Source organism: Agelaius phoeniceus, chromosome 17 (assembly GCF_051311805.1).
Source record: "Agelaius phoeniceus isolate bAgePho1 chromosome 17, bAgePho1.hap1, whole genome shotgun sequence".
NCBI lineage: Eukaryota > Metazoa > Chordata > Aves > Passeriformes > Icteridae > Agelaius > Agelaius phoeniceus.
Window position 1 is genome coordinate 9,834,439 of NC_135281.1, and position 70,315 is coordinate 9,904,753.

Here is a 70,315-nt window from a genome sequence, read left to right on the forward strand (position 1 = left end):
CTCTTGTCTGCAGAAAGTGGAATTAGATGAGAACATCGTGACCTTAAAGCTTCCTGAGTAGCTGAATGCGTGCTCCGAGCTGGGAGATGGAGCGTGGAGGGGTGGTGTGGGGTTTGGAGCTGGGAAAGGCTGGTAAGTGGGAGAGATGCTGTAAAGGAGGGGGCTGTGGCTGAGGTCAGCAGGGTGAGCAGGGTGAGGAAAGTGGCTGTGGTTAGATTAGGGGTGGCAGAGTGCCTAACTCTCACCTGAATACTTCCTTTTGTCATTTTAAGAAGAGAGAAAGTGTGATGCTGTGGCCTGGGGGGAAGGAATCCGCAGAGCTGTCCCATTCCCACCCCTCAGGCAGCTTTTCTTTCCTCCTTGAACATGCCCAGCCCAAGGTGATGGTTATGGGCAGCTGAATAAGTTACTACTCAGTGCTGTCCTGCCCTGGAAGGAGGTGCAGAGGGGCAGGAGCCAAGCTTGGAGCTCCCAGGCTGTGTGACTGGGGCTGCTCGGTGCCTGGGCACAGATGCCCTCCCTGCATCCCTGGGAGCACTGACAGCAGTTTTCTAACCAGGTGCAGAGCCCTTGTCAGCCAGAGCTGGTGGTTTAGCCCAGGCACTTTAAAGAAGCTGCTGCCAGCTTTAGCTCCTGTGTGTCACCATCTGCATTTAATGAGATCCTGCCTCATCTGGGAGCTGGGCTCTGTGGATGGAGTGACCTGTGCAGCCACACGGCTGAGATGCATTACCCAGGCAAAAATGTTACAAGGGCTGGATAAAAAGCTCTGCTGCTCTTCCAGAGGGCTGCTGGGTGCAATTCACCCAAGCCTGAAGTTGTTATTTTCCTCTCTGGCTGTAAATTGTTCTGATCAACAACGTATGAAAGACACTACATCAAAAGAAGTGGAATCAGAGAGATAACAGGCCTTCCTAGGGAGCTAGAATTACTTGGCATTTGACTCTGTGGCTCTTGAAATGAACCACCAAGAGACATCTGTGTGTCCTGGGTACCAGCTCACTCACTGCCAATCCAGGGCTGTACCTTGGTCTGGATGCACTCAGCCAGCACGACTGGAATGTTGTTAATTTGGGGTGCTGCTTCTCCCTCAGGGCTGCAGCTGGGTGTGGGGTGCCCCTTGTCACCCTCCTGTCACTGCAGTATTTTCTGAAAAATCCCTTCACCAGGATTTCTTCTCCTGGGAAGTTGAGAAGCCTCAGAGAAAAATGTAAATAATAATTATCTGATTTGCTTCTGCTGTGTTTGGCTGCTTTGGAATGTGGTCTGGACATTGTTTACCAGCTGGTTATTGTTTGATTGGTTTCATGTGAATTGTTTTTACTTTATGACCAATCACCATCAGCTGTGTTGGACTCTCTGCATCAGTCACGAGTTTTTATTATTCATTCTTGTTAAGCCCTCTGTCTGTATCCTTCTCTTTCTTTAGTATAGTTTTAGTAGAGTATTCTTTAATATAATACCATAAAATAATAAATCAGCTTTCTGAGAACATGGAGCCAGATTCTCATCTCCAACCTATCCTGGGGACCCTCACAAACACCACACCCTCCTGTGCATGGGCTGGTGGATGGAGAATACAATATTTTGGGGGAGAAAAAGCCCCCATGCTGCTCTGACAAACCCTCCCGTGCAAAGTGATGCCAACCCCAGCTCTGGAGTCCTCCACTGCGGTGGGAGGAGGTCGTTAACTCTGATTAGAGCACTTGCAATTCCAACAAGGCCTTTCATTTCCACCCTGGCTCCTGTTCTGCATATTTGATGCTGTTCTCTAGTGACAGAGTGCAAATGTTAAGATGTTAGAGTAAGATTGCCCCAAGGTTCAGACACTAATGACAAGAATTATCACAGTCTGAGTAGTTCAGGACTTGACAAAAGGTACAAAACAATTAAGCTGTGATTAACAGTTGAGTGTTCCCGTAATTAGAGAGTGAGGTTTTGTGGTACTGTTTACTGCCTTTTATAAAACAAAAGGAATCCATTTGCAGAGACTGGTTTACTAAAAAAACCCACTGGTGATATTGGGTAAGCAGAGAAGTCCAAGTGAAGCCCAGCCCTGTGTTATGATGCAGAAACTGGGGGTCCCAGCAGGATGTGGAGCCTCATTAATGCACATTGATGAAACAATTCCCTATCTTCAGGTGACAGACTGTGTTGCAGTGCCAGGGACTACTAAATACAAGCCCTAAAAGTGACTTGCTGGAGATGACACCCTTGTCACCTCCCAGCCTTTCTTGAGGCAGTGCCCCTCAGTCCCTCTAAATATAAAAGGATTAATTATCTTTGCATTGAGGAACATGTCACTGAACAGAGAGAATTTAACTTCACTTTTTACATACAAAGACTTACAACAGCAGTTTTTTAGAATTAAATGAGGGATTTAAATCAAGGAACAGGATAGAGAAATTAAAAGGTTTTGACAAGAAGGCTAATTATCTGTGAAGAGGGAGGAAGTTGTGTGGGAGGCCAGTCCTGGATGATGCTCTTTGCCCTTTGCTGCCCAGCCAGAAGGTGCTCAGAAGATGGAAATATAGCAGAGCACTGGATCTGTTACATCCATTTAACTTGTCAGCCTGTGAAGAGCTGTCAACTGCATGGAAGAGGAAGCTGGGATAAATCATAAAGAGTTTAATTATTAGGTAGTGCCATAAATATTCCCACCAGCCTCCTGGGGATTAAAAAGGTCCTGGTTTTGCTCTTGCAAAAACAACAAGGGAGTTGAGAGTCCAGCCTGGCTGGGTGGTGTCCAGGGAGCAGCGAGTGCCATGGGGTGAAGGGGAATTCAGCAGCACACTGGGGCTCCTGAGCCTTGTCTGAGAGCTCCTGAGGTCACTGGGAGGTTATTTACAAGCAATCAGAAATCAGGAGTGATTTGCTGTTACTGAGAGATGCTAATTCAGCCTCTGGAGGGGATTCATTAGCTGGAATGGCTTTGCTGTGTGCGAGCTGATGATGGCAGCCCTGTGGGTGCAGTGCCTCTGCTCCAGGGGGGCTCTGGTGCTGGGGGGCAGGAGGAGCCCCAGATAGAATCAGCCTGGCACCAGTGGTTATCTGAGTCCACCTGGGCAGTATCTAACTGTGGGGTGAGTGTGACCGTGTTCCCAGGGGGCTGAGGATGAGGGGAGAGATCTGAGGATCTGACTCCGTGTTACAGAATGCTTGATTTATTATTTTATGATATATATTATATTAAAACTATACTAAAAGAATAGAAGAAAGGATTTCATCAGAAGGCTGGCTAAGAATTGAAAAAGAAAAGAATGATAACAAAGGTTTGTGGCTTGGACAGAGAGTCTGAGCCAGCTGGGCTGTGATTGGCCATTAATTAGAAACAACCACATGAGACCAATCCCAGATGCACCTGTTGCATTCCATAGCCGCAGATAACCATTGGTTACATTTTGTTCCTGAGGCCTCTCAGCTTCTCAGGAGGAAAAATCCCAAGGAAAGGATTTTCCATAAAAGATGCCTGTGACAGGTGAACAGTCCCAGCTCATCCTGGGGTCTCCCAGACGGCCCTTGAGGAGTGGATCCTGTTCATCTTAGAGGACTTTTTCAGCCTTAACATCCCCATGTTTCCCTCTCCTGAGAGGATATTTCCTTTCCATGTCTTTCCCCAGTGTCATGGCAGGGCTGTGGAGCCCCTCTTGCAGGAGGCAGCCCCACTGGTTGGGAACAGCTCTTATTTAGCATTATTTGCTTGGGACAGCCTAAGACAAGGACAGAAAATCACATGAAGCAAGGAAATACATGGGCAGCGTGGCTGCAAATCATTCTGCTCCTCTTGGCAGAGGAGTTAACTGCTGCAGAAAATTGGGCAATTGGTGGTGCTGCCAGCTGTACAGTGCTTTTGGATGGCCAGGGTGGCAGAGCTAATTTTCAACCCCGCTGGGATGGAGAAAGCTGTGAATTACAGAGGGTGGAAAAGGCCACAATAAAGAGATGAATAGAGGGAAAAACTGTTTTCTTCCCCTGAAATATTTTTTGATGTGAAAGAGACAGTTTTGAGCTAGAAGAGGACCGAGCATCCTGTATTTTGTGAGGGTTTTATTGCTGTTGACATGAAGTAGCCATCACTCATCATTTATAAACACGTGAGAAAGGAGGAAAAAATAAAGGAAAGCCTTTATTTTCATATTTCCAGCTCCTTCCTGGTGTAGGTGTTTTTCCTGACTGTGGGATCAGCTCATTAATCAGCCACTGCTGCCCTTCCTGTGGGTTATTCACAGGAAGCCTCAAGGAGAACCAGGATGGGTGTGAAACAGGGCTGTCAGGAGGCAGCAGAGCACAGGGGACATCATCTGCCCTGGAGCTGGGACCTGCCAGGGACCCCCAGCTTTTCCTGCCATGTCTGGAGTGTTTGCAGCATTGCCCTTGTCTGAGCCAGGCTAGAGCTCCCATTTGAGGGTGGATTTTAGCAGGGGTTTGTGAAAAATGTGTATTTTATGATTGGCTTTTTGCAAATATTAAAATGAATATTATATGTGCTATGCTAGAAAGTTATGCTGTATATTAATTTTTTTAAGTAGTGTGTTAAATATAGTTTTAGGTTATAACATAAGGTTAAAATAGAAACTATGCTATTTAAGATAATATTTTTAAAGAAAGAACTTGCACCGAGATAGCAGCCACAGGACACCTAAATCTTTCAGAAAAAGAGAATTTACTGCTCCATTTTCAGGAGAAACAAACTCCTTCCTGCCTCACTCAGCCCTGAGACACTGTCAGGATTCAGAGGAAGAAGCTGACACTGCCCAGACAGAATCCTGTGTTTGCATGGAATTTATGCATCATGTATGAGATGTATGAATATGCAACAGGCTGTTGTTTTTAAGGGGTTAATCCTCTGTTAATGTGGGTCCTTTTCGGGCTTATTTTGCCCAGAAAAGGTACCCAGACTGCTTGTAACTCTTTGTTCTTGTTGTCTCATATTGTCCTAATCTCAATTGTTCAAATTTTTACTACTCTAATTATATTACTATTTTTATAACCATTTTATTACTATTAAACTTTTAAAATTTTAAGAACAAGTGATTGGCATTTTTCACAGGCTCTGTCTGGGAGGTGCTCAGGTTCTTGGGACCAGACTGGGGAGATGCCTCTGCTCCCATGGCTGGGTCAGGGAATGCCCTTGTGTGCCTGGGGCTGGCAATCAGCCCCTGCTCACTCTGTGTCTGTGCCTCCCCAGCTCCAGCCTGGCTCTCTCTGCCTGGCAGGGACTCAGAAATGCTCCTGCCTGCACATAAAACCCCGCTCCACTTGGCTCTTGGAAACGGAAAGGAAACAGAAAACACCTGTGAAGCAGGGAGTGAGGCTGTCAGCATGGTTTGTGTGAGGGTGAACCCTCTCAGTGCACTGAGGGGACAGGGCTGGGCTGCTTTGTTTAATGCCTGCCAGGCTCTTTAGGAGAGGAAGCAGCACAAATGTAATTATTCCAGCAGGATGGTGGCTTCTGACAGGCTGAAATTCCCCTGATGCAAAGACTGTGGGGAGAGGGGAAGGCCCAAGAGTGTGAAGGTGAGGGACAGCCCATTGTATTAATGAGCCCCAAAACACTGAAGGAATGAGCTTTGAGGTGATGTCTGAACTATTCCTGTGCCTTTTGGCCCAAGAGCAGCCTCTGATGGAAGCCCAGCTGGAAAGGAGGATGCCTGAGGACTTTCTGCAGCAGAAACATCCCAGGTTTGGGTTGCTCTGGGGGTGGAGGCAGTGTTTGGTCCTCTGGAGCCTTTCCTGCCCCAATTCCAGGTGAGATTATTCCCAGGCTTGTGGCAGCCCTGAGCTACGGTTTGGGGAAAGAAAAAGCGTTGGGTGGGAGAGGATGAAGCTTGGACACCACTAACAGAAAAGTTCCCTTGCTTTTGTAGACACAGAGTATTTGTTTTGTAAGACATCTAATCTGGTCTTAGGAGCATCAAATATTCATGAAGGTGCCCTCTCTCTCAATGCCCTGTTTTTCTGCTCAGTTACCTGGAATGTGAGTTAAACCTTGCTCCAAGTCCAGCCTGGCTGTGCCACTGTTCGTGATGCAGGTCTGAAAAGGCTTTGCTGCCGTTTTCCATGCATGAAAAGAAACAGCAGTGCACAAAGGCTCCTCACTACTCACTCCTGCAGGAATTGCACAGTTGTGGCTCATGCCTTGCCATTTCCAGCCTCTCCATCACAAGCTGTCCCTGGGGGCTGGTGACTCCTCCTGGGGCAGCAAAACCTCAGTGGAGATGGGAGGCACATGGGGTGATCTGTCCCACAGGGAGGACCCTTTCCTCCAGAGGCATCAGGAATGAAGAGTCAGGTGGGAAAGGAAAGTCCTTAAAACACTGAAAATATAAAAGCTAAGCCCAGCAGTCACCATCCACCAGCTCAGGAGGATGCTCTGCTTCACCCCAGTGCCTCCAGCACCGAGGGCATTTTTATTTAACCCCCCAACACTTTGCTTTTTCCTTTTGCAGTGAGATGAGCTGTTTACAAAGAAAATAAATGCGATGTTTAAAAATACAGCAGGATGGATGTGCTTGGAAGCAGGTGGAGGCAAATATGAGCTCTGAAGTGTCCTTCCCTGGGTGCCTGCAGCACATTTCCCTCTGGTGCAGAGCCCTGCTGGCTCCCAGCTCCTCAGGACAGGCTGTGGTTGGTGCTGGAGCAGGGTAAAAGGTTTCTGTTTATCTTGGGTTTGTTATTTCAAAAGGAAGACAGAACAAATACCAGGCAACAAAGCTTTTACCTCTTTGCCCATTGTGTAATACCCTTGTGATTAATAGAGGGTGACCTCAGCTCTCCAGAGAAGTTGAAATTAAAGCCAGGTGAATAATAGATTGTTTTTCTGCCTTTGTGGGTGGCTCCAGGAGAATCAAGTACTAATTTAATTTGGGCTTAATTTACAAAGATAATTTTTGTTAAGTTTAGGTTGTTTTTTTTTTCTGCTGTAATATGAAAGAGTAATGTCAGCAAGGTGATGGCTTCAAAAAGCCACAGCCTTGTGTCCGTTATAAGCCCTGTGGATGCAGAAATGCACATCTGATTTTGGCAGGGTGTTTGGGACACTTGCTGGGAGGATGTTGTTTTATTGAAATACTTAATTTCTTGAAGGGGAGTTTAAAGGACAGACCATGGAATCCTGGAATGGTTTGGGTTGGAAAGGAAAGCTCATCTCATTCCACCCCTGCCATGGGCAGGCACAACTTCCACTGGACCAGGTTGCTCCAAGCCCCATCCAATGGGACCCTGAACACTTCCAGGGGTGGAGCAACTTCAGCTTCTCTGGGCACCCTGTGCCAGGGCCTGACCACCCTCACAGGGAAGAATTTCTCCCTAATATCCAATCCAAACCTGCTCTTTCTCAATTCCTGCACTGGCTGGGGCTTTGCAGGACTCTGCTCTCCTCCCCTTTGGGGTAACCACCAGCATTCCAGAGCTGGTTCAACACCTTTTCCTCCAAAATGCTGGAAAGCCAAGCCCTGCACTCGCAGAATCCTTTGGCAGCAACACAACCTTCAGGTTTTGTGTCATCATTTCCTCACAGAATGTAAAAGCCAGAAGACAGAATGGGATTTGGGATTTTTGCTCCATATTTAAGTTGTGTCTCCAAGTTCCTCTGGAGCATGATAAACCTTTCTGCTGGATTTCTGGGTCCAGACCTTCTACCATTAGTGTCAGCTTTTAGTACCTGGCACCAAAAGTCTTGCTGCAGAATTTAAAAGTATATTGGAAACAATTTTGTTGCAGGCATGTTATTAAAGACTGAATGATGTCAGAAAATGTGTTGAAAGCAGTGTGAGTAGTTTAATTTAGGAGTAAATATTAAACTGTCAGGGGCAAGTATATGAGAAAAACAATCCCTGAATGGTATAAGGAGGAATAGGTAAACATCATATTTCAATAAATTCACTTATAAGGATTCTGCCAAATTTAATTCAGACCTTACATTTAGGTATATGAGGAAATAATTGCTACCAGTCAGCATAAAGGAAATGGTAATTTTTCCCCTTTTTGCTCCTGAGTTTTCAGAAGTGGCTTGGGAGTTGCTTTTATCCAGTTTGCTTTGCTGGCTGCTGGACACAAGGGAGAGGCAGGTGGGTTTGGGGCTGTGCTGCTGCACCAAACACATAAAATTTCCCCTGCCTGTACATTCAAACTCAGCCTGGCTGCTTTGGAGCACGTAGTAAAAAGTAATTGTGCAGTGCCCTGTACCTTTGAGCAGCTAATGGGGGCCAAAGATCCTGAAGAGGAAGAAGAAGGTCTCAGGAGAGGGGTGGGACCAGGGGAGTTTGTTGCATGCAAGCCCCAGATTTGGGAAGAGCTTCACTGCAGGAACATCACTTCCCAAAGAAGCTCTTGAGGCTCAGATCCCTGAAATCTAAAGCCAGGCACTTAAAAGCCAGTGAACCGTGGAGTTCCTGAGTTCTCCTGCAAGGGTAATTTCTACCATCAATTTTAAAAGCAAATCTAAGGGATGTCAGAGAAATGAAACACCCAGAGATGGGCAATGGCTCAGCTTTACCCTGAGCATCTCCTGTGCAGCTCAGGCTGCCCAGCTGTGACACCAGCTCAGGTGAAACTCCTTCTTTACTGATGGGGCCTTTGTCTGGCCATTTGGGTCATTAAAGTGGGGTTTGCTTCATGTTTAGCAATCTGAAATTTTCCCCATCTCCTGCAAAGAGCTGCAAACATTTATTCATTCCCGGGCTTTGACCTAATTCCTGGCCATAAATATTAAATTTCTGCAAGGGACCAGAGAAGAGATGATAAAGCAGAAGCCCCAGTCAAATGGCACAGATGTGAAACAGCCTTTAATTGACTTGCTTTTGTCAAACATAATTAAGTCCTACATTTCATTGCAGTCCTTGGCTCACAGTCAGGTCTCGAGAAGTCTTTGGTGATAAAGGATTATTCTGGCTTCAAATGAGACTGATGAATTCTTGCAACCACTCACACAGGAGGCACAACATTTTCTGTTGTATTGGCTGAAAGTAAAGCTGAGAGGCGCTGCCAAAACCTGGTTTCTGATTACAATGAAGTGCCAAGATGTCACTCCTCCTTCTGTGCATCTTGCTTGTGTATTCCTTCCACTCGTGTGAGCATCACTTGCTTCACAGTTTGTCAGCTCTGGGTGGGCTCAGCTGCCCACCCTTGCTGTCAGAGTTTGCCTGTACTTGCTTAAGTACATGCTTAAATCTCATATATATATATATATATATAAAATTCCTAATTTTTAAATTTTAAATCTTTTTTTCCTGGGTGAGGATGGACTTCAACACTTACCCAAGTGGCCCCAGGGCCCAGTGCTGTGTCTGCAGAGCTCCTGCCAGTGTGCCTGACACGTTCTGTGGGAACAAAAGTATCAGGAATTTCAAGTCCTTTGTACTGCTCACTGTCCTCCAGAACCAAGCAGCACCTTTTCCCTGTAGAGAAAAAAAAAATTGTGATAAAATGAAGGAGCTGGATCAGTGGTTTGGATGGCAAAGCCCAAGCCAGTCTGCATTAAGCTCTGTTAGCTGTGAAGTTGGGTCCTTCTGCAGCCACCCAGGAAAGCTCGTGGTGAGGAGTGTGGGGAGCATTTGAGGCAACTTTGTTAGGATAACCAGGGAGATGCAGATGTGAAGCCTCCTGTAAGGTTTTCATTCCTCCTTGCAGAGGAAAAGGGCTTGAAACCCTTCCCTTGCCTTGCTGTCTTTGTATCTGCTGCATTATTGAATCTCACCTTCGCTCGCTGCGTTTCTGATGTGCTGAAAGGAAATGAAATCTCTGCTGTGCTATTGTTGCTCCCTGCTCAGATAAATAATGTTCTGCTGAATTCAGGGAATTGCATCCTGGCTTTTGCCTGCCACAGGCACAGCTCTGGGGAAGCATGGCTCTGACAGGTGGGAAGAGCTCAGAAGTGTTGCAGAGAAATCTTTAAATCCACACTTTTGAAGCTGGATCCTTTAATATCTAGGCAAAGCTACTGGGTGTTTTGGATGAGAGTAACTCCAGGAATTGTCACCTTCCTGAAATACAACAGAAAAAGCTGAGTTTTGATTCAGTTTTAACAGAGATACTTTGTCTTGTTTTTTTTTACCTGCTGGGAAAAAAGGAAAAAAAAAGGGGAAAACCCCTTTTTTTTAAAAAGGAAATATGTGTTCAATCTCAGATTCACTGGACAGAGAGAGTCTTGGGGTTTCACACAGCTCAAAGCACAGCTCAGCTGCTCTGAAAGCAGAGGTACCACTGTGGTATGAAAGTTCCTATGGGACAGTTCTCCTTATCCCCAGAATGAAGCCAACAGAGAGAGGCAAATGTGAGCTGAGCTTTCCAACCTGCTGCTCACCAGGAACGATGCTCAAAGTCCAGCAGCTCTGGGAGATGCCTGCTACATGAGAGGAGGGATGGGAGGAGGGACAGGGAGGTCTGGGGAGACCTTTAGAGGTACTGAAGGTCAGGAGGGAGCTCAGGGGGTGTCTGCCCTGAGCTGAGCCTGGCAGAACTCGAGGATGGAGGGCAGGGAGGTTGCTTTGCTTTGGTTCTGGTCTGGTTGCTGCAGACCCTGCCTGGTGGTGCCTGCGCTGCAGTGGCCACGTGCCCTCTGGAGAGGCCATGCAGGACACCTGGCACGGTGGCCCTCTGCAGTTTTTTCCTTTGCCCAGTGTCTGTGGCTTTTCTATTTTTGGACATTTTGGGACACCATTCTCCCAGGCCCCTGCTGAGATGTGAGAGCAGGTCCAGGTGACCAAGCCTCCCTGTGATCTCTGTTTCAAGCCTGCCCTCCTGCTGGTCGGCTGCTGACACTCAGGTCCTTTGAAGGGTGCCAAGAAGTTGGGTTTTTCTTGTGCTGACTCTTTCTTCTCCTGCTGCAGAGGGCTGTTTCATGCTCTTTTGAGTTGTCTTTGCTGCTTCTCGGTTGCCCACAACCTCCTGATGCTCAAGAAACTTTGGAAAAGGATGAGTCTAATTCACTTTTTAATTAACTGAAGAAAAAATAATATATCCTTTGGAGAGAGAATGTTATTTTCCATCAAGATTTTCCTGATTCAGATTTAATTTCTGCCCAGAGGGAAATTTGAAGTGGCTTAATACAAGCAGATAGGAAACCTGGAGAGATTCAGCTCCAGCAAATAACTCCTTACTCAGAAATGTGATCAGAAATGCTGGGAAGATGAAAAAATCTGGGAATCACCTGACTGGGAAGGGAGATTTCCATCTTCAGGAGCAGGGAGTGCTTTTATCTGTAGCTCTGTAAGACCTCTTGCTTCACACTGTGGGAGTGAGAATGTGTGTGGATGTGTTTGCTAATGAACCCTGGGGATGTGGGAGAGGATCCTTCTCCCAAGGAGATGCTGCCTCTTGCAGCAGGGTGGGCTCTGCAGCTCCTGCTGGCAACCTGCAAGAGAAAACCCTGCTGTCATTCCCAAGGGTGGCTCTTGCTGGAAGTCTCGTGCAGCCGGTAATTAAAACACTGCGAGGCTTTCTCATAATGAGATAATAATCTTCTAACATGGAAGATATTTTGACCAAAGGAAACCTGGAGCCTGTTCTGGACTTGGTTGCTGGACAAGAGTTTTGTGGTTGCTTAGGAACTGGTGGTCAACGCTTGATTATGTCCAATATGGGCTGACAAAGGGCATTTTCATCAATATCACCATTATTTGCAGCCATACGGTCCTACAGCAGCTTCCATAAGGCTGCCTCTCCAACCTGGAATTGTTGGAAAGCTAAAATATGAACAGAAAAGGGTGAATAAATTTGGAAATTTTTATGTAGAGATCGACATGTGGACAGGCCCCTGGAATTTGTTATAAAGAGAGATTGGCTTTGCCTTGAGGGACATCCAGATCCAGGAGCCAGGTCAGAGAAGATATTCCAAAAAAACTCCAAAAAGGAGTAATTTGTAAAAGAAGCTGATTAGCAAATGATGTGTATCAGGAGTGATGAAGCTCAGCCCGCTGATGAGGGCCAAGAGCTTAAATCTGTGGCTATCAAGAGTAAGCACAAAAATTTTAAATATCATTAAACAGGAAAAAAAAAATAGTGCCAGCTGGTGTGTTCATCACTGGGTGACACAGTTCAGTCAGCACAGTAAGATCTGGTCAGTATTTCTTTGTGACATTTGGAAAGACAGAATGATGTGCTTTATCTCTGTAATGGGAGATCAAATCGTTCCTGTTCCATCTCTAATCAACAGTGTAGTAAATGATATCTGCCTTGTCAGGGGGTACACTTAGAAATCAGTGTCCATATCACTCATGTCTGAGTGGCTCAGAAGATTGAGGTCTGCAGATGTTTGTTTTTAATCAACACCAGAAAAGTTGGGCAAGAGCTGGTTTACATTTTCAAAAGGCTGTCCTCATGTCCCAGATAACTGCAAGCCAGTAATCCTGGGCTAAATAATGACATAGGTGAAAGGGAATTCAAATGAGAAAGAATTAAAGGCTGGGGATAAAACTAATGGATTTATGAAACACAGATCCACAGACATCTGAATTCATTAGCTTAGTCATGGTTATTAGGTAGCTCTAATATTCCTGGGGTTTTACAAAGGGTTTGACATTGTTTCACATGGAATTTGGATTAAACCATCCTAGGGGGAGCAGAGAATCACTGGTGGGAGCAGGGAGCTGCAGGGATGGGGGATCCTTACCCCACAGTGGGAGCTTTGCTGGGGGAGTGGCACTGATGGGGGCTCAGCCTCCATCAGCTCCAGCACTGCCTCTTTAGGACACAAAACCTATTGCTGTGCTATTTGTGAGAGAACCAAGCTTTTTTTTTTCATTGCAATGTAATAATTATGGGTGAGGACGCAATCCAATAGAAAAGAACGTTTTTTAAATGAAAAAAAGATCATTTAAAGATAGTGATAGAATCTACCCAAGTAGCTGTGCTCCATCCAGGAAGGCACTTGGATAAATTCTCAGCATTTGACTTAGCCCAGATGTCACAGGGGCTGTGTCCAGAGGGACTTTCTTCACAGAGCTTACAGCAACAGTGTCTTCCAAAGCCAAGGCACGGCATCTTTTTGTCTTCCCCAGGATGCTGAGGGCTCCACAGGAACAAGAGGATCCCAGTTTTGAGCTGTACCTCCCTGTGCCATTCCCCTCCTTAGGGACTGCTCCCAGCTGTGGGTGACTGGAAGCAGGGAGTGATGCTGCCCAAGCCTGGCTCTTCCTCCCTGTTAGCCATGATATATGAAATACAAATTCAGCCCCAAACAGGCTCCAAGCTGTCCATTCTTCTCATGTTTCAGGTTTCTAACTGGACTGGAAGGGACCCAGTGGCTGTGAGAATCAGCCAGGAGCTGCTTTGGCATCTGCTGCCCTCAGGGCACAGCCTGTGCCACCCCTCCAGGGTGAGGAATGCATCTCCACCTGCACCCAGTGCTGCCACTTGGGTCTCCCAGGCTGAGTCATCCCTGCTGGACTCTGTGGGTGCCTTCTGCCACGCTGAAGGGGCTCAGCCTGTGGTGTTTTCAGGGTCCCCAAGACGAAGGAGGAATTGAGAATCTGACTCCATGTTCTTAGAAGGCTGATTTATTATTTTATGGTATTATATTACATTACATTATATCATTATATTATATTAATAATATCATATCATATTATATTATATTATATTACATTACATTATATTATATTACATTACATTATATTATATTGCTATACTAAAGAATAGAGAAAGGATACAGAAGGTTTAACAAGATACTAATTAAAACTTGTGACTCTCTCTTCCAGAGCCCCAACACAGCTGGCTGTGATTGGTCATTAAGTTAAAACAATTCACATAAAACCAACCAAACAACCACTTGTTGGATAAACAATCTCCAACCACATTCCAAAGCAGCAAAACACAGGAGAAGCAAGCAGATAATTGTTGTTTTCATTTTTCTCTGAGGCTTCTCAGCTTCTCAGGAGAGGAAATCCTGGCAAAGGGATTTTTCAGAAAATATGACAGTGACACTCAGCCCCCAGAGCAAACCTCTCTGGCTGGGTTGTGCCTGTCCACAGGGAGCATCCAGCCCCCACCACTCCAACATCCCATGGTACAAGGGCAATAAAGGTTTGCCTGCTGTCCAACGTGCTTTGGTGACAGTCACAGACCTTGTCTGGGTTTTTTTTGGCTGTCCCTAGAGGGATCCCAAGTGTAGAGATGGGGAGAACAAGATAAAGTGAGGAAGGTCACAACAGGACTGGGATGAAGACTTTGACACCTCTGGGTGTGCAAACAAATGCTTGTGACATTTATGTGGACTTCCAGCGTTTTTGTTTAATTTTTCAAGTTAAAGACTGTTCTAGGCTAACACAAAATTGTTATTTGGCTTATCTTCCCCCTGGTTTCACATGTGAGATGTGATTTCAGGTTAAAAGCTGTTTTTGCAGTGGCCTGGTGATATTAGGGGTGAATTGATGCACAAGTGCTTTAAAGTCACCTCTTCCAGGATATAAACAAGGGATATTTTGATCCACAGAAGCCAATGTTTTTAATGCCTCAGTGCTCTCTCTCAAGAACATATTGCAAAGTAAAAGGAAACTTGGTTTAGTGAATTTCTCTGGCCAAGTGGAAAATATTATAAATCTTTGTGCTTTCAAGTTGTTCTCCCTAATTTTTGGCATTGCAACCAAAGTGTGAGGACACAGCTCCCAGCACTTTCACAGCAGCTTCCAGAAGCCCATTCCCAGACCATGGCAGATGCTCCACAGGCATTAACTGGACATCAGGACATGCCTCAAAGCTTGCATTAAAGGAAGAGGAGTGGGGGAGCATGAGGATTGAGGGGTCAGCCATTAATTTCATCGGTGCTATTGAACATCATCTTATCCCATTGGGTTTGGGAAGCTTTTATGTCGAATTTGGAATAAACACAGATTAGGAGGTGGAGGGTTTTTTCCCACTAGGGTTTTGGTGTTGAAAAAAGCTGCTGCAGAAGAGCTGGGGATTGTGGTCTGGGAGCATGACACAGGAAGCAAAGTCCTGTTTGGGGGTCAGGGTTTCTTCACACAAAACATCAGGAAGCTTTGGAAGCCCTGGGCGAGCTGCTGGTGTGATCTGCACAGAGAGCATAGCCTCACACAGCTAATGAGCTCCAGGGCAGCTCTCCTGCCTTTGATTTGAGGTTTTTCTCCAAGCAGGGATGGTAAATTGTAGGCAGAAATAATTTCTGCCAAGGATCTAATGATGCTTCAAGTTCCTGCAACCTTTCAGATAAACAGGGTGGAACAGTACAGAGAATTTTATAAGGAATCTCTAAAAATGTGCCGTGAACATAATGAAGCAAAATTGATCTGTTGTTTTCTCTCAGGAAACAAATGCTGCACAAGGAAGCAAAAAGAAGATGGGCCAGAAAAATACAGCTGTACTCTCAAAATGGGTCAGTCCTTGGACAGCAGCTGTCCTCAGACATGAATGTTTTCACATTAAAAAACGAAGAAAATTTAGGAGGTGTATCTTAAAAGAGGAAGATTTAGGAGCTCAACATGCAAGGATGAAATCACCAAACAACTCTTTCAAGTATTCAGCCCAAAGCCACATAAATTCAGGACCTGAAGTGCAGCCTTAAGACAGGAGTGCTGGCCTTGCTGAGAGACAGGGATTTGGGAGAGGAGCTTGAGTCTGTGATCCAGGTCTGGGTGAGATTCATTTACACATAAAGGACAAAATAGGGCTTAGCCAGGGAAAAACCCATGAGCAAATTTCCAGTGCATGGTGCCCTTGAGGAGATGGATGGTGAACAGAGCAGGAGCAGCCACTGCTCAGCTGAGCTGGGAAAAGCTCAGACATGTCCTCAGCAGGGCTCAGAGTGACACATGGTCCCAGGAGAAATGATTTTGGAAACATCCACCCTGTCTGAGTCCCTTGGTGGAGTCCCAGGTAAATCAGTGCCACAGCTCTGCTCTTCTCCAGGTGCAGGTGGGCTCCAGGACAGCCCTCAGGGTGAGCCAGAGCCACCAGTGGGTTCATTCTGGGCTCCCAGACTGCACCTGGGGCAATCCCAGAATCCCAGAATGGTTTGGGGTGGGAGGGATGCCCCTGAGGCTTTCCTGTTTCTGCAGATTGCTTACCTGCTCCAGTAGCAGGGAACAGGCTCCTTTTGGCATCTGCACCTTCTGAAGATGCTGCTCAGAGCTGGGGAGGAACAGCTCCTGCTCCTGGCACTGAGCCACAGCCTGAGGGATGACCTGAGAACTGATAAATAGAATTTCCTAAATGACTTCCTAAAAGCTTTCCCATGCTTTTAAGACATACCCCATCATCTGAGGCTGTGATGAGGCTGGTGCTTTAATGTACCCTCTGTGTAAGCTCAGCAGGGGCAAAGTGATTTCTGGGGGTGGAGAAGGTCCCTGTGTCATTCCTGGGCTGGGAGGAAGAGGATGGTGCTGGCAGACCTGCACAGAGGAGTGGGGGAACTTTCCTGCCCAAAGCAGCTGATGAACCACAGCCAGGTTTGGAGAAGCCTGGCAAGGGTAAGAAACTGGAATTCTCTGCTGTGGATGTTTATGGCAGCGCCAGCAGGGCTCACAGTTATGGCAGCACGAATTCACTGCTGGGTTCTGATGCTGCCACAAACATTTCCAGCTCTCCCAGATTGGGGCTGGCTCCCCAGAGCCCTGTGCATGGCATGGCCAGAGCTGTGCTCCAGGTGCAGGCATCCACGTCCCAGGGACTGAAGGAACAGCACTTCCCTGCAGCTTCAGGGGCTGCACGTGCCTCAGCCTCCTTCATTAGGTTTGGCCACATCTCCTTGTTAAGGAACAAAAAACCCAACAGCCCCTGGCTAACCAGGAAATGATTTTTCAGTCTTTTCCTTGAGGACGGCAGCTGCACACGATGTTTCTTAGAATAAAAGCAAACCTTTTTCCTTTCTTTCTTTCTTCCCTTTTCCTAGAAATTTTCCTCCACGTCATCTGGTTGCCAGAGGTGACATTTTCTGCAGCTGAGGTGCCTGATGTCATGGCAGGAGGCTGTGGAGGACTCTGAGTGTTTCTGTTTCACGTTTCTTCTGTTTATTTCCCACCAAGGTCACTGTGTCTCTTAGCCAGGGTTTGGCTCTGACTTTAGGTAGAGCTTTCAAGAAAATGTTAGCTGCATCTTTACTTTCTGGGAAAAATGCTGTACAAAGCCAACTGAAACTGCCTGAAAATTTGGATGAAATTAATCTAGGATTGAGCTAGGAATTAAAAAGGGATATGAAAGTTTGCTCTGAACTTGTGATCTTTGTTTGTTCTCTTTGGATCCTTGTGCTGTGTGTGCCTTCAGGGAAATCAGTGCACATAACTGAACTGAATCCTCTGGGGAAGGAAAGGAAAAGAAACTGAAAGCTTTTTGCAAAAAAATATTCATCAAGCAAAACTTTTAAGCCTAGTACATTTCCATCTTGGAAATAAATGCCTCCTACAGACCCCCAAACCACCAAGGTTTACTGCAGCTTTATGTGGAAAGCACCTGGGTACAGTGGTGAAGCTCCTTAGAAAATATGTAAAGGATTTGTGCAGGCAAAACCTGTGCCAGAGCCTCCCCACCCTCACAGGGAAGAATTCCTTCCCAAAATCCATCCAACCCTGGCCCTGGCAGTGTGAAGCCATTCCCTGTGTCTGTCACTCCATGTCCCTGTCCCAAATCCCTCTCCAGCTCTCCTGGAGCCCCTTTAGGCTCTGGAAGGGGCTCTGAGCTCTCCCCAGAGCCTTCTCTTCCCCAGGCTGGACACCCCCAGCTCTCATTCTGTCTCAGAGCACGAGGCTCCAGCATTCTGAGCATCCTCTGGACTCTCTTCAGCAGCTCCAAGCATCCAAAGAGAATATTTGGGTCCTGGTCCCCGTGGTGAGTGGGGAAGGACTGAAGGTATCAAACTCTTCCCTTGACATATTGAAGATTGTTTTCCTCTGAAAATTTGGCATGACTCGCACTTGTCAGTGCCTGTCAGGAAGATCTTTTGCATTTCCCATCCCCTGGAGTGGAGGCTGCCTATCAAGTGTCTCTTCACCACAGTTTAGTGTTTCTGGTAAAGCTACTAATTTGATTTTTAGATTTTGTCTGGGCAGAATTAGCACATATCACACATTGGAGCTGCCAGTTAAGGGAAAAGCCAAGGAATGGTCAGGGGAATGAAAGAAGTTTTCCCTCCTGGGGCTACAGCAGCAGACAAAGCCCAGATGGTGAAAGCCCATGTGATCCTTCTGTGCACATCACAGGGATGACAATGACAGGGGTGGTGATGAGCAGGGTGGGTTCTGCCCCAGCTAGGGGTGAATGTTTGCAGGGTGAGGGTGTCACTGCCTGGGCTGGGCTGTCCCTGCCCTTGGTGGCAGCTGGAGAGCATCAGCTGCTGGGCAAATGGAATGATGGGGTGGGGCTGGCACTGACCCTCTGTGCCATGCCTGGGGCACAGGGGAGGGGACAGGGGCAGGCACCTGGTGCCCTCCTGCCATGCTGGTGCTGGAGGAGGCTGGTGGGAGTTTAAATCCCTCAGGGAACACTGGCACCAAAAAGGGATCCTTTTTCTGCTGGTATTTACTGATGACATCCCCATTTCTCCTTCTTCCTTTTATCTAATAAATGCCATCTCTCCCACAGGCAGATGTCTCAGCCAAAACATTAAGATGCAGAATTAAGTCAAGGACTAAAAGCAAAAAAGCAGCCCAGAGAGGCACATCTGTGGCACTGCTAACCCTTGCAATGTTCCAGCTTCAAGGGAAGACCATCAGGGTGATTTGCCAGGGAGATTCACAGCTCAGTGTGACTCCCAGAACCCGCTGATGCTGCAGGGGGGTGTCCCCCTGCCATGTCCTTGCTCTGGGCAGGGTCCCTGACCATGTCTGCAGAGGAGCACAGCGGGAGTTTGCAGGATGCTGAGCACAAATCTCCTCTCCCACCACAGCTGCTCCCTCAATGTTCACTCCAACACCTGCAGGCCTGCAAGGGAGCACGTGGTGTCCATCACAGACTGGGAATGTCACAGGGAGGGCACTGCAGAGCAGCTCTGGGGCTTTGCAGGTGCTGTGGGAAGACCCACTCAAGGAGAGCTCAGGCCCCACTAACTTTGCACTGGAGAAGTTCTGTGAGTTCAGGTGTCCTCTCTCTGTCCCAGGTGTGAAAAAGCCCAGAGTGTTTTCCCTGGGATGGAGGAGCTGAGCAGACAGTGAGAACAAAGCCAAATGCTGCGTGCCAGCATTTCTATCTTGTGTTTCTAAATACCCCACCAGGATCACAGGATTTTTTTTCTCACCTGTGAATTTTGTGGGAGGAAAAGAAAAGCCGAATAGAAGGCAGAATGAACTCCATGTTTTCTGCTTCAGCATCACCTGCTGGTTCCAATGGGAATTTACAAACTCGTGGAAGAGCTGGGGAGGTGTTGGGCAGGAGGTGCCAACCAGCCCATTTTGCTTTGGGATTTGAGGATTTGGGATGCTTGGGTGTTTCTCTGGAATGGTTCACAACCTGAAAGCTTCAGAGAAGAAAACAAAGGCAGAGAGGGCAGTAACCAGAAAGCAGCTTGTTAAATCATTAAATTTTACTGTCATGTTCTGAGCTTCACAATGAGGAGACAATAAAAGGCATCCTTGGGCAAAATTTACCAACCACCCTTGGTGACTGTGGCCCTGAACTGCTTTAATTTCTACTTCAAAGTTAGTAGAAAGCAACTCCAAGCATATTGCAAAATCTAATTCACCTTGTCTGAAAGATCAAAGCCTGCAGGAAAGCACAAATTAAACCTCCAAAAATATAATTTCCCCTCAGAATTATTAAAAATGCCATTTCCGTTCTTCTTCCTTTTCTTCAGTCCTCATGCAGATGTTCTTGAGACCAATGGATAGCATGAGATGTTGTCCCAGCTCGTAGGGTGACCTCAAACACAGGTAAAATCTCAAGAGAGGTTTATAATTTTTGGCATTTTAAAATTCTTATTCCAAGAACAGAGTTTTTGAGAACTCTGGAAGATTTTTTTTGCTCTCGGGTCTGTTCTCTCACCTGGGTTGACCCTCAGTGCAGAATGCAGATCTAATTCATCTGCTCCAAACTTCAGCCACAGGGAAACCTTGGGAAGAACTTGTGGAAACATCTGATCCAGAGGTCATGAGGCAGAGGGGGTCAGGGCAGGGAGGAAGAATCATTTCCAGGATTTTCCCTGGCCACTGCAGGTTTTTATTGTGTCAGAACCAGAAAGCTCCAGTCACACACAAGGATGGAGAAACTGGGACAGGGTCAGGCTTGGAGGAGCGTGTCCCCATGTCTGAAGGAGAGGATGCAGCTGTGCCCTGCTTTGTGCTCCTGGCTGGAAAATGCTTAAACAACAGCCCCAAATGTGTTCCCTTGGTACTGCTGAAAGTTGTGGTAGGCTGTTTCCTAAAGACCTCTCAGACAATTCTTCACATCCAGATGAGGAAATTGTAATAGGGTATATGTTGCTCAGGGTCTTTTCATGCAGTTTTTCACGTTCTAAAGCCTGGCTCAATCACAAACACTCAGTCTCAGCATCAGTGGCTTTCCTGACCTGGGTTTGAAAAGCTCCCCCAGTTCCCAGGCTGCCACTGCAGCATTTGTGCCACAGGCTTTGCTGAGGCTGGAACAGCCCACGGAGAGGAGCAGCCTCAGGTGGCACAACTGCAGTCCATGGTGAATGCAGGTGATGTGGGCTGGCTGGGAGAGGGACAAAAGGGCTCTGTGGGACAGAAAGGCTTCTGATGAAGGTTAAATGTCACTTTGTAGGGGAATAATACACTTTTCTCATCTGGGAGTGAGCTCTGAGCAGCCCAGGGTGCTGGATAGCCTCTCATGGCCACCAGTGCTTGTGGCAGGCATGGCCGGGTGCAGCCACTGACATCTGTGACATACATTAAAAGTGTTCTTTTATCCTGTCAAACATTCAGACCCAGTTTTTTGGCTTCTGTGACTCAGCACAGCTTTGCTGGAACCAGCTTGTCCCAGCAAGGCTGTTGACTCTCAGTCTCACCCAAAATGATGGGGATTTGGAGTGTGTGCATGGTGCTGCTGCCACGGCTCTCTGTGTGACATCTCCAGAGCATGACAGCCACTTAAATAGCATATGTGAGGAGACAGCACATATCTGCTGCTTGCTGCATCTTATTTACATGCATCTCCTCTACCTAACTGGTGGTTCTCCCCAGTTAGAGATTTGTTAAAGGCTGCAGCCTTTTCAAGCCTTTGGTGGGAATACATTTCCCTCTACGGTTGCTTGAAATTTTCAGTAAACATCCATTGTTTCCTCTTGCTGGAGTACGGAATGAGGGAAGGCTTCTGGGGCTGAGTTCAGGTGGGTTAAAGCTGTGAAAACATCTTGCTTTGGGGTGGTTTATCAGGCACCAGCTGCTATTGATCCACACAACAGTGAGAACTTGAGTGACATCTCTTTGGGGAGAGCAAGTTCAGGGGGAAGCAAACAGCAAATGGTTTCTGGGAATCTTGGTGTCAGGCTTTTTTTGCAGTGATTTTGTTGCTCTCCAAGATGTTGGCTGTATAAAAGGACTGCAGCACAAAGGTGATAAGCAGATCTTTACTTTTGAAAGGCTCCTGTGAAATTCACCATCTGAGCACAGAGATGTTTTCCTCCCTAAGGGATAAGAGGTTAAAATGCTGGGATGGTGTTCAGAGGATCTAAATTAATAATCTGCTGCTGTTTCTTACTCAGTACCTGTGTAAATCCTGCAACCATCACTGCCTTTCTTGAAATCAGAGACCCTTACTCTCGCAGCCTCTGGGACACCCAAATAGTGAACCTTGGATTGTGGGTGCCCATTCCCAGAATGGTGAAAAAAATCAGTGTACTAGGCAAGGAATAATGGGAGTGAGGAGAGCTTGTGTCTTGTAAGAGCAGAGGGACTTGCTTGTTTCCAGGTTCATGAGTTTGAGATGCAAAGAGGAGGAAGACAGTAAAACACAATTTAATGCTGCAGTGAAGATTTATGGCCTCATCTGCAGTCACCTGAAATGATCAGTCCCTTGAAAATTGCAAATATTGATGGCAGACAATAAGATATCAGTGAAGTTGGTACCACTGTCTGTTCTTTCTCCTGCTGGAGCTTGGGGGATTTTGCTCTAAATTAATTTTTGGTGAAAGCAAGGTCTGCTCTAATTAGTTGTAAGTAATGAGGATCAGGCCTAGTAGCACACAGAGTTTTCTTAAAATGCAGGTGGCTGCTGGCACTAATCCTGGTTATTCTCCTTATCATGGACCCCGTAGATGGGTAGAAGAGAAATTGAGAGATTTCCTCAGTATTTGTGCTTGAAATGGGCATGAATTACACTTGTTCTGCTGTCCTGCTGTTTTAGAAAGAGGAACCCATTGACTCAAGCTTGTTAGCCTGGTGGCCCTGGGAACCAGCTGATCCTTCAGGAAATTGTTTTATTGTGTAATATGTTCCTATAAATCAGCTCCTTGCAGGCTCAGGGATCAGCAGGGAGGTGCCCAGCCAGCATTCAGGTGGGTTGTGAGGGCACAGAAGTGTCACCACTGGGCAGGTGATGCTGCCCCTCAGGAACGTGGGGATGGATGAGCTCAGCTGCCTTTCTCTGCTGGGCTGGACCTAAACTCTGTGGCTGGGTCTAAGAGTTTATGGGATGCACTGGGATCAGCCACCCCTGATGGGGCTGGACCATCACCCTGCCATTTGCATCCTGAGATCTTCTCCCAGATCTGCTCCTCCTGAGAAGCTCAATGATCATGGAAGGGAGATGGGGACTGTGAACAAGGCAGGACATGGCCTGTGACATCCCACTGACCCATTCCCCTTGCTGGGACTGGGATTTAGGCAACACCCCAACACCCCAGCACATGCTGCACTCAGTGGGATTCCTTTCCCACAGTGGGTTTGTCCCCAGGCCCATCACTGCTCCTTGGGAACAGTTTTTCCCAGTTTTTCTGATGCTCAGCAATGCAGAGAAGAGTCTGCAGAGGTTTCTGTCATCTCTGAAATGAGTCTGACTTGAGGAAGTACAAAAGCTACAATGAATATGTATTACTGGAAATATTGAAGAAGCCAATGTCCTCTTCTTTTTAATAGATGTTATTTCTCATTCTTTGAATGAGTCTGCTGGCCATGGAGGGCAGATAATCCAGTTGTGGAATCTTTCTTGTCTTGTGTTGTTTCATGATTTATAGCACCATGCAAGGAAGAGAATTTATCACCACTTTCTCAGTGAAGTACCACTGAATCCCCTTGTAGAGGCTGCTCTGGAAATGTGGGGTTTAGGATTCAAGAAATGATGTTTTCATATTTTTATCTCTTTTGATTTATTTTTTTTTCTTGTTTCCTTGCTGCTCTGTTGACCATAAATCCATAAAGATCATCCCGTTCTAACTCCCCTGCCTTAGGAAGGGATACATCATTGCTAAATTTTTGTCATCATTAATGTTCTAATATCACCCATTACCAGTGGCTGTGGTCCAAATTTAGCTAATTAGCCTTTGGCAAGCCATTAATCAGGTGCCCATCATCCCAGGAGTGACAGTTGCATTTTTGAACCTTTGCTTTCCAGCTCACTCCACATCCCCCCAGCCTTTCTCCTGCTCCTCTCCAGCCCAGGTGCTCGTTCCCTGCATGAAAAATTGATTTTACATCTTGAAAAGTTAATTCTCTGCTCATGATGGCCTTGATTAAACAGTTTGACAAACCGTGCTAAAGGTGACAAAACAGCTCTGACATGCAGACATCTTCACCCCCTGAAAGGAAAGGCAAAGAAAAAAGAATCCCTGTGGGCTGTTGCTATTATGAGATGCAGGTGGCTGAGAGGTGTTTTCTGCAGAATCAGCAAAGGTTCTCCACATTTGGGAACAATGTCTGTAAAGTTAAACTGGTTGAAATGGCAGAAGATGCAATTACTGACACTTGAACCGGATTATCTTGAAATAATTAAGGATTTTTCATCCACAACTGATGCAGACTGTGCTGATGCTCCAGGAGTTTGGAGGTAGAAATGGTAAAGGTGTGTGTGGCTGCCCCATCCCTGGAAGTGTTCAGTGCCAGGCTGGATGGGGCTTGGAGCAATCTGCTCTGCTGGAAGGTGTTTTCACTTGCATGTTGATGCCCTGGACCCTCTGTTGTAGATTGAGCATCTCCTAATGGCGTGTGAGAGCTGCTGCCTCCCCAAAAGCTCCCTGGGCATCCCCTGGAAGAAGGGGGGCTTTTTGTCTTGTTCTTTACTTGGCTTTTGTTACCTTGCTGTCTGCTGAGAAACCTTCAAGCTGAAGAGCTGATCTGTTCTTCAAAGAAATAGGCTGGGATAAATCCTTTTTGGGTAATGTTGGCAAAATTTAGGTTGCCTTCCTTCCCAGGCTTGGTGCATAGACCCCAATAGAGAGGAGGTTTCTGATGAAGAAGAAATCTGGCAATCATGCTCTCGAGATGCTTGTCCTCCTCTCACCCCAGGGACCCTGACCAGAGCATGTGTTAGGATCCCATGAGATATTCTGGAAGGACAGATCTCACCATTATTGAATTACAATTGGAGTGAAATCATGTGAAGCAGCAGGACTGGGACTGGAGGTGCAGCATGACCATCCTGGGCTTTTTTCCCCATGCAAAGAGGGCAGGGATGAACACTGAGGAACAACAAGAGGGCTGGATGAAGGGAATTTTTGGAAGGATATTTGTCCCAGACACATATCTTGGCTGTCAGTAGCTCAAAGTGCATTCTTGATCCCTTTTCCAGCAGCCTTTTTGAAACACATCTCTCAGGCCAGAAAGAAAACCACAAGAAAAATAGGTGAACCTGCTCTATTTGCTGCTCTGCATGAACATAAAGGAGAGTGGGAAGGGCTGAGAGCACTTGTTGGGGTGAGAGCCAGCAGAGAGGAGCAGAGCTGAATTCTGAATTTGCAAACACTCTTCCCGTCAGCTCCTGGGCTGTCCAGCTGGGAGCTCTTGCACTGATTTACTGCTGTCCTTGCTTCAGCCTTTGGAAATCAATCCACTGACAATTAAGGTAATGTCTGGTCTAATATTTATTTCACACTCTCATTAATGGGCTGACAAAACCCCACTTTTTGAAGCAGTGAGACTGTTCTGTTCTGCAGGAGGGCTGGAACTCTGGGTCATGCTTTTTTCCCTTGTCCCTGTTAAAGCTGAGATCTCTTATTGAAGCTTTCAATAAAATTGCCATGCAGCACCACACCTTAGCACCGTGTTCCTGGTGAAGAAGGTGCAGCTTTTGTGCTAAATATCCCCAAATATCCATTAAAGGAGAACTGGAGCACAAAGGGGTAGCCCTGGCTGCCTGCTGGGGCCCAGGAGCTCTGTGTTTGGCTGTGGGTTGGGAAGAGAAAAAACATTTGGTGCCCAAGGGCTCATGTTCTTTTTCTCCACCTCTTGGGCAAGAGTGCCCTGAATTTGCTCTGATCTGTGTGTGTCTCTGCTTGTGTCCCCAACACTGAGAAATTTCCCCAAAATACCAGGAAATGGCTCCTTTGGGGAAACACTGCAGATGGCCAGAGGCACCGGAGCAGGGGGCTCAGGTACTCAGCATCAAACCACTTTGGGAGTGGGTCCCAGAGTCCTTGTGCACCCTGGCCCACCTGGGGGGCTCTGCAGCCCCTGGGAAATGAGTTTATCAGGGTCAGTGTCCCACAGCCAGGCTGGGAACTGCAGGTACCTGTGGGCTCTGTGTGGATCACCCCACCTGCAGGCAAGGAATTTACCACTGCAGCTTCTGAAACACCTAACTCAGATGAGAAGCGCAGGATGGCTTGGCTCACCAAAATCACCTTTGGTTAATGCTGCTAGAAGAATACTCAATAATAACAATTTTCTCCTCGTAGTTCTCATTCCTCCTTGTATTTTTTTTTGCCAGTTTCTAGGTCAGATTCCCCATTCCGCTGCTCCTGCGCTAGAACAGCGCTCAGGTTGCACAATTGCAGAGGAGGGAGGAATCTGCTTCCCGAATCCCGAGCTCCCCAGCAGCCTTGCCCGATCCTTCCCTTCTCCCCAGCATCTCCTGCTGGGAGCCCGCCCCAGGTAGGCTGGAGATGGGGGGCTGTGCCAGGGGGGCTCTGGGGGGCTTTGGGGATGCTGGGGGTGGGATGGGGAGGCCACCGCATCTCCCCGGGCCGGGGGGAGGGCGCTGCCCGTGGCTCTCAGGTGTGGGCTCTCCTTCCCTTTGCCGCCTTTGGTTATTTATCATTCCCCCCCTCCCTCTTTTCCTCCTTCCCCCTCCCGCTTTTCTCTTACGCAGTGGGAGCAGCCCGGCAGCCTGGCTCTGCCCAGCCGCCCTCCGTCCTCCCTCCCTCCCTCTCCCTCATCCCTCCCTTTTCCTTAAAAACGTGGGCTCCGGGGTGCAGCCCCCTGCGCTGGCAGCAGCCCTGCCTGGAGAGCAGCCCTGTCCCCTCCTCCACCTGCGGAGCCGCCGGCTCTGTCCGTCTGTCCGTCTGTCCGTCCCCCATCCCCCGGCCCGGGGCGCTGGATGCGGCCGCGGGCAGCGGAGTCAGCTCGGGAGCTGCGCTAGAGGGGACCTGCCGCAGGTGAGCAGCCAGCTGGGCTCTGTTGCCAACTTGGGGCTTTTGCTCGCTGGTTTTGGGTGGTACGAACCGCTGGGGTCGTGCCGGAGCCCCGGTGCCTCTCGGGCGGCAGTGGAAGGTCTGGGGGCACAAAGCCGAGAGTGGGGGACTCAGCGAGCCGCAGGGATGGCAGCGGCAGGTGGGGACCCGCAGCCCTGGGGGAAGGAGGGATGGATGCTGTGTGCAGCCCGCACTGCCCTGCGGTGTGCAGATACCCGCGATCCCTGCGAGCTCGGGATGCGCCAGGCTCGAGGGGCTGCATCCCATTAAAACGCTCCCGGGGACGGGGGCTGCGCTCCGCGGCAGTAAATCATCCTTCTCCCCGGTAATAAATCACCCTGCCCCGGCCTTTCCCGTGCACTTGCCTCGCTGCAATCCCCTGCCCCCCGTTTGATCAGCAGATTTTAGAGCCGCCTCTCGCTGCCCCAGGTCCTTGGCGCAGGCTGCTGCTCCAGGATGGACCCGCTCTTCCCTGCCCGTATTTTTGAAGACCCCGACCTGAGGAAGCTGCTGAACGACTCCTCCATGCTCAACCTGAGCTTTCTGCCCAGCAACTGGTTCAACAACAGCACCGGGGACGGTTTCCTGCCGCTCAGCATCAAGATCACCATCGTGGTCGTCTACTCCATCGTGTGCATCGTGGGGCTGGTGGGCAACTGCTCCGTCATGTATGTGATCGTCAGGTAGGACACCGGGGAGGCTCCCGGCAAACTGGGAGCGGGGCAGACCTTCCCTCCCTCCATCCCTGCTGCGGGTGAAGCAGCCAGGCGCCTCCCTGGGGTTAGAGACGTGCTCTGGAGGTAATGATGTGGCATTTGTTTCATTGTTTTGGTTTTATTTGTTGGTTTGTTTTTTTTTTTCCCCCTTCCTAGGCTGTGATGAAGGTTTCTGCCAGTTTTCAGCTGCCCTCTGGTGCCTCCTAAAGTTTAACCCAGAGAATGGAACGGAGTGAGCAGATCTGCTCAAAAATGGGTCTTTTTTTTTTCTTTTTTTCTTTTTTCTTTTTTTTTTTTTTTCTTTTTAGGGATCTGTATGTCCCTGGGGAGGGCAATGTGCTGGGAGCATTCCACTGCCAGGGTGTGCTGGCTCCTTAACGGGACCTCTCCTTGCTGAGCAGTGTCCGGCACCCCAGCTGTGTTTGCAGGTGCTGCTCCATCTGGGAGCTGGCTCTTTCCAAAGCTGAACCTTGTTGCAAAGGAAAGAGCCTGCTGGGAAGCTTCCTTTTACTTTTACAGGAGAAAAAAAAAAAAAATCACAAATGTAAGTCTTCCAACCCTTTGGAGCCTGCAGACTTGAATAAGATGTGAGAGGATGCTGCAGAGTTGAGGGCAACTTGTCTGGCTCCTTGTGCTGAAGTCAGGAGGGTGGGGGGGACCTTTGCAGGGGGACAGCACAGAGCATGCACCACTCCATCCTCCCTGCCCATTGTTGGCATTTTGAGCGTCCCTGTCTGCTTCTGCCACGGTTCAAACCCTTCTGGTTCTGGGAATCAGGAACCTTGTTCACCCTGTAAGTGCAGGATGAGTTTGTGCAGCTCTTAGGGCTGTGATTATGTTAAACCCAGCATCCCCCCTCTGATCTCTGCATCCTGCATGGTAAGGAGGGAGCTTCCATTTTAGCCACATCTTGGAGCAGATTCCTTGTGCAGGTGGATGCTGCCAGCACAGAAAAGGCAGGCTGAATCCTCCAACAGGAGAGGAAAGCATTTAGCAGGTATTCAGACACTGATGGGATTGTCTTGTTCCTGCCAGGAGCCCAACTGCTTCCAGAGCATCTTTCCCCTGAATAACTCCAACTTGGCAGGGGGAGATGCTGTAAAATCAGGTCTTTGGTACCAGAGGTTGCTGAAGAGTGGTTGGATCTCTGCTCCAAGGGCAGAGTGATGTGATGAGCCTGTTCATCAGGCTGCCTGTCTGTGCTCTTTCAGCTGAGGAGTTTATGGCACAGAGAGGGGATCCCATTAGCCCTGGGGAGTCTGCAGATGCACAGAGGAGGTTTGCAGCACACTGGTGCCATGTCTGGACAGCTCATGTTCCTGCTCAGTGTGGTAGCAATTGTTGGAGTAGTTTGTGGGTGTGTGTAAGTGTGTGAGTAGTGAGGCTCAGGAGCTGGAAGCCCTTGTCTGATGATGGTGATGTGGCTGCATGGGAATGGCAGCCCCTGTGCAGCAGAGGAAGGGAGTTCTTACCCCAGGCATGAGCCTTGGTGTGTGTAAGGAGAAGCCTTGGGAGAAATCTGCTCCCTGTCTGCAAAGTCTGGTGGGATGTGCACAGCAGGATCCTGCTGGCCCTGCCCAGGGCTGGCACTGGAGCATCACCAGTAATATGAGTGTCCCAAACTGGGGTCCTGAGCAGGGTGGACCTGTGCCATGGCTAACCATGAAAAATACTGGCTTCTGCTCCACTCCTGTTTGACTTTGTTATCTTCCAGCTGGATAAATGGCACTCAGGGATTTAGCACTAGAATTTCCTATGGAAATGTAACTCTTTTTGTGTGTGTCCTCTCATTTTACAGTTTTTAAGCTGCAACTGAAAACTGAAGACAGGTGCCAACCCAACCTACCCCAGGTTTTTCAATTTCTCTATTTCCCTTTACTCAGAAATGGAAAGAGTGTGCTGGGGAGGTTATAACTGAGCTAGAGCAGAGGTAGGAGCTGCTGTTCCCCACCCATGTTCCCAACACAGAGTTGGGAATATGAGACTAACACAGAGTTAGAGCCAAGGCAGTGACCCTTGAGTTGATGGGTAACAACTTCTGGTGATCTCTGCCCAGGATTCCTCTCTCCTTGCCCTGTCTGTTCAGGTCAGGAGCAGGTGTGAGGATGAATTGGACTCAATATCAAACTCTTGACCCCGGCCATGTGCACAGATTGGTGAAGAGCTGCCAAATTGTGGCTGTACAAGGAGGATGCTGATGAGCTTCTCAAACACAAACACATGCTTTTCTCCTCAGATTAGAACTTTGATGCTTCATGCCTTGAGTGGCACTTGGTTTCCAGTAGGTTGGAAGTTGGTTGCTGATAAGTCAACACAGGGTTTAGGGGCTCTTAATGATAAATTAATGGAACATTTTATCATAATGATAAATTAATGGAAAAAACCCCTTTGTGCTGCACCCTTATCACTGTAGGTAATGTATACCCCAATAAGCTTTTTTTCTTTCTGTGCTTTGGCAGTGATAACCAGGCTTCAACATATTACACAGCCCATAGGAAAATGGTGTGCTACCTTCCAGAAAAAGACTGGTAGTGTTATAGTCAGTAATTGTTTCTCATTTTTTGAGGGAGCTGGGAAATAAAAAGACTCTAATACCAGCACTCAAGGAAATTGAAGGCATCAGGAAAACTCAATTTTTTGTTCCTCCTGAATGAGTTTTCTGCAGCACCAAGGGAAAAGTTTTAAATCTCCCGGTATTTCCCATAGAAGCACAAATTCAAGGTTTCCCCCCTCTGACGTAGAAGCCAGCCTACATCTCTATTGTATTTGGAATGATTGAACATTTGGAACTATTAATTTATAGAGGCAGTCATCATGTGACTGTCAGTCCCTTCCAGTGCTGAGCAGCACTCACTGGGGAGGATGGAGAAGGGCTCTTGTCAGGGGCAGGATTTCCTGGGCACTGAAGGGCCTGCTGTGGGAACCTGCCTTGTCTGTGCCTTTGTTCTGCTGGCTCATCCTGGAGCTCCTTGCCAGCAGAGACGAGGCCTCCCCTCCCTCCTCCTTCTGCTGTTTGCTCTCTTCTGCATATATTTCCTGTTCTGCTTCTTAATGAACGTGAAACAAGGAGCTGAACAGAGGGTTTGGGGAAAGCCAGGCTGCTGAGATCCCTCCTAGCTATTAACTGAAGTCTGCAAGGCTGCTTGCCAAAGATCTTTGTATTTAGGAAGGAAAGCAAAGGGGAAGGAGGGTGTATTTTTGTATTTTTGGCCCAGGGGGTGGGGCTGACCCAGGTGTGACAGAGGCCCCAAATCTCTGCCAGCCATGGGTGAGCCAGGGAAGGGACAAGGTGCAGCTCCTTGTCCCTGCTCCCCCATGCTGCTGTGCTGCTCAGCAGTGGGGACCTGGAGGGCTCCATTCCTCCAGTTCAACCCTCCCTGGGAATGCTGCCTCATTTCTGGGGCACTCCTCATTGCTGTGGCAGCTCTCTGCTGGGAGCCTGGCAAAATGCTGGGGGTGCTCAGCTCTCTCTATGGCAGAACACCTTTCAGAGCATTTTTGGCAATGTTTTGGGTAGTTTAGGGCTGTCAGGCCCCTACTTTTTCATCTGCTGCCTCCAGGTGAAGCTTTAGGAGGAAAAATGTGATGGGGAGGTGCCTGAACCATGAGCCTGCCTGGGGATGCTGTGCCAGCTGTTGTTCTGCTTGAAAACTGCCTCAGACCCTGAGAACAGGGGTGAGGGCAGCTGGCTGTGATGAGACAGGGGAAATTAACTTAATTATGACATTTCAGAGATGCTGATTTCTTAATAGAAAGCTTTCTCAGGGAAAAGCCTGGATGGGCTGTGTGTCTCAGAGCTGAAATGAAGTGAGTGCTTGATGCAGGGGGACCCGGCAGACACGAGTGGGGCCATCTGAGGCCTTTGCTGTCTCCAGATCTGCCTCTTAGTTTTTCCTTGAAAAACAAAATAAATAGGCATCAATTATTGCAATTTGTGGAGAAATGGAACCCAAACCAAGGGCTCTTTGCCCTGGAGAGTGAATGGAGCTGGGTGAGGAGGGTGAGGTGAGCAGCAGGGGATCCTGCTGGCATCATGGCTGCAAAGAACACGTCTGCAGATCCCTCATTTCTGGGTGCCCATGAGCCCAGGTGAGCTGGGTTCAGCTCCATGACCCACAGTAGCCCCACCTGGCCCCTGCTAACACAGGTCCTGTGGCTCCAGTGTGTGTTGAAGGGCTCTTGGTTTCTCCAGGCTGGGGTGGGGTGGGTGAACGGGAGTTGCCCATGTGCAGCAGTAACTCTGTGATGTTTAGCATGGGACTTGGTTCCCGGTGTTTTTCAGAGACTGGGCAATTCCCAGAAGCATTCTGGGTGTCAGGAGAGGCAGATCAGGCCCATGAGCAGGGCTAAGAGCATCCTGCTGCAGGGTGGATGCTGGTGAATGCCCTCCTTAGACCAGAGCACCACTCCTGGTGGCCAAGCACCTGCTCAGGGATGTGGGATCATCCCTGAGAGCCCCTGGCTGAGCTGCTGAAGCCTTTGCAGCAGCAGCAGCCACAGAGGCTCCTCCCCTGGCATGGCAGCACATCCACAGTGGTGCCCAGAGAGCACCTGCAGGGCAGGGCAGGGCAGGGCTGGTTTTTCAGAGCTGTCCCCCAGACACAGAGGTGACACTCAAGGACAGGGAGATCATCTGTCCCAGGGTGTGTGCTCGTCCTGGCTGGCTGCAGATTCCCTTACTAGCCCCTGCTGGTCAGTCCCTGCCTTGCTGGGTAATTTATGAGCTTTTAGGTGGCTGCCTTTGCAGTAGTGTCTGGCCCCAGAGTCCAGACTAATTTAAATTTGTCCTTCTCCAACTCTGTGCGGTTTTTTCAGGGCCTGTTGAAGCATTAAGAATAAATCATCTTGCACTGGTCAGAAGGTGCAGGCTGAGGGGGCTCTGGGAGGGTGAGCAGAGCAGCAGGGATGCAGAGAGCACGGCATGGGCGGACACTGAGGGGACACAAATCATGGCAGAACGTGCCAGATCAAATATCAGCTCCACACACCCTGAGGGCTGGGAGCAGAGATGGGAGAGACCTGGGGCTGATTTCCACCATCACAGGGTGGGAGCAGCTCGGTAAAAATCCCCTTGGAGCTTTTTCTGCTCTGTTTTGCTTCCTGGAGCATGTCCAGGCACGGGGGCAAAGGGTGGCACTGCTGCCAGGGTGTGAGTGGGGATGGAGGGAGCTGCTCAAGGTGAACAGCACTGTCTGCATCCTAATCAGCTGGAGCCACACATATCACAATCGGGAGGCTCCAAGAGGCAGAGAGCTCCTGGAAGCAATGCTCAGGCTTTCTCAGGGCTGCAGGCTTTGCTCTGGTCCCTCTGGCCCTGGTGTCTGCTGCTCCCTTTTGCGTTGTGGGTTTGCTGCAGCCAGCTGTCCTTAGCCCCAGCCCTTGCCCTGCAGCCTTGCTGGGCTGGGTGGGAAAGGGAAAGATGCAGAAACAACAGGGCTGCAGCTCACCCTGAGGCTCAGCCAGGAGCAGAATCTGTTCCTGTGAGGAGCAGGTCCTTAAGGCCCCGAGGGTGTGTGTGCCTGCCCTTAATGAGCCACCCTTATCTGCCCTCCCAGCCCGTGTATCCCCCTTGCCAGAGGGCCCAGGTAGCACAAAGGAGAGGGAAGAGAAGCGCTGAGCTGATATCCAGGTGTTCTTCCTGATGCCAGGGAGCAGGAGAGCAGAGCAGAGCAATTACTGCTGTGACAAAGGGGGAGCTGGATGGATGCAGAGCTGAGCTCCACCCTGTGGGAGATGCTCCATTAGGAAATTACCTCTGTGGCAGAGTGCAAGAAAGTGGCCCAGCAGGGAGCTAATGTCCTCCATGGAATCCACAGGTTTATCTGCAGCAGATTTGTGCTGTGGGGGAGGAGACTGAGGTGCCTCCTGAAGCCTGAGAGTTTAATTTTTCCTTTTTTTTTTTGGTGCAGATTAGGAGAAAGAACATTCTCAGCTCTGGAGGAAAAGAAAGAGAGGTTAATCCACAGAGAAATGATTGATTGATTTTTGTGTGTACTGAACATTCTGGAAATGCTTGGGAACATTCTGGAAATTGCTTGGTTGGGACAATGGCTGTTGGCTCTCAGCATGTAGAGAAAGTGGTGTAGAAGTAATTAATTGGGTGCAAATTAATTTCACCCCCTTTCAAGAAAGCAAAATCAGCTTTAAATTCTATTGGAAGCTGGGTTGAAGGAGGTGCTGGGGCAGCCACCTCAGTGTGTCCTGTGCTGGAGCAGGGGAAGGTGGCTCTGCCATCAGCTCCAGAGGAGATGAGGAAGGAGGCAGAGGACAGGGATCTGTGCTCTCAGGATTTGCTGGGCCAGGCAGAGCAATTGCACCTGGGCTCTGAATTCATGCTTCAGAGAAGTGTCTGGGAGGAGTGGGGCCAGTGGGGCTGGAGGGGTGTGGGAGGGAGCTGAAGATTTGCTCTGCACACCCTGAGTTCAGTGCTGGGGACACAGGAGTGTGAAGGGAGGCATCTTTGTCCCCCATGGATGCTGGATGGGGCTTGGAGGTGGGTGACTTGTTGTTTGTTTCTCCCACTGGTCAATGACAAAAATAAAACAGGAACAACCTTTAATTTTTACTGTCTTGCAGTAAAGTTGCTCACCATTGCTCAAAATTGATATTCCCTTGAGTTACAATGCCAGTAAGAAGGGTTAGAGGCACGATGATGAATTGCCTCTGGCTCCAGCCCTCCTGGAAGGCTGGACTGCCTTTGGGAAGCCTGAGCCAGGTCTGTGGTGCTCAGGGGAAGCTGCAGCTCCCAGGAGACCTTTGCCACCACAGTCTTGGGGAACTGAGTATTTTCCTAAAGCCTGAGCTGACAATGCTTATTTTTGGGAGAGCTGATAAACCAGTGATTTCGCTTCTTCATTTTAATCCCTCTCTGCTGACCTGGAGGGGACAGTGAACCCACTCACAGACCCAGCTCATCCCCCTGTGCTTTGCCATGTTTAGGCCAAGTGCAAGAATTCAGGAAAGGAAAACCTGGCCACCCTGGGATGCTCCTCTGGAGTTCAGGGCACTGGAGGCTGCTGTAATTCTCCTTAGGAAATCCCAGAGCTTAAACCAGCAGCTGCCTGGTTATGTTGGATTTATTATGCAAAAGCAAAGTGCTTTTGCTCATTCATCCCATCACGAAAGGAAAGGCACCAGTGTGCTTTTGGTTATGTAAGTTTGTCTGGTTTGGCTTTCTAAGAACTTGAGATTGATTTCTGGGCCAGGAAAGGCCTCACTCAGGCTTGTGTGGGGACCTCAAGGTGCTTCCAACAATGTTTCCATCAGTGCTCACCTCCAAAAGCTTCCCTTGGCTTTCAGGGTCAGAAAAAGGACAATTTGGTTTTGCTTTCTGAAGCTGTTTTCAGACTTCTGATACAAGCCCAGCTTAGAGCTCCAAGGCAGGTAAAAACATAGACTTTACAGTCTGGATCGTGGTGCCCCTGTCTGCTTCTCTTGCAAACCTGGCCAGGTCACCATGTGTCCCAGCAGAGTTCAGAGCACCAGTGGTAATGTTCTGCCAAGCATTCAAATCATTTATCAAGAGCTGAAGAAGCTCAGGGGAGGGCACAAAACCGAGAAGGGAAGTCGGGGGTTTGCTGTTCTGTATCAAATTGGCAAAAAGAGATTTTTAAGTCAAATCAGCCCTGTAATATTTTAACACGTATCAGGCTGAAAATAGTGCAGCAGTTTATGGGTAGAAGTGTTACCCTCAAATGAACTTGCACTCTGTTAATAACATCGTCTGCCATTTTTGGCCGTGTTTCTGCTAAGGCCATTAGTAGAGTAAATGATAGATGAGCTGTAGTTTTAAAATTATACCTATTTGAGCTCTTATCCTGCCCATAAGAGGAATATCCTGGAGCTGAAATGTGAGATTCAGTCACAGAGTCACTGTTGAGCTTCCATTTCTGCAGACACTGCAGGTCCCCCCGGATAGGTGATCACAGCTGGCTCTGCATCATTTCCCAAGTGTGAAAAGGAGATGATTGCCATTAGAGCAAGGTGACTCTTCCTTCAGGGCAGGCAGTTTGTGTGGTAAAAGTAATATTGAAATGACAAAAGAGTCTTTAGGGTTTGACTTGTGACTTTACTCCTTTATCTAGAAAGATCCATTGTGATATTCTGATTTCTGATTCAAACCTAGTTCCTCACCATTTTTTGGCTGGCCATTTTGCCTGCTCTGATTTGACAGCTCACATTAGCCATGCTCTCTGGCTAGGAGCCCATATCAAATGGCTGATCAACTTGCCCCTGCACCTTTCATTTACTGGCTAAAGCTCTCACCAATACTTCTAACAATGAAGCCATGGGTAGTGAAACCCTAAGTTGGCCTTATTGAAGTAATTTTCAAGAAACACCATCTCATAGCCTCAGGCTTTCATGGTGCTCACTGGCAGTCTGAGGGAATGATTCTCCTGCCCATGGAACTAACTGTGGAGGGACCATTTGTGGTGTTGTAGGAGATGGGCTGAACTGTGTGTTGGTAAACCTGTGGAAGGTTGAAAGGTGAGGATGGCCAATCTCATTACATAAGGAAATACAGCATCTCCTTTCAAAATCAGCAGAATCTGCTTTGGTAAAGTTCAGTGTCTGACCCATCATGGTCAGTGGGAACTTTAACCATTGCTCCTCCTGCCTTTCAGATTCACCAAGATGAAGACAGCCACCAACATTTACATCTTTAACCTCGCCCTGGCTGACACCCTGTGCCTGATGACCTTGCCCTTCCAGGGAACAGACACATTCCTGGGCTTCTGGCCCTTTGGCAACGTCCTGTGCAAGATTGCCATCTCCATTGACTACTACAACATGTTCACCAGCACCTTCACGCTGACCATGATGAGCGTGGACCGCTACATCGCCATCTGCCACCCCATCAAAGCCCTGGACATCCGCACGCCCCACAAGGCCAAGGTGGTCAATGTTTGCATCTGGGCACTGGCTTCTGTCTTTGGCATCCCAGCCATGGTGATGGGATCTGCAGAGAACGAGAACAACGGTCAGTAAAACTGCACCCAGCTGGAGGGACACGAGAGCCCAGGGAGAGGGGGGCCAGTTTCATCTGTGGGGTGAAGCTTCTGCTGTAAAATCACCTTAACTCTGCCCTTACCTCTCTGTATCACTGCTGTTGCTTTTCTAGCGTCAAACATGGAATTGTTATGTGAGGAATTGAACATTAAACATAGAATTGTTATGTTAGGTTGGAAAAGCCCTCTAAGATCATCAAGTCCAACCATTAACCTAACTAACCAAACTAATCCGAATGTGCAGTTGCTCTTCTGCTTGATCTGTGCTTGCTGACCTTCCTTCCCATTTTATTTTTTCACTCTTGCAGAGATTGATTGTCTAATTAAGCTCCCTTCTCCCGTGGACTACTGGGATCCAGTGTTTGGCATCTGCGTCTTTCTCTTCTCCTTTATGATCCCTGTGTTGATCATCACCATTTGCTACAGCCTCATGATCAGGCGGCTCAAGAACGTCCGCGTCCTCTCGGGCTCCAAGGAGAAGGACCGCAACCTGCGGCGCATCACGCGCATGGTGCTGGTGGTGGTGGCCATCTTCATCGTTTGCTGGACTCCCATCCAGATTTTCGTGCTGGTGCAGTGCTTGGGAGCCAAGGCAGAGAGCGAGCTGGAGCTGGCCATCTCCTGCTTCTGCACCGCGCTGGGCTACGCCAACAGCAGCCTGAACCCCGTGCTCTACGCCTTCCTGGATGAGAACTTCAAGGCGTGCTTCAAGAAGTTCTGCTTCCCCACCGCCTTCAGGACCGAGCTCCAGATGTCCAACAGGATGTGCAGCATTGCCAAGGATGTGGCCTACGCCTGCAAGAACTCGGAGGGGACTAACAATCCGGCCTGACTAGGCATGGAAATCCCCATGGTGGCTGTCGCCCAGCAGAGTCCGACCACCCCCACGTCAGAACTGACTCAGATAACGGCCCTTTAGCAGGACCCCAAAACTGAGAGGTGAGAAACCAAGGAAACAATTGTGGGGGTTGGGAACACCGGATACTGCGAGAGCACGCAGAGAAAGTGAGCCCACTTGATGCATTTTTAATTTCCAGTGCATCCTGCACTAAGGAACGTGTTTGAAATCAGCCCGCTGATTCCTGCAAAACCCTGGGGGTTTGCAACATTATTGAGAGTTTGGGAATTAAGGGTTTAAAATAGGCATTGCTCCTGGGGCTTACACTTCTGCTGCTGCTGGGAGACAGACAGAATGTGAACTCTTGCATTGCTTTTTTCCTCCCTGGGTGGAGATGTTAACAGCTCGCCTGGCTCACCAGGCGCTCGTGTGCGGGTTTTCCTCCTGTGCCACCGCTCTGAAATCAGACTTTGCTGCAGCCAAAGTGGGCAGGAGCCATCAGACAAAACCCAAGATCATCTCCAGGATGAGTCATAGTGCAGGGAAGGATGCAGGGAGAGAGAGGAGGGAGCTGACGGGAAGAGAAATTCAAACTGCCTTGGAAGGACAGCGCCAGCTCCTGCAGATGGGATCTGCAGTGAACCCCCCCCTCTCAGAGGGGAAAAGGGTGGGGAGAAGGGACTGTCAGAGCTGATGGTGTAGCTCTGAAGAGGAGGAAGAAAAAAGACTGAAGAAATGAACACAATTTCTCATTTACATGCTGCTACTACTTTTTTTTTTTTTTAACTCTGTATTTCCAGTGTAATAACGGACAGAATGTGTCTGTATATACATGTCTTAGTGGAATAGGTGCAGATACATGGTAGGATTTCACCTTACCAAGCATGCCTTGGGCATCTTCCTCAGTGAGAGGAGGAAAGAATGAAGTGGCCTATAGACACATGTATTTATGTATAGGAAAAGCCATTTTGGAGAAGTCAGAATGGCAGCTCTTCCAGAAGACATGGACATTCCTGGTGGGAGGAGGCAGCCTAAAAGAGTCCCACCTGCTCCACATGGGATAAGTGGGGTACAAACCATACAAAACCTGGGGTTCTGTGGTTTGTTTTATGTTTTTAACTGAAATGAGACCCACAATGCCGAAAGCATGTGGGAAATGCTGCCTGGGTACCACCCCTCCTGCCAACCATGGATTGATTTTCCTCTCCCAAAGTAGGCCAGAGCTTTGTGGAAAATGAAATGTCCTGTCATTTCACTTGATAACAAAAGCTTCCCCAAAGAGTTTCACCACTTGAGTGCCCTCTGTGCTGGGGAGAGCAGCAGGCTGGGGTTGTCCCTGTAGCACAACAGCCCCAGGAAATCTGGGCAGTGGTGCTGATGGGGGAGCAAAGCACCAACCTCCACCTTGGAGATTGGGAGGTCAATTCCAACATGAGAACCAGCAGTGTCACCTGGACTGTACAGATTCCAATGTGGATATATTTCTTGTGCTCTGATCTATGAGATTCTGTATTTTTAATTTATTGATTTGCCAATATTTTAATGCTGTCATGTTCTTTCTATATGCTGTACAAAAGAATTGGATGTTATATTTCTATGTAGAGTGTTTCTCTCATGGGTGGGCTTAAAATATAGATGCAATTCCAGTGTTCCATGTGTAGGACCCAGATCCCTTGTAAACTGCTCAAGCTGGGAGGATTTTGATGCTGATTAACATTTGATTGGGAATCTGGATGTGTACCAGAGCAAACTTTGCAATTGGCACTTCCCCATACCAATCTGTAGGGAGGAGGGAATCTGGGCACTTTAAGCACTTTGTAGGGGATGTTAATCCCAGAGCCCTCACCAGGAAATCCCATATAAACCCCAGGCATGTGAAGAACAGCTCCTTGAGAACTGTGCTGCTGGCAAGCTGCATCCATGCCTTTGGAAAACTGGGTTGGGTGGGATGTTTGTGGGTGGTAACAGCACTGGGCAGTGAGAGACCTTGGGTCTGCTCAGCCCCCAGCTGTGGGATGGGGTCTGGGAATGGTTGGGGCTGGAGCTGGGACTGACTGCCAGGCTGTTCTTACCTTTAGGGAGCAGGAGAACATTCATTAGTGGCTGGCCAAGGAACAGCCACACTCCCTTTGTCCTTCTTGGCTGGTTTTTTAAATAGATTTATGTCCTCTGAAAGAAAATATACCAGTGTTTGGCATTTTTTAAATATGGATTTTGTTATAATGACTATGCTGCAACAATCTTACATAATCAAGTACTCAATAAATGTGTGTTTACCAAGCTTTTGGGTATTTCCACAGCCCTTGCAGTGGATGTGTTTTGGCGTTCTGTTCAATGCTCAGTGCAGTTTGTTATAAGAAGAGCAGCAAACACCTGAAAGCAAAACTTTCTTGTACTGTGCCTCTGGAGTTACAGGCTCATGGTCAGCTGGGTGGCTTTAGTGCTGGCTCTGTAATTCCCTCTGGGAGTGGTTGTGTTGGTGTGATTTTTACAACTGCCGCAGTGTAAATGACATTTAGGTGGCTACTTGTGTGCTTTAATAAAGGAAAATTAAAACCCATGTGGTTTGGATGATAATCTGGAAGAGTTTACTGGGTGGATTTGGAATGTCTCAGCCCTGTGGGATCTTTTGTTACTACAGACACAGGCACAGAAGATGTGAAAATTGGGTCCCTGGCTCTTGCAAAGGGCAGCTGTGATGTGTAGCAGGGCAGCGGTGCAGGCAGCTGCCTGCTGTTAGAGGTGAAGTCTGCTGAAGGATGAAAAAAGCTCTTCCCACATCCTCTCCCCACAATTCCCAGGAGTTATGGGGTTAGGTGTGACCTGGGAGAACAATAAATTGCAGAGCTGTTCTGAAAATAAAGCCAAGGCCATATTCTGTAGGAAAGATGGATCAGACAGTGAGATGTGCAATAAGGAAAGTGCTTTCTCTCTGCAGAGATCAATATTCCTACACAAGCAGGTAAATATCAGGAGAGGGTTTTTTATTAGCAGTGGTGGTTTTCTTCTTGAAAAAGAAAAAGCAAATTGGTGAGAAAAAAAATGGAAATCCTTATTTTTTTCTAGTTCAGTTAATTATAAGTATCCAGGGGTGAGTTCTTACAGCAAGACCATAAACCAAAGTGCTTTATTCAGTATTATGGGATTTATTAATGTACCAAGTATTCTCTCTGCTGCTGCTGGCTGAAATCAAGTGCTGGAAAAGGCTGAGGAATGGATGAGCTGGTGGCTGAGCTCTGCCCCAAGCAGCTCCTTGGCTCTTGGTCAATCTGGGCAGAGATCTGGCTTTGCAAGAACCAGATCTCCCTTTCTCTCCCTCAGCCAACAACACTCACCCCTCCATCAATTACAACTTCTAACATAAAAAATAAGGAGCAGCTTTTACACTTTCACTGAGGTTTGGATGGACAACACCCTCAGGCACATGGTGGGGTTCTTGGTGTTGCTCTCTGCAAGGCCAGGAGCTCATCTCTGATGCCTGGGGGTCCCTTCCAGCCCTGGTGTTCTGTGGTTTATGGTTTTATGCCGTGGGAAGGGCTGAGCTGGGGACACACTGGGTTACCCTTTATGGAGCTGTGGCTTGGGGGGGTCATTTGTTTTGGGTGAGCATCCAGCTGAAATCCCCAAGCCCACAGCCACAGCAGCCACAAAGCCTTTTCCCTGCTCCAAATTGTCACCAGGGCTGGGGACAATTCAGCAGGTGGGAGAAACCCCAAGTGCAGAGAGAACAAAGGGCCCTTGTGGTGCCCCTGCTCCAAAGCTCAAGACTTGCCCTGATGAAGACTCTGCCTGAGGCTGAGCAGTTTGTTTTCAGGCTACATCTGTTTTCACAAGTTTTTCTTGAGAAGTTAGTCTGTAAATATGTCTTTCTTTTTAAAAATTATATTTCCTTTTTTTTTCCTCTCCAGGGAGGTTTGTTAACTATTTAAAGAGCTGTCACTGGGCTCCAATCTCTCTCTAGATTCCCTGGAATATCATTGTGGGGTACAACAATGTATGTCCAGAGAAGGATGTCTCTCACCCTGCAATGCTTTATGGGGAAGGTGGCTACTCTCCATAGTTAGAGCTCCTTTTTTTAAATGAGAAGGATCTCCAGCAGCAGCTGGTGTGGGTGCAGCCTTTGATATCTGCTCAAAAGAGAGACTCAGACTGGCAGCAAAGCAGGCTCTGCCAGAAAAAACTCCAGCTTGCTTTCCCACTCATTTTGCTGTGCTTCCCCTCAGCTATTTTTGTGGATATTTATGCAAAAGCAAATTTCTCCTTCCTTCAACAGGAGAATCTCCTTCGGACACATCCCAGGCTGCAGCCCTGCTTGTGCATTCCTGGCCTGTTCATCTCTGGGGCAGCAGAGCTCACTGCTGTGACTTTGCAGAATCTGTTGGTTATTCCCACCCCTGATCTTCAGCCCACAGCCCCTGCCCAGGGCGGTCTGAAGGGCCAGACCTTGCCCACCAGCCTTCTCCTCTGCTGAGGAGAACCACGGAGCTGAGATGGGAGGGATGGAGAATCCAGCAGTAACAGATGTAGGAGGGAAAGTTGTCCCATCTCTGTGGTGAGGGCTGTTTGTGAGGTGGGGAGGATGAAGGAGGGAGGGAAGGGGACAAAGGGAACCTGTTGGAGCAAGTCCAGAGGAGGCCAAAAAAACCACAAAAAGGGCTAAAAAATCACAAAAAGAGCATCTCAGCTACAGAGACAGGCTGACAGAGCAGGGGGGGTTCAGCCTGGAGAAGGCTCTGAGGTCTCCCAGTGCCTAAAGGGGCTCCAGAGGGCTGGAGAGGGGCTTTGGACAAGGGGATACAGCTTCAACCTGCCAGAAGTCAGGTTAGATTGGATAATGGGAAGAAATTCTTCCCTGTGAGGATGGTGAGGCCCTGGCACAGGTTGCTCAGAGAAGCTGTGGCTGCCCCATCCCTGGAAATGTTCAAGGCCAGGTTGAAAAACCTGGTCTAATGGAAGGCATCCCTGCCCATGGCAGGGGTTGGAATGACACATCCTTTAAGGTTCTGTCCCAGCCAAACCTGTTCTATGGTTCTGTGGGTCTAGGAAATGGAAGGTGGGAAGAGCAGCCCATAAGCCAAAGTCCTGGTGCTGCATGAGGAACAGAGATGGACTGTGAGAAAGTAGAGCATGTGCTGTGTGATGCTGATGGGTGTTTGGCACAGGGTTTTTCTGGACCCCTTCTCGTCATGTCTGAGCTGCTGCCTGCCTATTTTCAGTGGCCCACAGTGGCTGCATGCACTTGCCCTATTGCCTGTTTAGATTCATGGGGATTCATGACCCCTTGGCTCAAAATGTGGCAGGAGAAGCACCAAGGTCACAGCTCCTTTTGAAAGGGGGAGTTTTAGGATTTTTCCAAGCAAAGGGATTGCTATTAGATTGTTGCTGTTAAATCAAAGAGGCCCATGGCTCACAAACTCCCTTTGTTCCCGCTTTCAGCACTCTGAAACCTGGATAGACTGCATGACAGAATGAAATAATCAATAAATAGAGCAACATGGTTTTGTATCTTGGCAACGATGATGCTGCTGAACCATGTAAACTGACTTTGCTCTCCCTCCCTCAGTGCAGAGATCCTGTCTGGATGCAGGAAAGGAGTGATGCTGGTTCTCCACAGTGCTGGGGGACACAGACAGCCCCTTCTCCCATCTCAAGGTTTGTGCTTCAGCAACCCCTGAACTGTCCTTGGGTTAGAAAGTGCACAATAATATCCTTTCCCAGCTGGGATCCCCTTTACCCCACAGTACAACACCTCCCATGTTCAGATCCACAGAATCTCACAATCCTAGAATGGTTTGGGTTGGAAGGGACCCCAAACATCATCCAGTTCCAACCCCTTGGCATAAGCAGGATTCTTGGAAATTTGTTTTTCCTGTGGCTGAACTGCTGGAAGGGCCTCTGAGAGGAAATCATATCCTGTTCAACCAGCCCACTCTTGCAGCAAAAGGGTTTTTTCCTCCAGTCTGTGTTATTTCTGAGGGAGGATGTAGCTCCAGTGCTGGTGGAGGCTCCTGCTGCCAGCAGTGGTCAGGGAGAGCGTGGCTGCTTCCCTCCCCTCTGGGCCTGAAGCCAGGCAGGAAGGGCTGGAGCCTGGAGCAGCACCAGCACTGCCAAACAGCACATTTTCAGTGTAGTGAAATGAAGAATGAACCTTCAAGAAACCAAGCAGGAAACTTGATTTTTCCAAGGAAACCATTGAAAAGAATCAGCATCTTCCTGTAGGCTGCTTTTGGCTGCATTAGATCACCATTTTCCTGGCCACAGAGAGGAGCCCAGGCAGAGCCTGAGCTGGCTCTGTCCATTCAATAAACATCAGTTTCTCTGTGTGTTTCCAGCCTGGCATGTGCAGTGAATGCTCCAAGAACAGCTCATGTCATGCTGATTTCATTCAGTGATGAGGAATAAAAACGGGAGCTCTGTAGTCAACATGAAATTAAGATTAATGGCTTTTCAGGTTGATTTCCTCTGTGTGAAACCAACCCCATATTGTGATTTGGCTATTTAATGTTTGCTCAGTGTTAGCCATTAATAGCAACTTCTCCACATGCACAGGTCATTTGCTCACATATTTGGAGTTTCCCTGATCTCAGCCTTGCACCGCTCTTGCTTTGTTTGACCCCAGAGGAAATAAAAGAATCACAGGATGGATTGTGCTGGAAGGGACCTTAAATGTCATCCATCCAACCTTCATGACATTAAAATTTCTGGAGATAATCACCTGCCTCCAGGGACCCAGCACAAAGGGGCAGAAAATGAGCCCAGCCCCTGGTGCTGGTGTTTCTCCTTGTCCCTGCATTCCAGAGGTGACTGGGAGGTGGCAATGGAAAGCCAACCAGGGCTCTGCCTGTGCTTTGCTTTGGCATCTGCACCGGGGTTTTATTTGCATGTGCTTGGCTGGAAACTGCATCATCATCTGGTGAGTGTCAGCGATGCCACCCAGCCCTTCTGCCTGGGGCTGTCCCCTAGGAACTGCGGAGGATGAGCTGGGGACCAGGCTGGATGGGGCTCTGAGTATCCTGGTTAGTGGAAAATCCCTGCCCACAGCAGGGGGTTGAAGCTGGATGATCTTTAAGGTCCTTTCCAACCCAAACCATTCTGTGATTCTGTGAGTCTGTGAGTCCGTGATTCTGTGAGTTGTGTTTCTGTAATTCTGTGATTCTCTGATTCTGTGATTCTGTGAGTCTGTGAATCTGTGACTCCCTGTGTCTGTGATTCTGTGATTCTGCAATTCTGTGAGCTGTTGGCTCTGACCAGCCCCATCCATCATGAAATGGTGTCCATCAGCCTCACATCCCAGCTCCTGGTCAGCGTGGATGAAGGAGCCCAGCTGGGTGTGGCCACAGCATGAAGGATCCTGCTGAACCCATCACATGGATAAAGGGAATTTAATTACATCTGTAGGATTTCCATCAATGCTGAGCAGCAGCAGGCTGGGTCTCAGGGGAGATTTTTCATTGTGTTGAAATCTGACTTTGTTAATTACCAGTCTCTGATCTCATTTGGGGGTTGAGTTTATGAAACAGAATCCTTATTTCTCTGACTTCCTTATCCAGCTGGTTTATTGAGTCTTGTACAGGGGATGGTTTGGAACTTAGAAGCTCCCAAGGTTTCCTCCCAAGGAGGAAACTCCCACACTTCTGGCATGAGCTGTGCAGGAGAAGCATTGGAGCAAGGGGAGGTGATGGAGATGTGCAGAAGTCCTGGTAAAAGACAGAGAAAGACAAACATCTCAGGAAAACTGAAAATGAGAACAAAGGTCTTGCTGCCAAATCATAGCTTATTTTACCCCCAAAGGGAACTCCCCCTTCCCACATGGAAGCACCCAGAGCCCCAACCCCAGGCAGCCAGGGAATGTTGTTGTGGGGGGCTTTAGCAGAGTGACACCAGCCTTTGGTGCGCCCCAGGCTGTTCACTTCCTCGTGGGGAAAGCTTCCCATCCTCTGTTTACCCAGGAAGCACCAGATTTGGCTGTAGGCAGTCAATAGAGTGCCTGGTTTTTATCTACACATCAAATTTACTTTCTTTTTTAAAGAGAAAATAGCCACTGAACAGCCCTTGAAGCTTGGGGCTAGTGTCTAATTCCACTTGAAGAGCTTTGTTAGATAATTGCAGTATTTTTCTGAGAGAAAATAGAACAATCAAGGCTTGTAATTAAAAGCCATTCAGGCAGCTTTGATCCTTCTCTCTGCATCTTCACTTACCAAACACAAATGCCAACAAGGACTCATGGCAATATTTACAGTCACTATTTTTGGCCTTTGCCTTTAAATTAACTCCTCTTCCTTGCTTCCAGTCAGAAGGAGGAGGAGGGAGGGAAATGGGGCTTGTGGTTTTTCAACAGGTGTTTCTTTGGAAAGATTTTTTTTGAGGATGCCTATATCATGGAATCATAGAATAATTAAGTTTAGAGAAGCTCAACAAGTCTAACTATCAACTCAGCCACACCACCATGTGCACCACTAAACTAAATGAAATGTCATACACAGAAGTTTTTTGAACACTTCCAGGGATGGTGATTCCACCACTGTCCTGGAAGCTTTTTCCAGGGCTTGACCACCCTTTTGGTGAAAAAATATTTCCCAATATCTAATCAAACCTCCCCTGGCACAACCTGAGGCCGTTTCCTCTCATCCTGTCACTCCATGATGACAAACCTGGAGCTCCTCTGGAGGCCTCAGAGCTGCCATAGAACAAATTTATCACCCCAAAACTGCCTCCAGGCACAACCTCAGCTGCAGTGGTGGTGTGGATGGGGCAAGACCCACACACTCTGCCCTGGCCATGGACAGGGAGCTGCCAGGGCCGTGTCCCACAGCCCACAGAGCATCCTCAGGTGAGCTGCTGGGAGAGGGAATCCAGCCTGGGAAGTCCCTTCCCTTCAGCAGCAGGTGGCAATGTCAAACCTTGATGTGCTGAGACCCTCTGAAGGCACCAAACTGGGCTTGTTTGTCCCAGAAATAGCAGTAAAGCCAGTGGGTCACCATTTCCTTGGGTTTATGGTGGGACCATCAGTGGCTCATCAGCACCCAGGGGCTCCCTGCAGTCCCAGGGAAACAAGGTGAGTGCTACAGATGTCAGGCTGTACAGGGAAGGGGCAAATTCTCTTTCTTGGCTTGATTTGAACACTACCTTCTGGATACCCTTCTGCTTCTCATCTTTTACAGTCCAAGTTTTTGCTTATCCACGTTTAATTTTTATTTTCATATTTTTCTCACATCAAGATGCTTCTGAGAGCCAGGCCTTCAACTCTCAGTGGGGTATTATTTCTTTTCTCACCCAAAAATCGTGACCAGCCTTAGGGAGGCGGTGTGAGACTGTGTAAGACCCAGGGGATTAGAGCTTCCCGGGAGAACAAGCTGCAGCACGGCTTGGATGAGGACAATTGATCCAAGCAGCCAACACTGCTGCAGCACGGAGACTTTAAAAGCAACAAATCTGCTTCCGATCCCCCTCCCTAGCTGAGATGCCTGCATGGAAAGCCTGTGGTGGGAATATGAGCCCTAATTCCTGAAAGTGGGAATATGAGCCCTAATTCCCGTTCCAGGGCAGGAAATGGCTCCCGGGGAGGATGGAGCAGAGCCCTCCAGGGCCGTGTCCTCACGGGTGTGACAGAAAGAAGGCGATGCCTCCCCGCAGCAGGAACCTGCAGCTGCAGTGGGCAGGAGCAGCAAAGGCTTCATCTCCTGCCGTGCCCAGGGAGCTGCGGGGCTGCCCCGCGCCTTTGCACCCATTAACACAGCACACACTGTCCCACAAGGAATTCTCCTCGGCTTTGGGGCTGAGCTGACTCTGTGCATGGCTGGGAAGGGGTTAGGAGGAGGAGGAGGGAACCCTGGGGTTCCTAATTCAGCCTCCCTGCAGACCCCAGCCGGGATGCTTGCTTTAGGAGGGGATTGATACTAATAAAGGGTGAATCGTTCATGGGGTTTCTTTCCCTGCTTCCAGTCTTCAGGATGCAGCCGATGTGGGCTGGTGTGACAAGCCAGCCCCAGCAGTGGGAGGAAATTCAAAGGAACGAGCTGGCGTGCGGGGTTTCCCTGGGGAAATCTTGTGCTGGGAGTGGGCAAGCATCTCCCTGGAGGTGTTTTCTGCTCTCCCAGGAGGAGCCGAAGCAGCCTGGCTTGGGAAGCTGTGCTCCGAGGCTCTGCCCAGGCACGGGAAGCCCGCATGTGCTGTCTCCCCGCAGGAGCAGAGTGCCAGGCTGTGTGCGAGGCTGACGATGCTGCGATGGGGGGGGATGCAGCGGCGCTGAGCTGAAAGCAGCGAGTGCCGCTTAGCGCCGCCGGGCTGAACCGCACCGGGGGCTCCGCGGGAGCTGCAGCCTCCCCTGGGCACGGGAGGGGACCTGGCCAGCCCAAATCCTGCTCCCCTGGGAGCCTGGCACCCGCACGAGCGGCCAAGGCTGGTGTCGGGTGTTTGGCGTGGAGAAAATCGCGGATGCAGCAGGATCTGCTGCCGTAGGGAGATGCTGAGATGGGGCTGCCCGCGCTCAGCAAGGGAAGGGGAAGGGGATACCAGAAACGTCTGGAAGTGCCCGTGGAGGGTTCAGAGAGGAGGGAGCCAGACTCTCCTCAGTGATGCCCAGTGACAGGAGACACGAATTGAAACATGGAAAATTCCATTAAATCACACGAAGGAAATTCACTGCGAGAGGGGTGAAGTACAGCAACAGGTTGTCCACTGTGGCATCTCCATCCTTGGAGACATTCAAACCCAAGTGGACATGGTGCTGGGAAATTTAACCCTGCTTGAGCCATGCTGTGATTCTGTGACTGTCATGTTCTTGTGATTGAACAGAAAAAGCTCCAGCAATATCATTGTGTCTGAAGTGGGTAACTCCTTTCCATGCAAAATAAGACAGTAGTTTTCTACTTAATAAAATATATTGCCTTTCCTAGAGCCCCAGTGCCAATGAACAGCGATTTTTTTCAGCTGATTGGGCAGCTTGTGTGAGAGGTGACATAATTTAAGTCAGTTTTCTCACTCAGAGAGGTTTTTGCACCCGGGAAGCCCATTGCCAGCAGGTGGCAACCACGCTAAAGCAAAATTCCTGGAGAAGGTTTGCCTGGAAGAATGTGTTCTCCTTCATTGCTCTACCACAGTTAGCACCTTTAATATGGGGAAGGCAACAGAGTGATCTTGCATCCACAGATCTGTTTTTAGTTTCCTACAAATGAAATTGCCATCCCGAGGAATTGAGGGTTGTCAGTTTTGATGTTGGGGTGCTCAGGGCACTGAATTGCCCCAAGCAGTCTCACCTGGGGTCTCCACCCACACCCACCCACTGCTCTGAGAGCCCATTTAAGCTGAGGACTGCAGCCTTCTTTCCTTTTGTGCTCCCTGTCCTGCACTTTCCTGGGGGAATTTGGCCAGGTAAGAGCCGAGCTTGGTGCCTGGGGTCGGGGGAAAGCTTGAAAGAAATATTTTAGCTAAGACAGCCTTCCTAAAATCAGTAACATACAAACTTCACAGGGCTAAGGGTGTGAGAATGAGTTTCCCAAGCTTTCCATATGGAGTTTCTGATCTCCAGACTCTCCCAGTCAAGTCCTGGTTTTGTTCAAGTATTTTGACTATTTGTCTGTGAAAGAAGAAACTTTATATCTGCAGTGCTCGCTGGAGTTTTTCTTATGGCTTACAAAACACCTTAATTTTGTTACAAACCTACCATGTTTTATTTTATAATAGGCAAAATGCAATATATATAGTAAAGATATGGCACAAGTAGCATAAATTTTCTCTTGTGAAAGGAGGACCAGTCTCTTTATTCCCCCACGAGGTTTATTTCATTACTCACTCTTAAATAAATATGTATTTGACACTTAACAGGAACAACTAGTTCAAAATGATTTCTAACACAAGTTCTCACAGTTGCTATAGTATTTGTATGGTGTGCTGTGCTGCTTAGTTCTATTTTTTGAGACTCAAATCTTCCTTTTGGTCTAAATTTAACAAGTCAGAAAAGAGGAAATTTGTGGTGGGGTGGAAGATGGACGATCCTTCAAAATCAAAAGGAAGCCATAACACAAAGGAACATACATGAACATTGAAAATAGTTTCTTTTCTCTTCCAAATACTCATCCTCTGTTTTACTGATGTTTCATTGAAAGTGCTCATTAGCTCTGCTCCATTAAACAATCCTCCCTAATAACTCAGTGATAAAGAACTGAGCTTTGCACTCCTCTGGAAATTGGTCTCCAGCCTGTCTGTGCTGTACAGCAGATGGCAATAAAGGACCACTCTGTGGCAGAAGTACACCCCTGAAAAGGAGATGTTCTGTCCTTAATAATTCAGAGGGTGAAATTCAAAATCAGGGTCTAGAAATGCAACTCTGAGAAGCTGGTAGGAGCAAAGAGGGGAAATACAAGAGTTGCAAGTGGGCAGGACAAACCCTGCTGCTGCTGAGGGTTACAAACAGACCACACGTTACATGTAAACCAAACAAAGGACATTGTGCATTCATTGGCCACTCCTCCAGTCTGCAAAGTTTCTCCTGAAAAACCCTGGAAGGGCAGGGACCTGCCAGCCCCAACCCCCTGTTCAAGAAGTTCTGCATTCCAGCAACTTCCGGAAACTTTTCCGAAAACTGTCGTCCAGGAAAGCGTACAAGAAAGGATTCAAGCACGAATTGGCATAGCTTAGGCTGGTGATGAAGTAGGATATCCCAATGACCATGGAGGTCTGGGGTAAGTCAGTGGTCAAAGCCACGATGGTGGCCAGGTGGAAGGGGGTCCAACAGAAGAGGAACACAGCCAGGACTATGAAGACCATAATGGTGACTTTCTTCTTGGCTTTGTCCAGGGCTCTGGCGTTGGAGTTCAAGTGCATGTTCCTCAGCTTGTAGAGCATCATGGTGTAGAGGATGCAGATGGTGGATACTGGAATGGCAAAGCCAAGGATGAGGGTGTAGATCCTGCTGGCTTTGAACCAAAACCTCTCAGGCTTGGGGAAATTGAGACCACAGCTCTTGATCTCCAGGTCGTCGGTGTAGACATTGGCAAAGATGATGAAAGGGAGGACTATGATGGTGACCAGGATCCAGATGCACAGGCTGACAATCCTGGCCGCTCGGTACGTGCGGTGGGGCATCCTCTTGGACCTGACCGTAGCCAGTACCACCAGGTACCTGTCTATGCTCATCACTGTCAGGAAATAAATGCTGGAGAAGATATTGTAGTGGTCTATGGACAAGATGACCTTGCAGAGGATTTCTCCAAAGGGCCAGTAGCGGAGGAGGTGCTCTGCAATATTGATGGGCAGGACAAGGGTGAACAAGTCATCAGCGATAGCGAGGTTCAGGATGAACATGTTGGTCACAGTCTTCATCTTGGGGGCCTTGAGGATCACATAGATGACAGCAGTGTTGCCTGTGAGCCCCACAGCACAGATCACAGAGTAGATCACAGGCAGGACAACGTAAAAATCAGCTGCCTGCTCTTGGAGGGTGAAGTTGAACCTCATGCTGTTTTCCAGGTAGCAGCTGTTGCCTGCGTTGCTGCAGGAGCTGTTCAGATCATCCCAAAAGGAGATGTTTCCCATGCCTATTGATCACAGACCACCCTCAGATACCACTGAAAGCCTTGCTAGCCCAGAAGTGAGAGGTTTTTTGTTTGGTTGGGATATTTTCCCCCTCCTGCGAGAAGCAGCTGTTACCTCATTTAGATGCAGCTTATTTTCAAAGGTGAGTTGTGAGGCTTCATGCACCACCTAACTTACCTCTCCCCCCTGTTGGAGAAGTTAGATTTTGAAGTGATGATGGGAGAAAAAAATGTTTGGAAAACATAAGGCTCCATGAACCAAGAAAACAAGAGAATAATTACTTTCTAAATAAATCAAGGAACTCTTCTTTCCGAGAGCATTCCGGTGAGCTTTGGCTTTTCTTTGCTGGGGGAGTTGAGCGGCTCCCGTTCAGCTGTCTACAGTGAGAGTTCTTCTGGGGCTGACAGGAACAAGGAGGCAGAAGGGGGAATTTCGTGCCTGGCTGGCTGTTCACAGCCCTTGGAAGACCGGAGGGATGGCTGCTGTTTCTCTGGCACAGCTCTTGCTTTCTGTGCCGGAGCAGAAGCGTTCCAGTGGTTAATTAGCGCCTGCCTTTGTGTCGGAGTTCAGGCTCTTCATGGACTGGGATTTCACAAACAATGAAGAAGTTTCTGACACCGCTACTGCCCACTCCCAGGGTCCCCTAGCAAAAGAAGGAGGGGGAAAAATAGTTCAGGGAGTATTTCTGAAATTAACGGTTAAAGGGGATTACCCTGCAATCAAAGTGCACCTTTAAGCAAGGGTGGGTTATGAACTTACTCACTCTGAAAACCACCCCCAGTACAAACAACTGGCAGCACCCTAAATTTGGCACAGATGGACAGACAAACCTGTGAATCTCAGAAGTTGAGGATTAATCAGGGAAGAGGGAGAAAAGTACCCTGAAAGCAAATCCACTTTAGAGACACAGCAGGAATCATCCCACCTGTAGCAGTTACCACATCCATCACTACTGCCTGACCCATACTTCCAAGAATTCCTCCACAGGGAATGAACAAACCACCGACCCCTACCCCCCCACAGTGAAGATCAAAGGTTTGGCAGCCGGTCCCAGGCTCTGCGAAGAGAAGTGCCTCACTTCTCCTGCCTTTTGTTGTGGTACAGCAATAGAGTGAGCGGGACTGCCGGCGATGGGGAGCGAAGTGTCCCTTACCTGGGAAGCGGCTCCTCTGCCTCCTCCAGCACCTGCTGCTCTCACTGCTGAGCCTCTTCCCTCTGATCCGAGCTGGAGGAGGGTCTCTGGGCTGCTGACGTACCGGGATTTGCAATCAGATCAACACGATGCTTCAGTGTGTGCGTGTTGTGTGTCTGACCAATTAGCACTTGCTCAGATCAGGGAAGGGGGAAATAAGGGTTTTCTCTCTGCAGGGTTATTGAAATAGTAAATACAGTGGATGTTTCCTTCAGGAATGAGGGAGATGCTGAGGGACACAGGCAGCACCCAGGACTGGCTGAGTGAGGGATGCATGAAACAGTGGGAAGCAGGGGATTAAACTGCTTCAATAGGGAACAGTGGCTGGTTTGAACAAAGGGAGCAGGAGGAGGGTGAGCTACATTACAACGTGCAAAATAAACAGACGTACCTTGCCAGATCTGTGCCGTTTTCAGCTGCTCTGGGGGAGTTTGGCTGAGTTTCTCCAGCTGGGTCTCTGATCTGGCTTTGGAAATTCAGTGAAATCCTTCAGATGTGCTCAGGATGTGCAGGAGTCCCGTGAAGTTTGTCAGAAATGCACCCCAGGTTATAGAGCAACGACGTAAGATCACTTTACCAGCATGTCCCTAAATGAGAAAAAGAAAAAGGAAATCAAGAGTCTTTTCATTCTCTTTAGTCTTTTAAATATTGCCTGATCTCTGTTTTGAGACAAGGCAAGGGAAAACACAGGAATCCATCACTGCCATGCCTGGCTGAGTGCATTTAACCAGGAGGGCCAGCTCATAGATCTGAGCCAGTAACCAAGAAGTGTGTTTGACTTTGCTCCCCTTCTTTGGATGTTTTTATATTCTTCTGGCAAGATTATTGTGCGCCAGTAGCTGGGTGGGAGTAAAACATTTCATTGCACTTCTTAAGGCTGTGGCTATAACTGACTTTTCAGCAGATGGGATTTTTTTTTATGCCCAATGTACAACTCTTCAAGATACTTTCTGTACCTTGGCCAAAATCTAACCAGACATTGGGCTTAAGGAAAATGAAACAAGAATTATATTGTCCAATTATATTGCATAGGAATGATATGGATGATACTTCTTCAGATGAAACACCCCTGGAGCTTTCTTCTTGCCTGTTTTGGGAAAGCTGGTGTGGTTTATAAGGAGTTGTAAATGAAGCAAGGCTTTGGTAGGTCTGCAGGGGGAATGCAGTTTCCAGGAATTGCTATTGTCTTTTTTCAGAGAAGAACATACAGGAAGGCAGAAAAATTCAGGAGAATATGATGTTACATTTGCTGATTTGTAACTATTCCCTGGGACAAAAGGGTTTTAAAGTATTTTTCATCCACAATTCTTTGAGGCTTTCTGTTTTTCAGCATAAAGTATATCTCTGGTCTCTGGGATAGTTTAAAAGCTGTTCTTTCTCTTCCCAAACTATATTATCTTGGCATTGGCATCATGCTGCCATGGCCAGGGGTCGTGTGCCTGGGTGCTGTGTGTTTGAGGGGCTGGGAGCTGAGGGGGCTGCAGGAGCTGTGGTGCTGATGCTGCTCCCTTGTGCTTTACCCTCTGCCTTGTGCCTTACTCCTCATTATCCACAGTGAACGTGCTCTCCGTGCCTTGGTTAGGATGTGCTTGATTAAAATAACCTGTCAGAGATGAGATGGAGACTAATTAAAGCTCACTGCCTGGTGTGGGTAGAGGGGCTTTTGCTTATATGCCCCAAACAAATTACTGGCACCTGCTTTCAGAGCTCCTTGCCTGGTTCTCCAATAAAACTTGTTTGCTTTGGGGAGGACAATGGCCAACAGATCTAAATTCATGTGGGAAATTGCTTTGCAGTAGGAACTGTTCTACCAACAGAGAAAAATATTTCCTCTGTGTGTTTCTGGGCCCAACCAGGGCCAGAGGCTGTGCACAGGGGAAACAGATCTATTTATATTGGTGTGATGGGGAGTGCTTGGAGAGAATATTTTACTCTTCTTGTCATCTCTGACTGGGCATCCCTTGATTATAAACGTTACAGTGGCATAAAGCCCCGGAAATCAAGCACTGGTTTGAAGATGCTGCTACAAGGGGCACGAGCTGCTTGGACCTACTTTTGTGCCAACAGCTCCATCATCAGCACAGTGCAGCAGGGACAAAGATTTTATTGCTGGCAAATCCATGCCATGGAGATGGACTTTGCCTCTTGAAGCCCATGTTCACACTGTGCAGCTTGGGTCAGCTGTGCAAACAAAGAAAAGGCAGTGTTTTAGGGACGGGGAAATCCCTGCCAATGCTAAATCAGTGGTGCTTTATTGCTTCCCTAAAGCTGATGTGCTGCTGTCTCCAGACAAAGGCCATCCACCATTTTGGAGTTATGGAGAACCTGTTTTGTTGGGCTCCTGCTGCTGTCAAGGAGTCAAGTTCATCTCAAGGACACAGATATACAATCAATAATCTGTTTACCAAAACAAAATGTTCTCGGCTGGCTGTCTTGCAGTCACTGGTTATTAAGGTGATTTATTTGTATGAAGCGTTCAGGCTTTTAAAAGCATTGCAGGTTAATAATAGAATCAGGGAGTAGTTTGGGTTGGAAGGGACCTTTAAAGGTCATCTAGTCCAACCCCCCTGCAATGAGCAAGGACATCATCCACCAGATCAGATTGCTCAGAAATCAACCATCCCACCTGACCCTGAATGCTCCCAGGGATGGGCATCTACCACCCCTCTGGGTAACCTGTGGTAGTGCCTCACCATCCTCATTGTAAAATAACTTCTTTCTTATATCCAATTTAAATCCACCCTCCTTCTGTTTAAAGCCATTTTCCCTTGTCCTACCACAACAGGACCTCCTGTTCTGAGAGCTGTCCAGAACTGATCACATCAAATGGGCTGAAATTGCTTCCGGCAAGGTAAAGATGCCTGGTCAGGCTGCTTGCAGGATAACACTCACCCACAAAGCTGGGAGGTCCTTCTGCTTCCCCCCAAAACCTTCCCACCCTTATTGAAGCAGGCTGGCTTAGGCAGGTGATGGTGCTCACCTTGTAGGACACCTCAGGGCACCAGGTGAGGGCTGCAGGTGGGGAGGGGTGACTGCAGGGCAAATGTCCCCATCGGCAAACTGGGGAACTGTGGGCAAAGAAAGTGCTTTTGAATGGTGATAATTGTCACAGATCCAGGGGCTGGTGACACATCCTGCCCACGAGAAAGCTGCAGTGAAGGCAAAGGGCTTCAGGAAGTGATTTAAGGAAAATGGGAGTCCATAAACGGCCTGTTTTTGTCAGGGAAAGCACATATCAATAACTGCCCCGTCTGGCTCTGCAGGGGAGCAATCCACACAAACCGTGCAGCAATTTCCTCAGAGCAGCTGTGATGGGGAATAAAAGCTGTAGCCCTGGGAGCTGGTGGGTGGCTGGCTGAAGCTGTTTGCTCCCTGCCAGCCAGGAAAGAGGTTGGGAGGCTCCTACAGTGGGTTAGCCCTCATTCCCAGCACTTCTTGGAGACCCTGGCTCTTGTACCACACCTTCCCCAGCCCCGTGGTGCTGCCTGGGGCCACCCAGAGGTGCCACCAGCCGTGGAGGGCAAGTGGCATTGCAAGAGGCTGCCAGGCTGCCAGCAGGAGCTGTGCTGGCAGATGTGGTAATGAAGGGAGCTCTGGCAGAGCACTGGTGACAGTGGGAGCAAGGACACGGTGCCAGTCGTGCTGCAATTAATACATAACTGTGAGAATTTGAGAGCAGAGGGAATGCTGCTTTAAACACCCTCATTTCTTCTCCCACTCCCCGCTGGTCTGGCTTTGAGCAGCCTTGCTCCAGAGAGAAATTAAAATCTGCTTCCATTCCAGGATGCTTTTATTCTCCAGCATTTATTCCTGCTTTTCTCCAGGGCTGGAAGTGAGTGTGTACTTTGGTTGCTTTGCTGCCCTGAGCCAGCTCAGTCTGTTGAAAGCAGAGCCCTTTGGTAGGGGGAGGTTTCTGGAAGGGAACTGTCCCTTTTCCAGTGCTGCTCATCACCTCTGTGGGGTGTGAGGGGCTCAGGGCAGTGGCCTGGGCTTCCCTTGTGTCAGTGCTGCCACAAGGAGAGGGCAAAAACTGTCCCATGGCTCCGACTGTGCCAGAGGTGCTGCTGCCTCCTCCTCCTTAACTCTGGAAGCAGGAGAGGCTAATCTGCTGCATCAATCTATGGGTTGGTTAGTCCTCTGGACTTGGAGCTTTTCTGCTTCCCTATCTCAGAATTCTTCTATCAGCCCATGTGAATGACAGCTTTTGTGTCATTTGCCTGTGGGACCTGTGAGGAAAAAGCCTTGGATGTGATGGGACCTGGTGCTGCAGGACTCTGGGGTACAGCCAATTGCTTCCTTTTGGAGTTCTCTTGACCATGGATTTATTAACAGGGCTCTGTTTCCTGATGGTTGCCTTTATCAGATGTGCACAGAGTGTGTGCAAGGGGGTTCCACAGCACAGCTGAAGATTAAGACATAAGGAGTTTGAAAGGATGAGAACCAAACCAAAATAAAAAGATATTTTTTGCCCGAAGTTAGTGTGAGTCAGCAGGTAGGAATCAGCTCTTCCCTGGATCCCTGTCCTTCCTGTGCTGCTGGCAGATGAGGGTGTCCTGCAGTGCTGTGATCCATCAGCATTCCTGGCAGGAATATACATGATTTAGTTGCTATTAAGCTGGTTGTAACACAGCTGCTAAGAGCCCTTGGTATCTGCCACATCCAAGTGTGAGGAGTTGTCACTTTGACTTTTTTAATGCCATCTGAACTCTCACTTGTGAAAAGTCACCCCTTCTGTCATTGCTTGACCTGCTGGGAAAAGCTGTGAGTCTTTACAAGTATCAGCAATGCAACAGGGCTATAATGCATCCTTGGAAAAACAGCCAGGAGCCCTTCAGGGATCTCACCGGGGAGCAGGCTCTGTGCAATAGATTCCAATATCTCTAAGCAACAGCTTAATGTGTTGCCTTGTCTGCTTAAGTAGCAGAGCTCCTCTGGCCTAAAAGCCTCATCACAAGAGGGTTATGGAGTGCAAATTGCTGCTGAATGAATTTGCTGCTTTGTTCACTCTGGTTTCCCCTCCCTTTTGTGTTATGACAGTGAAATGACTCATCTTCACCTTAATATCATGTTTTGGAGAAATGGTCCAATATTTTGTACAATGTTCAATGTAAAAAACCCCAAACCAACAAAACAGATGAAATCTGTTTCCTGGAACAACGTTTTCCAGTGCAATTACACAGAACCAGCACCTTTCTCCACACTCTTTTGGCCAACAGACATTGTGGAGTCCAAAGTTTACAATACCATCAACTATTGTATGGAAAAGAGGGAAAAGCAGAAGGCCTGGTTTGAGCTTAGTGAGACTTGATTCTGGCTTTGGACTGCAATAATTTATTACAGCTCTGTTTTACAATTAATGCCAGCCTGACCTACTTAAATAGGACATCATAATTCTTGTGGCCGTGTATGTGGTCATGGAAACTCAGTGCTAAGAGCATGAGCCATGTTGGTTATGCCAGTGTGATGGAGAAAAATGTAATTTGGATAACTCAGGTGAATTGAGTAAGAAATGGTGTACTATAAAACTCACAAAAATAATTTAAAATGCAAAAAATAAAAGGAAAAGGGAAGGGATTACTGCAAGATGGGGTTTATGGCTGGTGCTCTCTGCTCATCTGCACCCCATGCTCATGGCCATAGTGTGGATGTTAGGGACTGGATTCAGTGTGGGCCCCAGAAACAGCCAAAAGAGCAGTGACAGTCAGGAACACCTGGCTCTCCTCTCTTTAACATCTAATTTGAGCCCCAAAGCAAACCCCCAGATTTAATTCCCTGGGGACTGAAGGTGTGTGTGAGGTCTCTGGCTGGGGATTTCACGGCATACTGGGTAAATGGTAAAAGCCCCCATCAGAAATCATATTGATGCAAATTATAGATAATCACACCAAAAATAAGTTTTGGATGCTTGTGGAGGAGAAGCAGGAAAAGCAAAGAAATATAGATACTTCCATGTTTTCCACTGGGAATAATTTCTGAAGTGCAGAACTCACCAGGTCATGCAGGGCCTCCTCCTGCCAAGGGCAATGATTTCAGACAAGTGCTGACTGCATGGGAGAAGGTGTTTTGTGGTGGAGGGCTGAGTTATCACTGAAGTTTTTCACTTCTAATACTTGGTAATAGTGTCATTTTGTCAGTAAGGAGCACACTCAGTGTCTGAGACATCTCCATCTCCACCTGCTTCACAACTCCACTTGAAGGCAGATGAAAATTATTTCCTTGTAAATGACCTGTTTTCAACAAATTCTGCAAACCCTTACTGAGGCTCCTTGCCATGAAGTTGATTTTCTATTTATTTTTCTTTTTTTTTTTTTTTTAAATAAGAAGAATTGCTTTCTTCTTGCAAATGTTCAGTAAATTTTTCCCTGCCTGGGATGTCAGGATGTGCACATCCTGTACGGAAACACTCCCCAACTGTATCAATAATCTTTTTGTACTGCTCAGTGAGTCCTAGAAAACTGCAGAGCAGTTTTGTGTCTCTGCAGGTTACTTGGCAATCAATTCTCCATCTCTGATAAATCCTAATTTACAGGGAGGATGTGACGAACTCCCTCCTCTGCAATCAGGAGTTGGCAGTGCCCATTCTTCTGTGGATTTATGGGTTCAGCAGAATAATATCACAGGAACAGAGGTGTTGTGCAGCATTCCTTCTTGGTTTGCTCCTCGTTTTGTGGGGCAGATAGCAGCCTTCTACAGCCCTAAAAAGGGCAGGGAATTTTCTGGACTGGGAAGAAAAGCATCCATGAGAGAGGCAGAATATGATGCTGTTACCCATGCCTGGTGTTCCCAGCTCTGTTTCAGATTTCCCTCTCTTGCTGCCCTGGGGCACCTGAGTAATGGGTGGTTTGTAGTGATGTTGTCCACATCAAATCAGTCCAAGAGTTTCTGGACTTATTTCCAGCATGAAAGCAAACCCTGTTCTGCTGGTTGTACGAGGGGTAAAAATTATTTCAGGCAGAGAGGGGCAAGAAAGAGGTGAGAGACCAGTGAATATTTTCCTTGTGGCTGCAGGGAGGGAGAACAATTGTGGTGTGGAGATGTGTTGTGAATGTAAAAGCAACAAAGGCAACCCAAACAGTGAGTGAGCATCACTGGAGCTGCACCTCTGTCAGTGAGGGATGGATCCCTCCTGCTCTTTCTCCTGCCAGAGGTGCTTGTGTGGGGCTGGTTGTCCCTGTCATTCACCTTTTGATTGCACAGCCCTTTCTTAGCAAACAGTTGGCTTTTCAGACTCTCCTGGGCATTCAAGGGAGTCCAGGAGATGTTGGGCTGAGCTGATCAGTGGGTTTGGATGGTCTTGGCTGTGAAGTGTTGCTATGTTTCCTGATGCTGGTCTCCAAAGCAATCCCTGGCACACTGCTTTTGTGGAAGGCAGAGCAGCTCAAGAGAAAGATGTGCTTGAAATTACCTGTTCTGGGGAAATGCAATGAATTTTCTGCTAGGAACTGCATGTAAGCAAAGATGGAGCCTGAATTAGGGATCTGCCCTTGTGGGGATCCCTTACACTGACACAAAGCTCTCTGTGCCTCTCCAGAGGGTTGTCACCCTACAGAAACATGTCACTTCAGGGCAGGGAGGGGGATTTGACATCACAGCTGCAAAAAACATCGAGGGAAATTCTCTTTTTATGGCCAGGAAAACCAAGGTGTTGTGCCTGCTGTGTTCCACGAGCAGGAAATCAATTGCTGCGGGATTTCTGCTGGGAGATTTGTGCTTTATGAAATTCATGCCAGGGGCAGAGGACTGGGGAGCTGGAAATGATAGCTCTGTCTTCCTCCCCTCTGCTGCTTTAATTGTTTGTAATGATTTAATAAGCAGCACTATTCTTCCCTGCAGCAAACACAGGCATGTGGCATTTTATTACCTTGATTAGGGCCCCTGTTTGGAATTTCTTTGCTGTGTTTCCTTCTTTGCAGGCTTGGTCCAAAACTTGGAGAAGTCAGTGTGAGAACTGGACTTTGTGCTGTCAACATTCTGAGTGTTGAGCCAGCACCAAATCCATGCAATTATATGGGAAGAAAATAATAAGGACAAATGACATGATTTAAACAAGGAAATTCTCTTGGCTTTGGCATTTAATGTGCACAAATGCACACCAGGAGAGGAAGAGCAAAGCAGGTACAAGCTCCCAGTGCTTGCAGAAGAATGAATGGAAATAAGTTCCTGTTTAGGCTGGAAATCAGGAGAAAATTTGTACCCATCAGAAAGGTGTTGAAGTGGAGCAGCTGCCTAGTGACAACAGACAGGTGGAGAAGTGAAACCCCAAATTAAAGGCTTTTAATGTGGAGTTGTTTGGATGTTGGGGTCTTTAGAAGCAGGTCTTGTGAGTGCCATGGGCAATGCAGGTGGCTTCCCAGGGGAGCATCTCTGTCCAGTGCCAGGGATCTGCTGCCCTGGTCCCACAGAGGGATTTGGGTTGTACCTGATGGCCCAGTAGAGCTTGGGGAAATGCCTCAATGTTCTTTGGATTTGAATGGCATTTGGGTCAAATCCAGTTTCTCCTCTGAGGGATGGAGTTTTGAGCTCTCACAGGTTTTGCTTGAACATTTCTTTCATCTGCCCCCCACCCCAAACCCCCCAGCAGATGCCCTGCTCCTGCCACTCTGTGTCTCCCACAGCTGGGATCCTCAGAACTTTTCCCTTGCACTAAAAGAAGTGGAAATTGGCTGGGTTTTGTTGCCTCTTGGCAACAAAATTGTCTCCTATTGTGCAGCTCGGGGGGAAAGAAACCTCTTCCTCCCTTCAGTCTGCTGCAACAAAGTGTTTTGTTCCTCTTTGTGAAGAACTAGGAAGAAACACTTCTTTTTAAGATGAGGGAGCCCAATTCAATTCCCTTATCGTTTTGAGCAAAATAACCAAGTTATTTATGTTGAAAGTCACTCCAAAATTTTGAAGAGATCTTTTTAGAAAATATTTCTCTTGGTGACTGATTATGAGTGGGTATGGGAAGAAACTCTTTGCACTGAAGCACTCAAAGCAGTAATTTCTTCCCAAAAAGTAGATGTAATTACATTTTTTGGGTGAAAAAAAGTAAGTAGTAGTGGACCAAAGGAGCTTCAAGCTGATCTCTATTTGCTGCCAATGACTGAATTAAATGCACAGGGTTCCTATCAGCTCTGGCAGACAAAATGTTGCATTTGGGTTCTTGGGGGTTTTGTCAGAAATCTTTGTAGCATGAATAGTTCATGGTCTTATCTCTGCTGGCTTCAGCCATTCCTGCTGTCCATCATATCTTGCTATTATAAGGCAGCTCTTTTCATTATGTTGTCTTTTAATCCAGATATCTGAGCCTTTTTCTGCTTCTAGTGCCAGTTTTCAGTAGGACAAACATTTTCTTATCTGCGAGTGTATTCAGTGGTGGCCACACAAGTGAAGGCAAGGAGCTGGCAGGTGATAATTTATGAAACTTTCTATAATGGGAAAAAACTCAGCATTCAATTTCCATCTCCTTAGAAATCTCTATTTCTTTTCTTGTCTCTTGTGCTCTTTGTGGCTGGTCTGAGTTTAGTGCTTGGAAATGCAATTATATGGATTCCAATTCTTTTGAGAGAGAATAATCTTGTACACAAAGCCAAATAAATTTAACTTTTCAATATTAGAGCAGTGTGACATCCAGGCTGGGGACCTGGCAGTGGTTGGTGCCTGGCCAGCCTCAGAACACAGAGTTCGTCCGATTTAGGTGAAATTTCATTCACTGGAGACAAAGTAAAATTGCCTCTTATTTGCTCAGCACTAAAAATCCATCTGAAGCTCATTGCCAAGACTTGCTGCTGAATGATGGGATTAACCCCTGCAATGGCACCATGAAATGAGAGACTGGGAGAGGAATAATAAAAAATGCCCTTTCCAACCATGTGCAGGCCCTGATGTCCTGCTGTTGGCTTGGTGCTCTCAAAGGGGCTGATTTTGATGGTTTTAGAGGCACTAAGCTGGGCAGTGAAATGCACCTCAGGCAGCAATTGCATCTCTGGTGTCTGCAAGTGCCTTCATCTCCCTTCCTGCTCCTCAGAACTGAAATTCTGCAAGGACTGAGTGAATCTGGGGCTTTGGGAAGGCCCAGTAGTGACAGATTTTGGTGAGATTTGAGTCAGGAGATGGAAGCAGCAGCAGAAGGTGCTGTAATCTTCATCCTTGTGCTCCTCGCATGCTGATGCAGTGTGAAAGGAGGCAGGGATTCCATCAAGCACCTTCTGTAGCTCCTGACGGAAAAAAACAAGTGGCAAGTTCTTTATTTTGTTAGAGTTTCAGGCTGTGCTGCACCCCAGGGCCAGGCTCTGCCTCTCTCTGCTCCAGCTGGTGCTTCCAAGCTGTCCTCTGTGGTTTTGATTTGCAAACCACCTCTCTGACCAGCTTCCACTTTGCTTTAAAAATTCAGCACCACGTTTGTGGCTGAACGGGTCCCAGAGCTGGGGAGAAGGATTTGAGATGCAATTTGCATCACAGAGTTGTTACAGCGGGGAAAATGTCGCATCCCTCCTGTGCCTGGAGCTGCTCATCTTGTTCTGAACATTGAAAACCTCTTCAGCTTCTCTCATTATACCTAAATTTGATTACTGCTTTGATTTCACACCTCTTTCATGCGGGCTTTTCCTCTCTCCTTGGCTGGAATTGTCAGGCCCGAAAATAGAAATTTTGTCAAGCCTTGGGACAGTTCCCATTACCTATCCCTGCTCCTAATGCTGCTTTTAATTATCTTGGGAACCTGAGCAAGAGGGGAAAATGGGAGAAGTTTAGTGAGAGGAAAAGTAAGGCACAGAGACCAAAATGTAAATGCAGATTCTGGGTTAGCAGAGTCTGCAGTGTTGTGGGGATCTGGGCCGTGCAAACTGATGTTTTTCTGTGTGAATGGCTGATTCCTTCTGTATCTTCTGAAATTCCTGTGCATTAGGGCTGGTGCTGGAACTGCAGCCACACAAACTCCCCATGGAGCTGTGTGGGACACAGTGGGAATCATTTATTTGCTGCTTTTGATGAAAAGTTGTGACATGAACCTCAGTGTCAGGGAGGTGGCACATTAATGCTGCTGCTGTCAGACAGTGCCCACACACCGTGTCTGGAGACAGCTCAGGAGAAGATGAAGAAAAACCAGGATTAAATCCCATGTGCCACTGAACTCTCTCAGAGATAAACTGCTTGGAGTGAAGTCTGTGAAGTGACTGGGGAGAGCTGGATGAAAGGGACAGCTCTGAGAAGTGTGTGGTACGTCAGTGATGTCCTAATACTGATCTTTGCACAGAGATGAAAAAGTATCAGTTTGCATGGCCTGAATGTCTGGGTCTGGAAATTGTGTGTTGCAGAAGCTGTGCTGAGCTCATCTGGCTCTGAAATATCATCTCTACACCTTAGCCAGGAACAGCATCAGAGTTCTGAGCAGATTAATAAAAATCAATCATAACCCAGAAGCAAACCTTGGCAGTACACATCTGTGGTTGGTGAGGACACCAGCTTTCATTACTGTTCTTGGAGAATGAATTCAGCAATAAAAATCCTCTCTCTTGGCATTAGAATGCTTTAGTTTCAGCTCTTGCCCCAGACTATCAATGTCAAGTGTTTCTCTGGGTGCTTGGGGGTAGGTTCTCCCCAATAGCTCTCTGCAGGTTGGTGCTAATTAAAGATGTTCTGTCAGGTTCAGATGTTTTGGTGCCTGACCAGGGAGTGCAGAACAGGGATTATAAGTGCTGACATTTGCTGTACTAGAAAGTCCAAGGGACAAATTTTTGCCAATTAACACCTTTAACTGGGAGGATCAATTCCTGTTGTGCTTGTACCAGAGTCTGGGGACAGAGGGGGTTTCCAAGGGCAATCTTGGTCCATGTAGGGCTGAGGCTCTGCAGGCTGCTCCAGCCCCTCTGGGTGCTCAGGAGCAGGGGTTGCAGTGCACCCTCATTAGCCCTGGGGCTGCCCAGGGAAGAGCCATGGCTGAGGCTGTGCAGGAGCAGGCAGGCTCAGCCCTGCTCCAACATGGGATCCCATGGCACAGGACACGCTGGGATTTGCCCCTGCAGCTCCCAAGTGTGTCCAGAGAAACTGCAGGGAGAGGGTGACCTCAGTCAGTGGGACCCCTCTGTGCACAGGGACCCTCACTCCTGGCGTGGCTGTGCCAGCTCCTCCAGGGACCTCCAGCCCTGGAAACCTGGAGCAAGTGGAAACCACAACTTTGCAAATGCTGCCTGTGCCCAAAGTAAATGCAAAGAGAACTGGGATGTGAAAAAGAAAATTTGTTTATTTCTGGAAGAACAGCAACAATACCGAACACTTTTACAACGTAAGAATATTTCTAACAACAGCAATCCATGGAACGTATATACATAAGAACCTATCTAGTAAAAATATATGAAACGTATTTACAGAAGACCAAAAAAAAGTCCTAAATCCTATTCCTGGAGAGAACAAACGGTAAAACATATGTACAAAAGGGTGGCATCCCTGTCTGGAATGTCCAGCAGTCCTGGAATAAAAGCAAGTGTGCCATGGTCACTCCTCCAATCAGGCACAGAGGGCTCTTCCATGTGCCCCCAGGCTGGCACATGCTGGCACAGCAGGACTTTGCTGCCAGAGCTGAGCCTGGCTGGGTCTGGGATGGAGCTCGTGTGGCCCAGAGCAAGCGCAGGACAGGCTGCGGATGGCACCAGACTCCAGCGCACGGGGTGCCACGTCCCTGAGCAGGGACCAGCCCAGCTCCAGCCTGGCAGCAGGGGCCCACTCTGCCTGTGGGGACCACATGCCTGTCCTGCTGCTGGCATGGGTCTTCATCCCAGGATCATAGGCTCTTCCTCATCTTTCTGATCGATATCCATGTCTTCAATGTATTCTTCCACTTCCACTTCCATCTCCTCTTCCACATCTATATCCACCTCCATCTCTTCCTCTCCAGTGTCTTCCTCCATCTCCACATCCTCCTTTGTATAAGTCTGGATATCCACCTCCATCTCTTCCTCTCCAGTGTCGTCCTCCATCTCCACATCCTCCTTTATATAAGTCTGGATATCCACCTCCATCTTTTCCTCTCTGTCTGTGACAGCCTGCAGAGGTGGCAAAACCGCAGAGTGGGGTCCCTGTCCCACACCATCCCACAGAGCTGCACCCCACCTGGGCAGCTGGCGGTGTCCCCCTCCATGGAATGGCACCATACCTTCCTCAGGACAAACATAAGCATCCTGCAGCGATGGATGACAAAATCCAGGCACTGGGGAGCTCTCAGGACTGATGGAGGGAGCAGGTGACAAGAAGGGTGGCAGGGGTGGACAGGAGCAGAGTGCAGCGTGGGCTGACACAAGGGCCAGTGGTTGAGTTGTGCTCTTTGCTGGGTGCTGGCAGTTCCACCTGGAACGGGGGATGTGACATCACAGTTCCCAGGAGCCCAGGGCCAACTGAAGTGGGCAGCGGGGATCCCTGGATGGTTGGGCTTGGAAGGGACCCTGAAGATCATCTTGTTCCAAGCTGAGCAATCTTCCCCCAGGCCTTGGGGGAGCCCTGTTGCCAAGGATGGGGCACCCACAGCCTCTGTGCCCAGCCTGGGCCGGTGCCTCACCACCCTCAGTGTAAAACAGCAGCTCCCTTAGATCCAGCTTCAATCAGCCTCCTGCACTTGAAAGCCATCCCCCTTGTCCTGTCACCAGAGGCCCTGTTGAACACTCTGTCCCCTTCTTTCCTGTGGGACCCTTCCAGTCCTGCACAGCCACAGCGAGGCCTCCCAGGCTCTTTCGAGGCTGAGCATCCCCAGCCCCGGCTGGACAGCAGTCAGTCAGATCAGGGGGTGTCAAGGCTGAAGGGTAGCAAATAGGAACTGAGAGATGGAAGCTTTAGACCCAGGTTTGCCTCTAAATTGTACAAAATTAATAACAGTGGAGGGGGAAATGGTGGGACACTTTTTCTGTTCTAACTGATGAATTTTATTTTAATTTTTCTTCTTTTCTGTCATGCTGACCCAGGTTTTTCTGTTGGAAAGGAAGCTTGGCACAATGTCCACTGTCTTCTCCATTTCTGCAACACCAAGCAGAGTCTGGACAGGCTGATGATGCAGAGTAAAACCTGCAAATATACTGGTGATCCTGAGCCTGGGGGTGCAGCTAAACCCAGGCAAAAGTAATTTCTGGAAAGTTGAGCCTGGTTTACATTTTCTTGAGTTTGGCTATGCCAACTTAACCAGTCATTTATAAAAAAGCAAATAAAAAGCTCAAACCAAAACAGACAAGAACCCAAATAAACAAACCCACGCAAACCAATCAAACAGATAAAAAACCCCAAATAAAACCAAAGGGAATGAGGAGTTAGTATTAGTTGTGAGGATATCACAGCAGGCAAATGGCTGCTTCCCACAGGATCACCATAAAAAGCCACATCTAACAGCTGCTCCAAAATATACCCAACAGGAGAAAAATAAAAAGTGATACATGGCAACTTTGGGGGCAGCTCCACATTAAGGTGAAGGATGAGCCCTGGTACATCCAGCATTCCCCACCCTCCAGGCTGCTGTTTGCTCCTGATGAAAGACCCTTGCAGGACTGTGGCCCCTCTCAGTGCAGTGTAAATCATTGCCACAGCTCTCAGCTGAGCCACTGGCATTGCCAGAGCGAGATCCAGGCACCATCCTGAGCATCTGTGGAAGCTCCTGAGCATCTTCATGCCTGCAACCACAAAACACCTCAGGCTCTCCCTGGACTGGCTTTTCAGGGGAGGTTTCCATATCCCTGGGAGATCTGTTCATCCCTCAACATGTCTGACTTTGTGTACAATGATGCATTTGGGTTCCTCCCTTGCTCCTGTGTGCCAGTGAGAAACCATCCATGTGAATGGAGGATGTTGTGAACAGGAGCATTTATTCCTGGATTGCCATTTTGCCTCACTGTCACTCAGCTGAACATTGTCCTTATCTAAGAAGGACTTCCAAGAAACGTGTAGGAATTTTGGCTCTGAGAGGAGCAGAAAGCACATTTTCTACACCACATTCCCAGCAGATGCAGTTTCCCTGGCAGAACAGTGATTGCCATTCATCTTCCTGGGAAGAATGTGGAGAGCCATTCAGAGATCCCAGGTTCAGCTGGCCTTTGGCTTTGTGTACCTCATTTCACATGGCCAGTTTCAAGGGCCATTAAAAGAGGCACATGTTTGCCTTGCTACCCAGAAGTGCTGTAGTTATTTCCAGGAGAAAACCAGAAATTGATTGTCCTTTGGTGTGGTAGAAATCCCACCACAATTGTGACTCTGAGAGCAAAGACAGCCTGTGCTTTTGGGGCTGTAACAGCTGAGAGTGTGGCAGAGCAGTTTTTACATTATTTTTAGAGTCCTGAAAACATTGTTCCCAAAACAATCTTTCTCTCCTGTCTTCTGCCATAAACTGTGGAACAGAGAAAATGGAAAGGAGCAGAGGTTTGTTTAAATTGGCTGAGGATTTTTTAAGTCTTAAAATAGTGTCAGCTTGATGCATGATACTTTAGAAATTGGATTAGTAGCACCTATTTCATCCCACCAGAGAGGTGGGATTGAAGACTTGCAACAACAGAAACATTGGATGTGCAAGAGCTCAGCTTTCCACCCCTCACACAAGTATCTTGCAGTACTATTTTAAGCAGCCTCAGCCAGATATATTAAAATACTGCTCCAAACAACAACAGAATGAAAATGTTCCACCAAATGGGGAAAAATAAGAAAAGTGGGTGGCAGCCCTTTCTGAAGAGCTTGTGTTGATTTTGCAAAGTTGGATGCAAACAAGGTTTGTCATATTTCTTTCCTAGAAAAATGTAGATATTTAATAGAAATCTGTGTCTGAGGCTGCTAAGTTGGGTATGATTTTAGATCTGGGAGGAGCAAAACAGGTTCCAGAGAAGCTGTGCTTGTGTCACCCTTGGAAGTGTTCAAGGCCAGGTTGGATGGGGCTTGAAACAACCTGGTCTAGGGGAAGGTGTCCTGACTATGGTGAATCCATGAAAAGAAACTTCTGGTTTTCCTGAGATGCTGCCTTTGCAAGGGAGCTCACAAATCCCCCATCTACTCTGAAATGCCCTGAGCAGGATCCAGCTGTGCTTTCTCCCAGGTGATGAGGCATTTTCAGTTGTATTTTATGGGGGATTTTCAGAGGGCAGTGCAAGAGCAGCTGAATGCGTTTGACAGGCAAAGAGGGCCAGTGTGGCAGCAGCTTCATTCAATGGAGCTTGTCCTCCTGTGATCCTGTATCACCTGAGGCATCTGGGGCTCTTGAACCCGGCAGCTGGGCAAGTTAATCATTGTAACAAGTGATAAATTAACCTGCTCCACTCTCCTTGGCATGGGTGTGATGAGCATTAGGTAAAGCAGTGAGCACTTGCCAAGAGGGGAGCTTGTTCTTTGCCAGGGAGAAGGGAGAAAATATTGCTTGGAGTAAATAAAGCAACTCTGCTTCCCCAGGAAGAGGAAAAGCAGCAATTAAACATGTGAGTGCTGCATGGAATAATTTGCACGAGGATATATCTTGTCTGCTATGCAGGAATGTTCCCAATAAACCATACTTCTCCTGACCTTTATTTTTCTGTTTTTCTACCACATTGTACAAGAGACTCTCAATTAAAAAAAACCAAAACAAACACCTTGTGGGGTGACATTTTTTCCTTTCTTCAGAGGGCCTCTTCCTTTTGTTCCCTCCAGAGCTCTCACTTCATTTCTGCTGTTGTTTGGAGCATATGCTTACATTTTTCCTGATCCCCTGGGCTTGTTTTGCCTCTGGGTGTCATGGACACTATTAGTTGTGGGATTTTTCCCTCCATCTCAAGTCTGTCTCTTCAAGTGCTTTACCTTCATTTACCTGTTGGAGTGATAGATTTTTCTCACCTTTTATGACTTAGTGCTTTTTCTTCATTCTCTAAAACCAACTTCTCCCTTGCCCTGTGGCTGTTAGATGCCATTATAGGAGCATTCATTCTTTCCCTCCTGCTTGTCTGAGCTTCCACGGGGAGCTGAGAGCTCTTTGGGGTTAAACTTGGCTCACTTCAGTGCCTTCCTTGATGCTGCCTGTGTACTTGGACACTTGAAGGGAATAAAGTCTCAGTGTGGAGATTACAGCTGTGAAATAATGGCTCTTTGGAAGAAGGCAAGAATGCTGCTGTCAATCTTTTCAAGGATAAACTGAGCACCTCGTTTTGGGGAGAAGCAGGCTCAGCTCAGCACAGAGGTGGCTGCTGCAGGTTCCCAGGTTTGGAGGGAAGGGTGCAGCTCCTGGGGCTGTGTTTGTGGGGGCTGTAAGGTTTGTGCTGGGTCCCTGGAGCAGTGGGAACACCCCACTGGGAGATGCACATCAGGAAATGGGTGCACAAAGGGCCTGAAGTGTGACCAGCTTTGGTGAAGGTTTCCATAGGAAAAAATATTTTTACTGGGATTTTGGACAATTTGAGGCTCCTTCTCATATCCTTTGCCTGATGAACATTCCCCCTTTGCAAGAGAATCCTGAGCTCACACATGAAAATCCCTGATAATTATATTTTTTTTTTCTATTTTTCAATGTTGTCATCCCAGCAGGAGTCAGAGAAAGAGAAATTGTGTGACCTGCCTGTCTTTAACTTCGTGACAGGAACAATGCTGTGGGCAAGCTGGTCAGAGGAGCATCCCTGCTCTGTCCTTAATTTTCCTGCACAACTGAGGATGATTTAAGAAGCAAGGCACAGCCAAGACCTTTCCTCCTCCTGTGCTCATCAAGCAATCAGTGCCTCATCACACTTCAGCTTCAAACACTTCTTTTGCATCTGGCTGACCTTGACTCCCCTCCCTGGATGGGAAGATGAAGAGGTGGAAGTGTGAAAGATTGGGATTTTGTGGGTGAGTTGTGAAATAGTGGCTGGTGCAGGCTGGTTTTGTGGAAACATCGTGTGCTGTTCCATGGAGGATGAGAGTAAATGGATTAAACAGGAGATAAAAAGGGCAAGGCACCCAGTTAGCTACTGTTGAAAATGTTGGAAAAAAATACATGTAAGGAATATGTCAGAGATGGTCATTAACTGCACTGCAGGGTCAGAGCTCCTTTAGTAATTGGCCATGTAGTGAATACTAGAAATGATTTAAAAAGTTCTTAAGTGACTGAGGGCTTCTAGTGAATGGTTGGGGGAAACAAAGGAATACTGTTTCTGGCAGAACTTTTATTATAATTTAAGCATGATCCTCTTTCTGAGATAACAGTTGCTTTGAATAAACTGAAATATCTTTTCCATTAGCTCTGGCAGGAGCTGGATAAAGCTCTCATTCAGGTAAACTTTAATCCAACATATGTCTGTAGAATAGTAAATTTAATGAGAGTCATCAAACCTATTGTATGAGTAATGATTGTGCTTAGGGCAAGAAGAAATAGTAATTAGGAGTGGACAAACCATGAATTACAGTGGGGAAATTATAATTGATGGTGGTTTAGGGGGAATAATTAACTAAGGTAAGATAAAAGTCTACCTTTGTTGCAGGCTAAGCTTTAGAACAGAATTCTACTTGAGCAAATTTAGTAGTCCTGGGCTCCAGACAGACCTTTAGATACCAGTTTACCTCTGGTTTGAGAAAGCTCAGGGCTTGAGCAGCATTTTATGGCTTTGCTCTTGACCCATGGGCTATAAATGC

The 70,315-nt window shown here is 48.0% G+C and overlaps 2 protein-coding genes across 2 annotated transcripts; one reads left to right on the forward strand and one right to left on the reverse strand.

Annotated features, from left to right (window-relative positions):
- The first annotated feature begins 25,765 nt into the window (after positions 1 to 25,765).
- OPRL1 (opioid related nociceptin receptor 1) lies at positions 25,766 to 39,603 on the forward strand. Its single transcript, XM_054644304.2, has 5 exons — positions 25,766 to 25,925; positions 26,143 to 26,428; positions 26,894 to 27,147; positions 35,805 to 36,160; positions 36,497 to 39,603. The coding sequence occupies exons 3-5, from the start codon at positions 26,921 to 26,923 to the stop codon at positions 37,018 to 37,020; spliced, it is 1,107 nt and encodes a 368-aa protein (XP_054500279.2). The 5' UTR covers positions 25,766 to 25,925; positions 26,143 to 26,428; positions 26,894 to 26,920; the 3' UTR covers positions 37,021 to 39,603.
- A 9,030-nt stretch (positions 39,604 to 48,633) lies between these two features.
- NPBWR2 (neuropeptides B and W receptor 2) lies at positions 48,634 to 51,844 on the reverse strand. The gene is made up of 2 exons (XM_054644582.2): positions 51,713 to 51,844; positions 48,634 to 51,202 (listed from the first exon to the last, which is right to left on the reverse strand). The coding sequence occupies exon 2, from the start codon at positions 50,557 to 50,559 to the stop codon at positions 49,561 to 49,563; it is 999 nt and encodes a 332-aa protein (XP_054500557.1). The 5' UTR covers positions 50,560 to 51,202; positions 51,713 to 51,844; the 3' UTR covers positions 48,634 to 49,560.
- Between the last annotated feature and the right edge of the window lie 18,471 nt (positions 51,845 to 70,315).

Bases quoted from the DNA above. Each gene is read 5' to 3' on its own strand.
- OPRL1 (XM_054644304.2), top strand. From the start codon at position 26,921: ATGGACCCGCTCTTCCCTGCCCGTATTTTTGAAGACCCCGACCTGAGG. The intron at 27,148-35,804 runs GTAGGACACCGG...CCTGCCTTTCAG, and splicing joins GTCATGTATGTGATCGTCAG to ATTCACCAAGATGAAGACAG. The intron at 36,161-36,496 runs GTCAGTAAAACT...TCACTCTTGCAG, and splicing joins TGCAGAGAACGAGAACAACG to AGATTGATTGTCTAATTAAG.
- NPBWR2 (XM_054644582.2), bottom strand. From the start codon at position 50,559: ATGGGAAACATCTCCTTTTGGGATGATCTGAACAGCTCCTGCAGCAAC.